Source organism: Argopecten irradians, chromosome 9 (assembly GCF_041381155.1).
Source record: "Argopecten irradians isolate NY chromosome 9, Ai_NY, whole genome shotgun sequence".
NCBI lineage: Eukaryota > Metazoa > Mollusca > Bivalvia > Pectinida > Pectinidae > Argopecten > Argopecten irradians.
Window position 1 is genome coordinate 6,173,631 of NC_091142.1, and position 72,089 is coordinate 6,245,719.

The window sequence follows — 72,089 nt, forward strand, 5'->3', positions numbered from 1 at the left end:
TCACTGTAAATAAAGCAATATTTGCGGGCAGTTAAATTTCGCGGGAGATAATAAATTGCAAAAATAAAATAGCTGGTATTTTTTATTATTTTAATATTATAAAGACGGAGAGGCAGAGAGTATGTTACATTTGTACCACGTGTAAGCCTAATGTGTGTTGTTTGACATATGCTCATATTGGTGGTAATCTTACAATGATTCAGATTATAAAGACAAATTACAAAATAATGTGCGATTTTAATTTAACTAATTGGTTTATTCCTGTACGGATTTCATCCGTGTATATATAAGATTCTATAAAACTTATTTCGAAGTTGTTTTTTTTTCTTTTTAAAGATGCTCCACCGCTGACAAATGGTATTTTTTCACTATAAAAAAAACAGGAGCAGACGATTTAGTATTTTTCTCCAGTTACAAAAGTTACTTACTTTTGACCATTCCCACCATTGAAAAATTTGAGCTTATAATTTTACTACAAGTTAAAAATATGAAAAATAATTAATTGCATCCCGAAAAAATTCCGTGACACTATATCCTATATGGAATGAAGTACTGATTGCGCATGCACCAAAGGCGAAATAAATTATTTTATATTATTTTTTTGTTAATTAGGCATATATATACACGATTAAACACCATTATTGTTCAAATGGTTAACATCATTTATGCTCTGTCGGCGGTGGAGCATCTTTAAATTGACATTGTGGACATTATGATCCAATGTATATGCTGGCAGATGAATTGGCCTTGGGTTTTATGGCCAACATTTTGGTTTTGATCATCTATTTATAGATCCTTCATGTCCCCATATGAAACAATCTTACAGCGTTTAACCCTTCCTGTTTGCCATATGTCTACGCTCAAACACATATAATGACCGAGCGTTATAAGTGGCGGCTTCCAGCTTACAGTGTCTACAAACTATTTACCAATGTATGACGCAAACCATCGATACAATAACAGTGCATTTAAGTTATAACAAGTAGGACACCACGATAATGAACTTTTTGCACTGGTCACGTGATTTAAATATCTAGATATGACCTACTGTAGTATCATGAGTTACCAGATTAATGTATGTGTATATTTTAAAGGCCCGCTACTGTTCCGAAACAAAAACACACAAAAAAGTTTCTTGAAAACAATATTAAGTTATTTATTATAAGAAAATCTATATGGATGGTCAATGCAATATTCTAATCTATGTTACCCAGACTCAGGGCATTAGGCTTTCCTACCCTTAAGCCCTTGAATACAGAAGATTACGGGCAGACATGGTTGAGACCTTTTCAACAGTAACACAATCTGTACTCCAATGGCTCGTACAAGGACCAAATCGAATACATGGGAAAAACAGTTCAAAAAAAAACGTTCCGTCTAAATATAACCAATAATGTATTCCATAACCGGATTATTTATAAAGGTATAGAATGTCCACCCGCAGCATGTTGTCAACTCTGGAAAAATTAACAAGTTTTAACAAAGACTAAATAACCATTGGACGAACCACGTCAGTACATTTCAACCATCTACCTAGACTAGGACAACTACGTATCCAAACAGTGTCTATTTACACATTCATTATATTATAATAGCGTCAGCTGGGAAAACGTTAGAGATCGATCGCAGATTTGTTTTAGTTTTGTTTTTTTCTATTTAAATTCCATCACAAGGATATTCTACATTTATTTATTATATATATATATATATGTATAAATAGGGGTCAAAGGATATTCTACATTTATATATATATATATATGTATGTATAGGGGTCAAAGAAGTAATATCAACAGGATTTTCCAGATGACACGGGATCCACTCAAACCAATCTGTTGCATACAAATTACTTCAAATCGTAAATATGGGACAAGGAAGTAATTCCAACCGTGTGGACAAAACAAAATTGTCAAATTTTCGAGGCGATCTGCCCCTTTATCAAGACATACAAAACGAACACGATTACATAATAGGATACGAACAGTAATGCGGGACAAAGTAGACAAATATTCAAACTATACAGCACAATGGAGCGCAATTTACCCTTCGGCAAGTGGCAGCCGAAGGCCGGATCTACAAAAATGTATCCATGCTGTTCGGCAGAAGGCTAAATATCTATATATATTGGAATTATATAACTATTTTATATGCCATTACACGTCGTAATTTTTAACCCTATATGTAAATTACCATACATTCTAACAAGCCAATAGGCTTTCTATTGATGTTGGATGGTGAGATACGGGTGAGAAATGCCCACTACCTTTCCGAAAAAAAAAAGTTTCTGGAAAACAATAACACAAGAAAAGTTATACGGATGGTCTAAGATAATGTTACAACACCAAACAAATTTCAATATTCCCTGTGTAGTGTATGCAACATTTTGTATCAGTTTTTATTAAAACATATTTTAAAGGCCGACTATAACTTTCCGGAGTAAATATAAAGGTTTCTTAAAATCATTAATAACATCATAAAATATATAATGGTAGCCAAAGATGAGGTTACAACACCAAATATAAAAACAGTGGACAGTCATTTCGCTGTTTTGCCGTCTGGCGTTGTGATAGTCAACTACCGCGCAGTATTTAGGACGACGGCGGGAAACACAAGATGACCTGCGTTATGAAAAATAACAATTTAATTTGTTTTAATTTTAAAAATTGTTCATAATGTGGTGATACGTGTAGTATTAACGGTAAGTTTTGTGACTCTACATAATTATAGATATCGTTTTACATCCTCTTTTAAAAATAAAAAGCCGTTTCGGAAAGGTAGTGGCCTTTAACATGCGCAGTAATTAGGACGACGGTGAAAAACATTAGACGACAAGTATGAAAATTAATATTTTTTTTTTTTAATTTTTAATTTAATTGAAAACACATGATGCCACAATTCATAGGTATAGTTTCAAGGGTAACGATGATGTTAAGTGTATTTTTATCGGTAAGCTTATAACTTTTGCGACTCTAAATATTATCAATATCGTTTTGCATTCACATTTTAAAAATGAAAAGCTGTAAAATGCATCATTAACTCACTGAATAGTTTGTAATATAACCAAATTCACGGTCTAATATAAGTAGACGGTTGATGTAGCTTTCTACACTTACATAGAACCTAGCTGAGTATAAAAGATTGACTTAAGGAAATATTTCAATGTGTCTGAAATATTTATATGTATATAATTGCTTGTTTAGTTTTATCATGTAATTGTGGAATCCTTGCAAATGGTCAAGAAAAGCATGAATTAGATTGAATTAGATTCTCTAGTTTTAACTGGTACATTTGCATTTTGTTCAGAACAAGTAGTCACGTACATTACGTGATTATTTGTCTACAAAGCAGTAAAAGGAGTTACGAACTAATAACATGTTAATGTAAATGCAAGAAGCAAAGTTGTAATCCACAATTTCACTTCGCATTCTATATATATAGCATAAAAACTATTGCAGTACATAAATTCTGTGTTGTAACTAATGCCTGTAATAATATTTTCACAGCTTAATTAATGCCTGTAATAATATTTTCACAGCTTAATTAATTTATCAATAGTGGCAATAAGGCAACAAAATAGGGTCGATAGGTCGGGGGTATCTTTTTATTTTAGTATCTTTCACTCTAAAATAATGGTCAGAATCAGAGTCTGAGATAAAAATCCCGACTTTTAATTTTTTTCGTAGAAAAGTGGAAAAAAATAGGGTCGGTAGGGTAAAAAAATAGGGTCGGTAGGGTAACTCTGAACAGACAGATTATTATCATTTTTTTTATTTTTTTTTATATTTTTATTTTCTTAACGGTTTTCAGTAAATTACTGAAGAATAAAACAGGTTTTTAAATTATTAGCCCATTTAGGGTAAAGTGATCGTATTTTAAGTCGGACAAACTATGTGTTGAGTATAACAGTACATTGTACGTCGTGATAGGAAGACCAAAAGCATGTAATCTAATATTCTGATAATAGTCCTATACAACATAACATTTGTACACGGATATTTGCACTGCTTTTACATAATGCTGTAGTCATGAATAGATATGGTATTTTTCTTCAATAGATATGGTATTTTTCTTCAGTAATCTTTTGAAAACCGGTCTTTAGTTTTTTGGTTAACTAGTAAAGCTACTACGGGAATCATTTAAGGCACGGGCAAACAAATATGATGTTTTATAAACATTTACAGCTCAGAATGTATGCTCTGTAATAGTTCTTGCATTTATGCTTTACTAAAAGTTTAGATGAAAACATATATCTGAAGAAACCATTCTCACGAACCATAAAAAGCGTTTAATATTCACACCCAAACAAAAGTAGGCCTACAATACTAAAAATGTATAGCTAGGTTTTATTTTTACAAAGTCAGTTTTAAGTTTAAACTTATGTTTGGTTCTGCCAAAAGTCATATTTACCGTTGGAGTTCAGTAAAATGTGTACATACGGTCAAACCATGAAGCCAAGTTGTGGTTTCACCATTCTATTTTTTTCACATTTTCATCAGTAATCAGAAAGTGACTTCTCCATATCTGTTTTCAACTAAACATATACAGTAACGTAGCATAAAAAACCATGATAACTATATTTAATTATTATGATTCATAAATTCTGTTTTAGGCCTAAGTATGTCTAACGAATCATACATGTTTGCCAGTGCGTTTGAATGATTTTCACAGCTTAATTCAACAAAAGATATCGGATTTTCAATACTCGAAGAGAAAATAAATGTAGCTATCTTAATTTCTTTTCTTTTTAATACAAAAATAGAGCTAGATATACATCTACAAAATATGATTATTAATTGAAATACATGTAGATATCTGAATTTATGACAGTCACATTGAATTAATATATAGATGATCTGGGGTAAATGGGTAGAAATTCCAGTGGCTTTGCCATGAACAGTAGCTATAGATCTAGAGTGATTTCCCCTTCCAGAGCATCACTTCCGTGATTTGAGATTGATGAGCAAGCTGACCAAAACAAGTCAGCGACAAGACTCTTCTGATACACTAGGGACGGTAAGTAAACTTCATTAGACAGATGTTTACACGTAAACCAAGAATGATACATTCATAAATAAATCAATGGCTATCGGCCTGTGTATTTTGTATGAATTCCCATGTGGCATCGGTGAAGATATAGCTGCAATATTGAAGTTCTTTCTAAAGGGAATTTACAAAACAAGTCCACAAATTGTGAATTTGACGTCTTGTGAGCGGTACGATAGATATTAAGAATGGTAGTTATGTTTATTTTGAACAAAAATAATATGTAAATGTTTGTATATACATAAAATAATTGGAAACCTATAACAAGGATTTATAAGTGAGAAGGATTCGTGTCTGTCTCTTTACACTACTAAACACCACGCGAGACGCTTATGAACCGGGAATAAAAACCGTTTTTCTCAACAAATACTTGTCTTATCGAGTCAAACGAAACGCCAATGTAAAGTAAATTAAATTTCACAACGTTTATAACTTGCTTTAAAGACGGAAGATTTAGAAGAAATGTCTTAAACTATCGTTAAAAAAATACGACCGCTCATGAAATGGCAGCACGCTTCAGAAAGTAAGACGGTAACCCTCGCACCCCCATGCTACATCAAAGGCTGCGGCGGCGGATATCAAAGGAAATCAGTCGTCGCCCAACGTCACGGTCAGTGCACAAACACAAAAGCGCCTGCGCTGTCTTTGCCCAAAACTCAGTGTGACTTATCCTTCTCATATACGTCCTTGCCTATAATAAAGTATAGAAAACTGTGCCCGAGTGATTTTCGGAGGCAGTGCTCCACTACGACCCATAACTGTTAGGGACCAATTCATACCCGGCCGAAAGGTATAGTAGGCCGTATATTCGTTCTACCATGAAGAGTGCAATCTGACAACCTATTTAGAGCTATAGTAGAGGTACATGTACAGGCCTACAGCAGGACGAGACACTTTGATCATTACATTGTGTCGACTGTTGGTATTGCCCATCAGATGTTTTTCGATATTGACATCTAATATTATTGAATTACGGCTAAGAGAAGAGAAATTGAAAATGTAGCAGCCAGATCGGGATTTGAACCCAGGACATTTGAACACTTAGCTAAGGCGAATGCTCTACCAACTGAACTAACTGCATGGACAGTACTGGTCACTGAAGGCCGACACAGTCCAATCCTACTAAACATGTATATTATTATAATATCTGTACAATATGCATATGCAAATAAATAGCACTGATTGTAAAAAAAACACTGATGAGGAGAACCAAGGACGTTATAAATCCTCGGCTGAACAGCATATTTCTGTTTTTATGATGTATTTAAATTGTAATCTTTTTTGTATAATTATAGAATTCTGTGCCAGACGAATATGCTGAAATAACACTGAGTATGCCAATCATGCCGGTCTGATCTTCCAAGCTACACAGAACACCAACAACACAACATGAATGTCCCTTTGGTTTTATCGGGATGTTACTTTCTTCCTATGGGAATCTGGTGGCTATTTCAAGCAACGAAAAAGTACTTTTACTGTAAGCAAAGGAGAATCGAATTCATCAGTGCTATTTCCTATCCATGTTGTCAGTCCTGTCAGAGATGGCCAATAGAAGGAACAATAAAATTGATCAGTTGTCTCCTAATAATGGGCTATTGTTTCGCATCAGCTACCGATTTCGGCAGAGCTGGTAAAATTGTTAGTTACAACGATCTTAGCCATGGGACAGTATTTGCTTTCTTTGTAATTTGCAGCGTAATTGATCTGATCAAATCTGTGTGTGGGAAACTATTTTTGGAAGATTTAGACTATGCTGCGTTAGCTCTTACATTCGGTGTCCAAGGTATTTTGTATGGTTTTCATGTTCCGGATGTCCATGCGGAAGAATGGACTGTCAACTCTCTGATGATGATTTCAGCTTTCACCTGTGGGATTATTGTTATCATTGAGATGAAAATGCGTAATGTGATATTCTGCCCTATTCTGCGAGCATTTGGCCTGATGGTGCTTGGAACATGGTTCTTACATTCGGCTCTTGTACTGATGGATCCACTTACAGTACAAGACAAAGAAGAAACACATAAAATGGTTATCTCCCTTTCCATGTTCTATTCCTGGCACGTGGCCGTGAACTTCATCCTTGTCATTTGTGGATGGATCCTTACATATAAGTGTATGTCTTTGAACAAATGTTGCTGCGTCCCTGTGGGCATGGAATCAGGGGGCGATGCTATATTTCTTGAGAATCGTATTCGTTTTGACTACCACATTCTTGATCGACTTGATTCAGACTTAGATTAACATGAAAGGTACTGTACATTCTCAAACAAATCAAGATAAATTTCCATGAGGTTTTTAAGTCCAAAAGATCATTGTTTTAAGAGAAATCTTCTCATTTAAGAAGGTGAGAAATGTTTTTTTACGAAAAATTATTTTCTAGTAATTATAATAGGTAGTTGATAAATATTTTTACAAATTGTTGGTCAGCATTTACTCTTAATAGTTTTTTTTAAATTCAAATTACTAGATTGCCAAGATTATTACAAATTACTAAAGGATTTTAACATACTTTCAACAAGTTATTTGTGGAATCCAAGATAAACATTGTTGTTCTATAAATCATATATATGTACGTACATGTACTACCATCTTCAGATGGATTTCATGTCATAGGTCTTCAAACGGAAGGATTAACATGCAGTCAAATTTCTTATGATGATTTCAGCCTTCACCATCTCAAAAAAAAAAATTGTTCTGTTTTTAGCATATCAGAGTTATCTCCCTTGCTCAACAGTATCAATTGTGACATCATATTATTTATATAATTTTATGAGTGAAACATCATTTTCTCAGAAAAATTATACGCTTGCAAACACATGATGACACAATTTATAGGTATACTTTCAAGGGCAGATAACTCTTTAATTTAAAAAGACAAAATAAGGTAAACGGCACTAAGTCAGACTATATTCTATTAATAAATACTTGTTGGTAATACAGTATTCACCTGGTAGTAACAGGGCTCAATAAATACTTGTTGGTAATACAGTATTCACCTGGTAGTAATAGGGCTCGAATTTCAGGCTGTTTTACTTGTAAAATTTTATCCCTGTAGCAACAAAAAGAGATCATGATGTCTTCTTTACATGTATATATGCACACGTTTATTTGATGTTGGTTCATTCCTTTCTGTATGTAAGGAAATTATCACCTTCAGATCTTTGTCTCAAATTAAAGTGCAATATTTTAAAGATGTCCTGTCTTACTTGAAATCCACCTAACTTTACTTGAGCTTTAATTATGAAATGGGTGATTGCCTGAACATTTACATAATTTTCGGATCATCCTGTATTAAATGTACTGTACATTTATTTACATGTCACTTTTAATGTAATTCTTTGTTGTTGCTTTTTTTTTTTTTTTTTCAATATATACACTTGTAGTTCCCGGTTATATGAGTCTCACTTTATATATCATAAACAATAGTTAGGTTACGTAATTACCGTAATTGACTTAATAAGCGTCCATGGTATTTAAAAAAAAATGAAAAATGAAAAGGTGCTTATTAAGACAAAATTTATCATTGCAAACCTTCAAAGTTTCAGTCTTTATTTATTACCGGCCAATTTAAATTGAGGCCTCAGAAGGGGGAGGAGCACTCATTGGGTCAAATACGGTAGTTGGTGTTTTATGTACTGCAGTTGATTTGTATCAAATCAACATATAACATGCCTAAGGATGATTTGAAGGAGCTGCTATTTAGGTTGCCAATATGTGATATCTGGTATTTCATTCTGTGTTGCATATGCCAATATATAAGCTTATACGGATATTATTTAAAGTGATAGACTGTAGATCGGCCTCAAAATGTAAATCAGTAGACCTACTAGGGTTAATATGTCAATTGTCTGTCTTTGAGCTACACTCCAACAATGTTAGAGGTTAAAACGACGAGATACTTTTTAACATTGCTTCGTGTGACATATCCACCCAATGTAATGAGGTGGAATAAGACCTAATACACTGTGTAGGTGTACCTTTGAGCTACTAGCTCTGATAGATCTTTGAGTTTGATCTTTAAAAAACACACAAAAACTCTCCTTTTCTATAGGAGCTTGTACAATAAAAACGTACCATCTTCTGTAGCAGTTACTTACAATTTAAGTTCTACAAATGAACAGGAAAGGAATGAGGTAAAATTATTTCAAACTCCCCTCACTAAAATTGTGCCATTTTATTGATAAGCACCTTTCTACAGTGCCTTTAGCTATATTAGGATTGAAAATGCAGTGCTTCTTCAGTTAACGAAATGTTCTGAGAAAAAATAAGAAATTATAATGCTATATTAGCTACATGACCATTGTCAAATGGCATTCATATTATTCTATTTAATTTCAGCACATAAGTACTGAATTTTTTTGTTTTGATTAAAAAATTGTTTAACTTATTATTAAAATATAGTCATCAAGGTTAAGATATAAATAAATAATTCTGCCATATAAAAAAGATTTGTATCTCAAATCATAAGTCATGATTTTCAGTTCTTCCACAAAATGGATTAGAGATGCATGGTCGTTATAAGGAAAGTTTTAATATCAGTTAAAGTGAACAGTCGGGCAAGGATGGCTTAAGTCGGTAAAAATGGTGTGAATGTATCAGTATAATTACTTATGAAATAGAAAAATAAAATCTCTCGTCAAAATCTGTCTGCGTACGAAGGAATTAATTTAAAGTATGGAAATCCTAAAACGTCCTCCCGGCTCACTATGTCCGTGGTTACATTTCCATGCAGCCTCGCTTTCAATGCTTTCAACTTTTCTTTACTTTAATAGTCAGAACTGGGAAACGTAAGCAGAACTTGGCTGTCGTATTAATATGCGAGAACTTTTGGAAGGCCAACGAACGCATTTAGACTGGTTTTCTTTAACTGACTATTCACTTTAAGATAGTAAGATAACGCCATATAAAAATGAATTTATCAGTCCCCAAATGAAAGCCAATTATTGATTTAATTAGTTTATACGAATATCATAAGTTTCGCTGAAGCCAATTATTGTATTTAGCTTTTTAAAAAAAATGTTGTATGCATGGTTTGTTGATTTTTATTACATTTATTTTGTGTATAATTCTATTTTGTAAATATTGCCTGTTTTAATTGGTGTTTTATATGTAATTGCCAGTATTTTATGTCGACGGTGTTGCCAATTTTGTATTTTGCTTTTACAGAATGATTGTATTATTTGTATAGTAGTATACAGTATAATGTTGGAATCATATTGATAGGTTGAAGTTGAGATATTTATTACTATTATTTTGTTTTCTAGGTTTTAATATGATAGTGTTCAGAATTAAGTAGAATTTTGATGAATATTTTTTTTACTGTCACAAATATATAATTTAGTGCTGGACATTAAAACAAATATTATGATAAAAACAGTTGCAAGTTTCAATCTAAAGACTCATTCATGCTTGAGTTTCGAAATTAATTAAAATTGCAAGTCAAGTTTATTTTATTTACTCTTTCTTGTAACTTCAATAATAAACTGTTCCAACCATGAAATTGGACAGACCATATGATTAATTATTACAAGTGTATATATGTGATTTATCAAAACATTGACAAGATTCTAACCAGGATTACTTCATGGCCTTTATTCCGTCTCTGCATGTTTAAGAGTTATCTGCCCTTGTGAGTAGGAATTGATTGTGACAAAATGTTTTTATGGGCATAATGTCATTTTTTTTTCAGAAAAATTATGTGAGTTTTGCTTACAAAATAATTTATGATGTCATAAGCACTACCTTTTCCGCAAGGGATATAATTCTGTAATATGCAAAGACAAAATATCAGGTTTTAAACATTGTTTAACACTTGGATATACCGGTACTTGCACATTGAACTTTGCACAATGTACATACATGTCTTAACAACATGAAATCTATCCTTCCTTCAAACCAGCTTTCATTTACGACCGCTTTTTATCTTGAAACTGAATCCAAGGTCAATCTATATAATTACCAGTAGGTATGTAGATGTTCATTGATATTACATTTCATTCTCAAACAGCATTCGTTGATGGTATATTTTAAACTTTACTTTGTCAAATATCCCCTATTTTAAACTGTATGTAACAGAGTGCAGGATTTATAATAAATTTAATCACTGCCTCCGCCAGGGATTGAACTCTGGGCCTCTGAATTACTAGTCTGATGCTGAACTGATTGAGCAAAAGGTATATAGTTTTTTCTAACCAAGTGGTATATTGGGGCTAGTATTGACCAGGGTTGCATGTACTTTGTTAAAGTTCCCTTTTGAAACTTGAAAGATATTCAGTTAATCTCATGTTGTTACCTGGTAAAGCGTATCTGGTGATGTTTGGTTGTGATGTTTGTTGTTAATGTGTTGTCATCATTTAAAACATAACAGAACAAGAGTAGAATGCCACCAGCTGGGCACCATCCTCGTTACTCCAGGGGTTCCGATCACTTACAATCTCTACACACCTGGACTATCTCATAGTAAAACTGGAGGCAACAGAACAGAACAGGTAATTTAGTTCTTTGATGTACATCAAAAGAGCTGTATGTCAAATGTTTTCAGCTGAGCTGCCTTCAATTTCACTATGAGATAGTCAAGGGGTGGAGAGATCGTAAGTGATCAAAACCCCTGGAGTATCGAGAATGGCTGGACACTAGAACCTGCGACCCCAGACTTACTGGTTTACAGCTCTATCAAGTGTGCTAAAGAGAAAACTAAGCTAGACGGCAACCATATATCACTACACAATGTAACCAGAACACATTATAAATACAAGGGAGGTAACTGGATAAAGTGCAAATTCTATGAAGATTTTCAAAAACTTATCTGCCTGGTATACTATAATCAAAAGTATGATATGCAAATTCGTGAAGTGTTCCATAAAAAGAAAACAATAATAATGATTAAAAGTTATTAAATTTCAAATCCTTTTCAAAAGATTTCATCTGTATTTTCTTTTAATCATTCATAGTTTTTTGGTGTTTTTTTTCCTTTTCTTCATCATTGAATTCATACAATATGAAAGTTCATCACTAATATAAATATAATGGATCTATATACTATATAGATATATTAAAATAATGGTAGAAATATATGATCTTTGAGATCCAATACATATACTATAGCTGTAAACTTGCCTAGGAATTTTTGTTATAATTATTTTTGTTAGATTTTGAAATCCAATTTATATACACTGTATCATTTACTTATGTTAGTGCCAATATCTTTTCATGAGATTAATTTCTAAGAGACATAGATCTATATATATATGTGTATAGCCATATATGAAGGGATAGAGTCCTTTATGACTTGATAACTAATTTATTCAAAAAAATTAATTTAATTTTGTATTCTAAAAATTATAATCTATTGAATACAAATGTACTCCGCATAATCATGCAGAGATATTTTTTTCAAAAGGTAAAAATGTCAACTCTTATTCCAATTTGGTGTCTTGTAGTTGCATCAGTATTTATCTATCAAAACTGTAGGAAATAAGGAAAATTTATGGCATATTTGCCATTAGAAATAGTTATGAGTTTCCACAGGGTGGTATTTTAAGACCTTCACTCTTCTTTTAATAAGCATGCATATCAACTTAATATGATTGATATTTTTTAAGTCAAATTCTTATTCATGTATCATCAAATAAATATCAAAATTAAGAAAGTTTCATTCGGTCAATTTGGAGTATAATACCCTCTGGTAAAATCCAACGTAATATAATTTCAGGTTTAAGACCACAGATGTATTTATACTTTGTTATTTGGTGATAATTTCATTTTTACCTAAGATAAAACAAACTAATAGTCGGAGGGAAAGCAAGTCATTACAAACTTTGTAACATTTCAATACAGTACTGGAAAATAAATATTTCTTTGGTGCTCTTTCAATCGATCAAATCAAATAGAATAAAGAAATTTTTATGTTCCATTATATGGCATTAGCATTGCCAATTGTTCACATCCTTGAATGGTATTCATGACAATATCAAGGAAATACCCATTTTGTTCTGTGGATTTCCAAACAATTAATATCGAGCTATATCATTAATGTTTGCTTTACATATATATACGGTACATGTATGTACAATTATGTAAAAATATATTTTACCCCACAATAAATTGTTGATATAGACATTCTTAAGAGTTTTATTTTAATTTCATGGTCGAGAAACAAGTACAAATTTGTTTGATGTCATGATATGGTAATTCCATCCTCGATACTCCAGGGGTTCCTATCACTTACGATCTCTACACCCCTGGATTATCAAGGCAACAGAACAGAACAGGTAATTCAGTCATTTGATGTACATCAAAACAGCTGTATAATGATACACTGTGGTCGACTGTGTGGCTTTGATGTTAGGCGTTGCTCTCTCTGAAGTCTTCATAGGAAATCTTTGCTGGCCTATGATTGGTTAAATGTTTTCCGCTGAGCTGCCTCCAATTTTCCTAAGGGATAGTCCAGGGGTGGAGAGATCGTAAGAGATCGGAACCCCTGGAATATCGAGGATTTGTTAATTCACAATTCAAAGGAAGTTCAAGGTTACAAATGTAATCATAAAGGCCCACTACCTTTCAGAAACAAAAATTAAAAGTTTCTTAAAAACAAAAATAACAATGGAAAATTGATAATGATGTGGCTTAAGATAAGGTTACAACATCAAATAAATATATATATAATCTTTATGTGAACAATGAACATATATTTCACTGCTTTACCTTTCGATGTAATGAAAGTCAATTAACACACGGTAATTAGAACAAAGTGGAAAACATAATACGACTGCTGCGTTACGAAAATTAACATTTATTTCAATTAAATTGTTCATATGTTGGTGATCAGCTAATAAATTTTGTGACTCTAGAAAATTATCAATCTCGTTTTATATTCCCATTTTGTTTCAGAAGGGTAGTGCGGCATTGTGCATGGAAAAAATAAGAGTTTCCTGAGACAATCAAAGACCAACAGCCCTACATATGTGAGCCTAAATAAACTCATGATCATGAGATCGGGGCTTGCTGTTAAATTGTTGGAAACTTTTACCACTTGACCACCTAAGTTGGCCTTTGAAACTAGAAAATAAGAAATCAAAATATCTTTTACATATATATAGTGTAGTTTATTTTCTTTCATTCTATTTATCTTTCATAAAGCACAACAAATATTCATATCATTCTTAAATATCACAGATTTATAATACATTCATACTCGAGAAATGTACAATGGGATCGGCTAACTGGTGAACAAATCAATTGGAAATCTTACAGAAAAATATAAATTAATAATGCCAAGTTAACTCCTTAAATCCCTGAAATTTCATTATGGACCGGTCTAACCATTGATTTAGGAGAGTCTAAATGTGTCTTCAGGGGTGAATCAGTAGGTATATGTGATTACTTGCTAACAATTGCTCATGATTATTTTTTTAACAATCCTGTCACTATACCTAGTGAATCTGAACATGAAAACAAGTCATAACTTAAAATCCAAATGACAATATCGGAAAAACAAATATAAGCATCACAAGAAAATGCTGATTTCTCAATTATTGTTCAAGCGATTCTACACAATAAATTATCAAAAATAGGTCTTAAAAATACTGTAATACAGAAATATATCTATAAATTTCTCATTAAATTAATTCCTTCAAGAATAAATCTCTTTATAAACAACATTTAGTGATATATCAGCAGCAGTATATTTTTTTCTAAGATATTTCTAACATTAAAGCGATTTACCAGCAGCAGTAAGGTATAGAGGTTCACATTAACAGTCATTTATGCCCATCACTTGTACTAACAACAGTTTATATAACCAAATACTAGTTTCACTCGTGATCTTGTAGAAACGTTTCCTCAGCATCTTGTAATACAGCATCAGCATTGGCTAACTCAACCTGAAACACAAAATGTCTTAACTTGAGAATCATAACTATAGGAGGAAAGCCAGAGTATCCGGAGAAAAACAACCAACCTTCCTCACATGGTCTTCAAACTTGCAATCCAGAGGAGGATAGGAGGAATTTTGTGCCTGCTAGGAACATTCTACCCTCCTTCTTATACTTTCCTATCACCTCTAAATCTACCCTTTCATTGAATACCCCAACCCCCTAAAAGATTTTCCGCAAATATCTTCCCCTTGACCCTCACTCCATTCTTGGTACTAAGACTGTTGTTATATCTACCTTGGAATATGTCCTCGTAAACCTGAAGGTTCTGTGTGTGACACAAGATGTACAGCTAGTTTGATGTCCATCAAAAGGACCAAATAACAGTACAGTCTGTGGTAGACTGTGTGGCTTTCAAGTTGAGCGTCGCTGTCTCTGTAATCTTCAAAAGAAGTCTCTGCAGGCCTATGATTGTTCAGTTTTTTTTCTCTGGAATTGCCTTCAGTTTTACTATAACATATTCCAGGGATAGATTAACAACAGTGATGGTAACCCCTGGAGTATCGAGAATACCCTCACCCCACACCTTCCATCATCTACATTCCTTTCGTCTCTACCATTTATGTGCCTCTATACCATTCCCTTACTTTTGGTATTTTATACTGTGTTGGCTCTGGTGCTCCCTCTCTGCCGAAATCCTTCATGGTTCCACACTTAGCGATATCGTCATTCCACACGCCCTCGTACACCTGTCCTGTTGTGAGGTAGAAAAACTTGCCTGGGCCGTTCTTTTTGTCATTTCGCCATGATCCTTCATAACGGTTCTCATTAGCTGAAAATGTGAAGATATATATTTTGGTAAAATGTTAATTCAAATTATGCTGTTTTAGCTATAGGTAACCATAAAGTAGAACTGACCATACGCAGTCATTCTTTGTATTTTTAATCATCGAAACATTTCAGAGGAATTTCTGGGCCGGGCTGTTCAAAGTTGATAAGCATGATTAACTTAGTTCAATGAGTCTGGATCCCATGTGCTAGGTGCTAACCACTGGTCTGTGGTTTTCCTTTGGGTACTCCAGCTTGACGACACACCCTTAAATGAGCCTGCGGCTGTTTTAATAAGCAACCAAACCAATCCATAACTTACTGAGTCTGACCATTCCTTGGCCGTTTCTCTGATCGTCGTACCATTCTCCTTCATAAATAGTACCGTCGGCAAAGTACATACGACCCCAGCCACTCCTCTTGTCAGCATACCACTCCCCTTCATAGTACTCAGAGTCCGTGTAAAATTGTGTTCCATAGGCCTGTAAAGATTTAAAATTTCCTTAGACTTTTCCCAAGATTCATTCAAAATAAATATACTAAAAATGGGTAAATGATTCATCGATTATACAATATAGAAATCATTTCTTTATGTTTGAGTAAAACAATCCAGCATCAGCAGCTAGTTATTTAGACAACAGATAAATCCAATTTAACATATTATATACAATCATGTACATATACAAGATTTGTTTATTAACTTTTCTTGTTCTGCAGATGATTGAAGTTACTTATTACATGTAATTGAATTTCATAAAAATTTCACGCATAATTAAGACAAACATGCTAGAAATAATGGCAAACATTATAAAGTCTGCTTTTTTGTATAATTAACATAAAGAATATGAATTGTGCACTTAAGTGCATTAAATATAAACCTTTATTTTTTTTTAAAAGATATGAAATTAAATATATACGTCCTTGTGAATGCATGTTCATGCAGTTCAAAAAACTATAAAATTCTGCTTCAAATTCATTGACGTTATACATGTATTAATTACATGCATGTATATGGATACAAATTAAAGGGTAATTCAAGGGATGTAGTAAAACTTGTGTTTTTTATTTAATCATGCACTCATTCAACATTGTAAAATTTTTATTAAAAATGTGGGGTTGTGTTAATCGGGAAATTGTGCTTTGTAAATATATATATAAGTGAGATATGATTACAAATACCACTAAAATAATTTTGGTCCAAATGAATTTTAAGGTAATAATGATCGAAGAGTGAAGAAAAAAAATCATGATCTTCACATGATAAATATGGATATTCTTGCTTCCAAATCAAAATATTGAATTCATCTTTTCAGGATAGAAAATTTAACTTGTGAGAATTGAAAATAAAAAGATAAGAATGTTTTCATGCAAAAAATTCAAACCTGTCGACTATATCCTCTCAATATTATTATTAAAGCTGCATAAAATATATTTTATTTTCATATATCTTAATCAAATAAGACAGTATAAAATGATATTCAAAGCCATTTGCAGGGCAAGAAACTTATTTTGAAAACCACTTGCCCGAATTTAAGATTTCAATCTAATTTAACCCAAAACAAGGTAACTAAAATTAAAACCGGGCAAGTTTATACCAATTTTCACTTGCCCAGGAGCATATATATTTTACTGGTCTCCGCCCATCAAGTCTGGGATATTTCTTTCCCTGATTTGGAACGTTTATTGAAAAAAGAAATAAAAACTTACCTTTTTGTGACCATTTCATTTAATTTTTGATATGAAGAATGTTACCCTATCATTTTCCATTCAACTAAAGACATTGAACAAAATTTAATGCTATACAAATCTAGAATTTAAACATGATATTTTTTCGAAATTTAATTTTGAAAAAAATCTACCTGAACAATTCTGTAATTAAATACTCTAGTTTGATATTTCGACCACATCTGAGAAGAGAATGAAAATGAAGTTCATTATTAATGATCATCATTATAATCTTAGAAATACTAATGACTTAAGAGTCTCTTAGATATTATAATTAATCAAAAATAGATATGCTTACATGACGCATATCATTCTTCCAGCCTCCAGAATATTCTTTTTTGTATCCTCCCTTGCCATCAGGAACACTGTAAGTCCCGAAGCCATTCCTCTTTCCCTTCTTCCAATCGCCATCATACAAAGCTCCGTTGGACTTCCATTTATATGTTCCTTTACCTAAAATCGATCAATCAAAAAGGATCGTTATTTTTTAATTACACATTTTGGATCAGACAATAAAGATGGATTTCATCACATATCTATGGATCAGAACAAATGCAATGAAATTTTTAGCATGTTTTTAAAGTTGTTTTCGTTGTTATGATATTTTCTAATTTAATAATAAATGAAACAGCGATACACAATATTACACATAAAGTATCTTTTAGGAATTTACTTTGATAATTTTTACATAAAACTTCTTTTTATCTATTATTTTTTGTGTAAATAAATAGGTCCCTGGAGTTAATGTTGCTGCAACACAAAATAAAAGTTGAATTCAATTGAATTAAAATAATATTAATAAAAAATTGCCACAATATACATGTACCATATAAACAATAGTTTACTTGTATAGACATATTGATTGGGTAGAAACACGTGTGCACAGGTGTTATTCTTTTCAATAATAAATGAGTTCATACCGCATTGCAATATATTTATAATGATTATCATAATCAATATTTTCTACCTGTATTTTATCATTTAAACAATGTTTTTGGATAGATGCCAGTATGTTATGTAATGGTGACCGTAATGTCAATAAAGATTGTTCGACAATCTTATAAATTAAAAGAATATATATGAATCATAACTATAATGCGTTTATTCATGTTCCTTTTTATTAGTTGGTAAGTTTTCTAAAATTGAAATCTGTGTATAAAAACAAATTTGCTGCTCCCCTTCTAAATAAATAAGTAAATCAAATTACCATCTTTTTTGTTGTCCAACCATTCTCCTGTATATTGATCCCCGTTGACGGAGTACACTGTATGACGAACACCTTTCTTTTGAGCGAGATAATCCCATTCCTTCCACAATGGTTGTTTATCCTTCACTTCTTTTAGATGAGGCATTTTGATTTACTATTTTTACTTACGTTACGTTCTTATGAATGTATTATCTGTAGTTTCTTGGTATGAATAATCCTAAAACAATTAGTATGTCATTATTTTCCTCTGTGCATGAAGTTTTTTTGCACCGAAAACAATGTTACTTCATGTTGTTTACACCAGCTGCGGAAGTAGATTGTACGGGAAGATTGTGTGTATGTTGCTATGGCACCCACAGAAGAGCGCGTATCAGGAAAGATAACTCGTTCCAACTAGAAACGTAGTTACCTCCCTTACACTGTAGGGTTCAATACATGTTGGTAGATTTTACCGAATAAGACCACATGACCATGAGCTATATTTTAATTCGAAAGATACCTCCGTTGAAAAAGTATGGTATTATATACCTGTTATTTAAAATAAGGAAATAATTTGTAATTTGCCTGGAGAAAAATCGTGCACTCTGAATAAAATAGATAGAAAACTGTAGCAAAACAAAACTGAAAAAATCTTTTAATTTTTTTCTATTTCATTATTTGTTTCAGTTACGTTTTGCTGTAGTTTTTATTATTTTTAAAGGCATGTTAACCCAGATAAACCACTCCCCAATATTAAGGATACTATAATACTAAAGAACTGAACAACTTTTTTATTATTATTTTTGTACTCTCTTGAATATACAAATATACTGTACTCTGCTACCAGTTCAGTTCAACCGAGTTGCTAACTTGTTTTTTTTCTTCAAAATCATGCATAATTTCAGATTCAACTTAGTATACATTTGAGATAACATTGGAGACACTTGAGATGAAAAGTAAAATTCATGTGTCATTATAAGTTAATACACTTATTTGATTAATCTCTGGCATCTACGAAAATGACGAACAAAAAATCAAATAATGGTGTATTTTAAATATTTTATTCAACATGGTTAGCATTAAAAAAAATATTAAGAAAATTGAATGGAACAATGATCACGAAAAACATTTAAATCTAAATATGTCTTATGAGATATTGCAAAAAAATAAGATTTAAAACATGAATACATCATTCATAATAATAATAGTTGTCAAATATATTAAAGCATCATAATTATACAACCTAACACACATTTCGATCTAGAGTTATTTCCCTTTGTGTCAATCCAACTGTAACTCCAGGAACGAAGGGAAGTAACTCTGAGTGATAGATCAGAATATCTAACACCTTAAACAATTGGAATGACAAAATAATATGTCCACACAACATAATAATGGAATAATAAAATCTGAGAAACTTAAAAGAAACAATATTAAGTTTTTGCACATCAAAGCATTAACTGCCTTTGCTGGTAGGTATATTGATTGTGACCTCATGTGTTTATAAGCATAATGCATATTTTTCAGAGAAAATTATTTTGTCACAATATTGTACTCAAACAATGCTAGAGGTAGTATAGCACGACTACACACTTTTTAATCTCTATGACATGTTAGAAGTTTCTCAATGTTGTTCATCTAATATATATTATTGGATTAGTCACAACTAATACAACTCTACCTTAACTTTTGCAAGGGAGATAACTTTGTGATATGCAAAGAGGTAATAAGAGAATAATAGTTCAACAATGTGGTAAATGACTTGAAGTCATGGTAGATTCATATATAGTAGAAATGTGATAATGACATATTTTCCAGATGTGACAAGCTGATCATTATCAGTCTGGTGTTAGGATCAGATTAATTCAACTCATGATCAGAGTTGATATTTCCACATATTGTCTTAATCTGGTATCAAGGTCAGAGGAAACACTGGCTTACAAATAACATTTAAATTGTAAAATATCTTTTTAATACTAGTACATTACACGCCTCAAGTAAATTAGTAGTCATGCTGCTTCCCAATACTTTAACGTAACAATAGAAAACAACACATGTCTTAAACACCATTAACATTATTTTATAAACAAGTTTTGATCACAAATTATTTCAAAAATAAATTCATATTAGCTGGACATATATATAGACTCTTGAAATCATAGTGCTAATTATAAGTTATTAAGTATACATATGTGGTTAGATTTTTTTCTTTATCTAACTGCAAACTGATATCAAATTATTAATTTTATGATTATTTGAAAGCCCTTATAAGTAGCCATGGGGCATAGTAGAAGATACACAGTGAAAATAGAATAGGGTCAATAGAAAACTCTGGTTTAAACAAGTCTTGTGAACCTACATAGAGTAAATAATTTTAAACTGATGAATAATAGTAATTGCCAAGTTAATAATAAATACATATAATTACCTTAGTTGATATATCTGTGAATGCTTCTTTAAAATATTGGACAAATTGTTAAATATTAACTGAAGTACATGATGTATTTATATTAGTAAACACTAAATGCAACAAGATCTATTTAAATTTGTGCATATATAACTGGTTTGCAAATAAATAAAAAATTGGTTCAATATTTTTTCTTCTCAAGAATAATAGTAACTACATAACACAAGCATCTTATGATCAAAATGCATTATAATTTACAAAATAGTTAGCAAGAAAAATATAATCAATGATTGATATTATAAATAACGGTCTATATATCCAATCACCAACATTTACAATTGAATGAAATACATTTATGCCTTTTTTGTAGTTGAACATGTACATGGGGAATTAAACTTTAATATAAATAAACGAGCCCAACAAGAATCTATAGAAATCTGTGAAAGTTTGAATATGTACATAGTCAATAAGATCAGATTCAAGCACCATCAGGATCTAATAATTAATCAAAATGCAACAAGTGAATATATTGCAGCCATTTCTCGGCTGATTTTCAAACACAATAATGTCTCCCTATATCCAATTAACTAGAATAGAATGTTAACTCAATACTTATTCCCATGCTTAATGCCAATTATCATACAAGAAACTAGGTGTAAATGTATACGTACAGTAACTGGTAAAATTGGTCCAAAATAAATGATGAGAAGGCAAAATGTTTTTGCTCTCATTATAAAGTTAAAACTATATTTCATATCATTGATAATTTTCAGATTTAATAGAGGGAGATAACATCCATATCAATTAATTATAAATATAATATTACAAAATAAACCAACTTTCAACCACAAATATTTTATGCCTCCACCATGAAATGAGGAGGAAGAATATTTATATGTTTCCAGGTCTGGCTCATACCGTCCATTTCAGCTTGATTAGAATGAATAATCATACCCTGCCTTCATTCCAATCATGATGACCATCTATCAGAAAACTTCTGTCCATTATCCAGAACTACATCATTGCAGCTAGGAGGATATATGATAGTTTTTTTTAATTTTTTTATTTTGAGCTGGCCAATGAGTTCAAGGACTAATGCCAAAGTTGTCTGCTTGTTTCCTTTGTTTGTTCAGGTTAACATCAATCCTGTTAACATATATTACCCGGTATATATATTATGAGGTGGAGAGTGAAAGGAATCCAAAGTCTGAAGGGAAGATCCACCAACCTACACATATATAAAGGCTTCTAATTGGTAGCCCAGGGGTGGAGAACATGACACAAGAGGTAATTAAGGAAGATATTAATTTGATGTGGTATATTTTCCACCGAATTATCAAATCATGGGTAAATACCTTTATAGTAATTACACATAGCATGACTAATGACATTTCACATCAAATTCGAATTAAAAAGAAAAATCACTGTTTATTAACACACTTGGCAAGAAAAATAGCAGCAAACAACAGCTCGTGTAAATTTAAAGCTCTTTTTTTCGTTCAACATTCTGCACCAATTAACATATATGCATTCACCCCTGAAATTTCATAATGGACGGGTCTACTATCTGATTTAGAAGAGTCCAAATGCGTTTTCAGGGGTCAATGAAATAACAAAAATTTAAGATCTAATAGAATATATATGATATATATTAGTTATATGGCTGTGACTGTGTATCAGAAATAATAGGTCTTGGTTTTAATCAGTAAGGTTGTACATGGAAAAGACATAATTAGATACAGTATTCGACCAAGTAATGCTACTTTTGTATTTGCATACTACAGAGTTATCTGCCCTTGCATGTAGGTATTCATTACGTCATGTGTTTGGAAGCGTAACATAATATTTTCAGAGTAAACGCCATTAATTCATTCAGAAAATAATTGTGTCACAATGGATACTTACCCACAAGGGAGCGCAAGTAATTAACTCTAGATCTGTAATATGCAAACACAGAATAGCTATTGGGTCAAAGAAACTTAAAATGAAATAATATGACATCTAATTTATATCTGTATATCAACACATAAATATACATGTATGTATGCCATGCACCAGTTACTCACTGTGCACATCAATGAAAAACTTACTTTGTTCTTGACTTAGAAAACACCATCATCTTTAAAGTCTCTGTCTTAAAATTAATTTACACATTCTCAATTTCATTAAAATCATTTTCTTGGTTACCCAGTTCTGACACCATTTTATCGAGATCCTGCAGCCCCATATTTGTCTGTTGGAACTTGTGGGCTATCAACCTCCGATAGAAGTGAAAAGCAAATACAAGAAACAAGATACCTACTGGAATGACGACCGCCGTGGATGCCCAGGCGGCCGTGACATTATTGTGTAAACTCTTCACGTTAAACTTGATCCAACAAATTAACACAAGCTCTGTTAGGAACAATAGGATTCCGAAACCTGTTGAAAAAGTCCAAGACATCTGGATGAAGACCTGCATTCGTTCATGCGGCGATTCCTGGATCGAGTTGACGTTGTGGACGTTGCTGACAGCCTCGATGTTTGGAAGAATACATGTGCTGATCATAACAGCCAGAAGATGTATAGATACAAGGAGTGTCGTGTTAACACAAAATACTACCATCAACCAACTTGGTACATCAGGCTCTATTCCAATTTCAACCAACGCAACCTAAAATAGAAACAAAAATTAACAACAACTCATGAAGTAATAAAGATGTAATCATGTACAAAGTAATACAAGTACTGTGACTCATTTCTATAAATTAAAGAATATGCTTGTAATAAATTCATGGCAGTTGTTATTACAATGTGTGTTTGTTGTATGTCTAATTGTCTATATTGAACTGTGTATAACATGGTAATTTTGTTATTCCTGAAGGTTTGTTATAACCATGTTTTATTGTTCATGAAATAAAATATTTATCAAATCTGTCAGATAATAAGAACCTTCTCTGAAGTTGTAATTGTAATAGATTTGTATTAACTCAGGAATCTGTATCATTGACAGCACGACAAAAACTGTGTTCAGTAGTGTATCTAATATAAATTGCTATGGAGAAAATCACATTTTGTGATTTTATTACATCACAATTTGGTTTATGATCAGTTAGAAACAGTATAGATTTAATTAATTAATGTAGATTCCCTTAAAAGGTGTTTCTGATAACAGCTACTGACATTAATGCATATTTTTTTACTATATGCCTTTTATTAATCCATATATGAATTTAAATTACACAACACATTCCCAGTTATTTACCATTGCAAAGCCGGATAGTAATGCTGACGTGTTGCCGGTTGCCTTCAACTTCGCACGACTAAGAAAAAGTTTTCGCCATGATATGGCATGTCTCGCATGTTGCACTTCCATCTGTTTGCTGTAATCAGCTTGTAATACCAGATCGTCATATGTGTAGCCACCGTTTCTTGCTGTATTCTCGTGCATGGGCCTTGCTCTCAGAAACCCTGACCAGGAAACGACGGAAGTTGACAGTAATCGCACAACTTCCGCTTCAATATCTACAAACCGGCTAGCCAGCGAATGATAGTTCGGTATGACTGACAGAAAGTATCGCTGAAACACGGTTTGGTGTCAATAAGCAATGATGAACACTCAAAGTCACTGTCTTACGAATAACACACCATTCCACCGAGTTCTATTTGGATGCAAAACTATCACAGCATGCCGAATGGTTCTAGTTTACATGGTTGACTACAAAATCAGAAATAGTGTCTTGAAACGAAACAGCACGTTCTACATGCAACAATTCGGTATTGATAATTGTCTTGAACATTTGAACATTTTTTATTAGTGCTCATACTTTTTGACGTTTCAATTAATATTTCATGGTATTTAATCTCTGTTTTAAGTCATCAATTCAATAAAATGCGTTATCACCTGTGTACATTCTGAAAGATTAATTGACCGAAAGTGCATGTCACGTGATATTTTGTTTTATTTGGGGCGATTTCGTGACGTCACAACACTAAAGTTACCGCTTGGTGGAATAGATATTTCATTGTCCAGAGTTTAAAATCGGATCGTAACGTGATGTGAAAATTAACTGCAGTCCTAACTATGACAGATTACAACGAAGCCGGAAGGAAACTGGTAGGTTCTGTTATTGTTATAAAATGTTTGACATCGTAAACGTAGCAAGCACTTGTCAATGGAAGCAGCCATTTTGTAACACTCACATAAAGACATAGAGACATAACAACGAAATTTCAATTTCAGATATTTAATTAGGACATTTTCAGCAATTTACATTATCGCATATTGTTCTTTAATAAATGTGTTAACTTTTTATGTATGATTTATGTACTTGTTGAATGTAGAAATGAGAGTTAATACGTCTTTTTCCTGTGTACCCCACGTGCTTTACCCAAATGATGCTCTTTTCAGATGTAAGAGCGATCGTAATTTGAAAAAAATAATATCTTAACGAACATTTTTGTTAGATATTTTTCATGGAAAAGTTCGTGTGGCACCTATAGCAAGTTTTTCTGGTAAAGGTTGCCATCTACAACTTCTAATTAAAAAAAGGTGATCAAAACTTAGTTGTACATTAGAAAGAACGCAAAGGACCTAGCGGCAAGTAGCCGCGAAAACAGAAGTGTTTGCGTCAAATTGTTTCCGTATTTTTAGTGTAAGTTTGTGTTTAATGCATAAACAATGATGGTTAATGATGTTGGTATCTAATCTCGAGGTTATTTATAAACATAATCAATAAAAATAGTAATTATTTACACGACAAATAGCTACATGGAAGCATACGTGCAGAAAAGGAATAGCGAAATGTCTTCCGTTATAATAGTTAATGTTAGGTTTTTAAAAGCCAGCTAGTGTAAAGAACTGAACTGATTTGTTATTAATAATAAATTTAATATGTGCCATATTCAATTATTTTACCTTTGTTTACAATTTGAATTAGATTAACTAATCGTATGGATTTTGTCAAGGACATATATATATACATCATGTGATATACGTCCTTGGTTTTATGGAAAGATATATTTTTTCATCGATAAAAACGAAGTTTGATATCAATACATACATTTTAATTTCTACACAGATAAATTTAAAATTGCCATTTCTGAGACAAAAATATTCTACAATTTTTATAAAATTTACATTTTAAGATTTACCGTTCTCTTAAAAAATTAAATCTAAAACACCGGCATTTCCTTAATTTCAATGAAGTTTGAATGATTAAACCATGATTTTGAAAAGTATGCTTGTTATAGTTTTCAACCTGATGTGTATTTACATTAAGCAATTTTATCTGTTAATCGTAGACTAGTTTCTTTTTTGTACTAATCTAAGGAACGAATGTGTGTGACAAACTGCGTTAGCCACGTGTCTGTTCATCGGTAGTGCTTTCCCGCCATATTTTAATCAAACTATATTACGTAACATCAATGTTGATGCGTGTCACGTTTGACCTTGACTAACCTTCATATCACATCACGCGTCCAACATGTTATTTCAACAAACATTTTGATAATATTCCATAGTTTGTTTTCAAAATGGATGATTATAATGATAATGTCTGTGTTGTATATGGTATGAAGTAGTATCCGATATTACATGTGGTGTTATTTTCGGGACGAAATACAATTTGCTATTTGGCTGACGGTCCTCGTTCTTACGTCTTTTATACTATATTGTTTATATCAAATAACACTGAAACGATTTGAAATAATCATGATCGGTGTCTAGTACAGCTGGATGCTTGCATGTGACTGAATCATCTGTGAAATACATTTATTTATACGTATGAAGATCCATCATTATCGTGTTTTACTATCATACGGAGCGGTATAGTATATATATATATATCATCTTTTTCATGCATAAAATAATTATGAAATAGCAATTAGCGTACATAATCTATATATATGATACAATCTGAAAATACATTATATGACATTATATCATACGCAAAGGTATAGAAGCGGTATTTCATATAAAGCAATTATGACATAGCATACGTATTCTGTATCTGAAAATACATATTGAAATCATATCTGGCATTTCATGCATAAAACACGAACTCTTATGACATCTTTCGTATTCTGTATCTGAAAATAAATGTATGTTACGAGATGGTTTCCACTTGGATTTCTAGTGTTTTACAACATTTGATATCCACCTTTTTTTGGCTTTTTATGATACGGAACGGTTTATTGTCTGTTATATCAATAATATATGAAAATTCATTTATGATACAATTGGATACGTCCAGCGTCCTTATAATCAGTGACCCATATGCGTAAAGATGCTCCACCGCTGACAAATGGTATTTTTTCTCTATCAAAAACAGGAGGAGACGATTTAGTAATTTTCTTCAGTTACAAAAGGGACTTACTTTACGCCACTGCCATCGTTTGAAAGTTTGAGGTCCTGATTTTACTTCAAGATAAAGTTACTAAAAATAATTAATTCGTCCCGAAAATAATCTTTTGTCTTTTTACCTATAGGCCTATGATAAATTAAGTAATGATTCATGATTGCCCATATACCAAAAGCGAAAATAAATATTTAATTGGCATTTTTGTCCCATTTAGAAAGATATGATGGGTATCATTTATGCTGTCGGCGGTGGAGCCTCTTTGACCATATTCTGAAGTTTACGAAAATGGGATAATCATAAAATTTAGTTGACTGAACTGAAAGCTTGTCAATAGACTCAATACAAAATTTAAATGAAAGAACCCGTTCTGAAACTTCCTCGTCCAATACTACTTTGAATTTAATTGTAAAAAGGTATGTTAAGCATAATAAATCACCGAATTGTGTTTTTATCACGTTTTCTAAAAACAGAACAACATCGTGACCTTATTTTGATGCCACCTCAAAGTCATATGCAATCAATCCTTTGAATTTAACTCTAGGAAGAAAAATCACATTATAAATCTGTCCTGTCGAATTTGATAAGCTCCCTAGCCTGCTACCGCTAAATGCATCATGTGGCTTAAGCTTAATACCAGAAACTATAAAGGTATACGTAGTTAGTCAACAATAGTCATGAATGATAAATACGATTATAGTACTGTGCTTTGATTATTAAGCAGATTATTTATTACTGAAAAAGATTTCGTGTATAATCAAAATTAATCAAATTATTTATCGTTATCTAGACGTTTGTTTTGTTCAGCAGAGAAGATATATATAACGAACGTCTTGTGCCAAACATGTACAGCGCTCAGAGCGTCGGTTCTGAATCCTAACGAAATATCATGATCATCAGCGCTGAAGCCAACCGACCCTATGTAATTATTAATATACAGTATGATGGAATTTTTGCAATAGACATTATAATGTTTACAGTAAATAAATTAATAACTTTACATTTTCCAAGTTACACGTGAACGTAAATTGAATTTTATTCCCAAATGTGGCATAATGTTATGATATTTTTTACTCTTATCAAATGAATTAACCTAGAGATTAGAATATACCGTCATTTAAGCGGTAAATATTTCGCTTCGCATACATAAAGAAGTCAATTTCTAAGAAAAATCCACGTTTGTATATTAGCCACCTGTAATGATTATAATAGCAATCCTTTGAATATCAGCCATTGACAAAATGACGTAAAATTACCATGAAATTATACATACGATGCATTATTCAAAACAGTGTAAGTTGGGGGATTTGAACGAATTTCAAGGTAACATTTTGTCATCCTCGATATTCCAGAGGTTTTGCTATCAATTTTCTTGTGTATATTTCAACTGTCACTCGTGATATCGGTGGTATAACCTGGAATGTCGAGGATGTCATTTTTTATGAAAAAAATAACATCGATTCCTACTGTGCTTATCCACAGATATTTCCTCATAAGCCCTTTCCATACTGATCTATTTAGCTAAAACAATCTTCTTCATGACCACACAATAAACTGACCCATTTACCAGAATAAAAAAAATGAGTACAGGACGTAATGTGCCTTGTATAATATCACTTATTCTCACACGAAAATGGGGCCAGTCTTTTTAATTTCATGAATGGAAAACGTGACGTAATACTGATTGATATGACTCCATTCTGAACTTTTGGCCGTGTTTATTATTTTATCATTAGGACTCTAACCCCGGTGCATGTTTCTATTATACAAACACTGTCTTTGTCCTGAAAGGTCAGGAGAATGACCGCATGTTGTCGTGGTAATGGCTACGCTGGTTCACTGGTCGACAGTTCATCTGATCATCCACAATATCATATGTTTTATTATATAAATTGGTTTCTTTCAATTATATGTAGGCTTTTACCTGAAATTCAACCACCTCTGTTGACACCAAAAGGGTTCAATTTGCAAATGCATTGAGCACTATAGATTAGATACTCAAATTAGATTGTCTTGATGATTAGCGGTGATTTCTGACGATGCGAGGGCATCATATGATAATAAATAGGATCCATGCAATCTAAGCACTATTATGATGTTTTACCCTTCTATCTAATTATTTGTCCGATCTCTCACTATATGATAACTGATTACTTTGTTCTATTAACACACATCATGGTTGCTGCAAGAGTCTGTTTAACAAATCCCCAAGTACACACCCACCCTAACCCCATTTCCTAGTGCCATTTCAATTTGAAACAAAGCAATGTGGATGGGAAAAAATATTTCAGGGACAATTTGGCCCCTTAAATTTTAATAATGGCCTCTCTCTTAGCTTTAATTTGTTTCAGGAAATTTCTGATATATTTTGTTTTGTAAATGTCCCCGCAGCTTGTCGAAGGCTTGAGAATGGCCCTGGCATTTTCAGCCAAAATGGTCCCGTTTCAAAATGTAACATTGAATTAACCTTTGAATGATCCTACGAGGCGGACTTGATGCCTTTACCCGCCAAACACTAATGATGTAATATAACTCTAACGATCGCGAGTTCACTATAACCATTGGCCATCAACATCGAATTATCGCTTAAGCTTCTATATCATTCGATAACAAGTACTGCCATGACCAATTACAACTGCAATGTAAATATCCTATCGATCGCCAAAATATATTTATCGAAAAACAAAACGTCTCCATCTCTTCAATCGTTTTTGGCCCAAAGAGTTTTTCCAAATGTACACATTTAAAATGTCGTTCGTTATCTGAAGAAATCTTCACCTTATTGTTACTCGTCCATTTGTTTTTGGGAATCAATGGAATATGTTTGTTTTGACTTTTAACGTCCTATGAACATCCAGTGTCATTTAAGGACGTGCCAGCCGGTTTAGGTGTGGTAGCCGGTAGCTATAGTTCAATAAACTTTACGTATTACTTGTGGATTATGTTAATTTTGACCTACAGACTTTATTGTAATACGATATAATGCTTACTTTCTTTGTCAAGTAACCAATAATCTATTGTATTATGTCGGAGTCCATTTGGTATGATGTTATCTGAAGTAAATACATGTTCAATACGTACAGTTTTCTGTGAATGTACATATGGAAACTGCATTTCTTTCTTGCACTTTTCTGAAACTCATTTAGCTTTATATCATTTTGTGTCTTCCAAACGAGGAAAACTATTTGTATATTTATAATTTTTAAGGAGATTCACTGTGACAAACAAATACATGAAACAACTTATCAGGAAACCAACAAAACAGTCTTATAATAGAGGGTCTGTATTATCCCCTTTTCTAATATATCCACGCACTTATATTCAATTTCGTTATATTTTCAACGGGTATTATAAAAACTTCTTTTTTTCTGCGATTATTTGGATGTAAAACGGTAATAACCGGTGAGACAAACATTTACCCACGATTTTTGTTTTTCAAAAAACATCATCTGATTTTAGTTTTTGTCCAAAAGTTAAAATAAAATCATGGTAACTACAGAAAATGCTTGGATATTACGAAATATCATGAATTTTGGCCATTAAATGCAGAAAAATTTGCAGATCACTTGTCTGGCGTACGAGTACACTTTTTTCTACTGTTTCGCAGTATTCAGTTTCAGCAGCTTTAAATTTAAGATGAAGCAATCAAAATCTGTTGTTCCAGTTGCTTTTCATGTCATAGTGACATTATTCTAGTTTACTGGTTCAAAGATATCTAATGTCGACCACTGTCGTTGCTCCATTAAAAGGTTCTGTCTTGGCCTCCTTCAAGTATCGTGGTTGAGTTGTTATGCATAGTATGAATAGCTGATACAGCGTAATTTATGAAGGTGTTTAAAAGAATTTTCGGGAAAGAAAATTCATCTCTATGTGTTCTGTGGCATTTACAAAAGTTTTATTATATAGCATTGTGGTAGTAAGAAATATCTTTGTTGTTTTTGTGCAATTCTTCAGGCGGTACTGATAATGTGTCATAAATAGCCGAATAAAATTGACAATTTACAATGTAACTTTCAAAAGCTTGGTTGGCGGGTGGATGGCATAGGGAATCGTGATGTACGTTTGTGTGCAAAACTCATCTTTCTGGTAAAATGATACTGTATGTTTCACAACCGATTTACTACGGTAACGAGTCATAAACTGAGACAATAATATCAATTTAATTAATTCCCGTTTGACAGACAGAACACAACAACAACAGCGTTTACTCAAATTTGCTTCGATTTTTTGCCCAACAGCATAGATGACGCCATCTTGAATTGGGAAGCTGGTTGGAGATGAAGTGAAGATAGAAATTGGTCTGTGTGTTAGATCGCAGTTTACAAAGCAAAGATTCCTAGATTATTTGCCAGTACTAGACCTTGTATATTCATCACCATACAATACTTCGACGCATCTGTCATTTTTGCGTTAATACATCATTGCTGAAACTGTAAAACATGGATTATTCGTGGGCACTTTCTTTTGTGGTTTGAAGCTTTCGTGAGTAGACATATTCGTGGTTCGACCGTAGAACAATGGTGGTAATAATATTTTATAAACAATGATTTATTGTATTTATATTCATGGTTTCATAAGCACAACGAATCTTTCTACACAACGAAAATTTCATGTTATACACTAAATTATATATAATTCTGTCTACTAAATCTACATACATGTACACTTGTGACTAGTAGTTTATTACGGTTGATTCAGCCCAAAGGGAAGAACAATTATTTATAGACTTGGAATGCTAATACATGCTCACAGGTACATAATATATAGTAACATACACACACTCTCTCTCCATATATATATATGTGTGTGCTGTTGTAATTTATATATTATAGTCTCTCTGTGTCCGCACGGTTGGAATTACTCCTTGTCCCAGAAATCTCTCTCTATATATATATATAATGGTGAAATTCTAGCTCAGGTAGCTAAACTACAGATAAATTAATTTACTATGGAACGATTTAATACTGTATATCAGGTAGATTTCGGGTGACAGACATGTATATCGATCCATTCTTTTTCTTTGTTAGACAGTATTGAAATTGTAATAGATAATGACTAGTGAAATATTAAAAATGCAAGCGTTTATACATTTTGTATAGCTACCAACTATATTTAATCGAATTTAATTGAAAAATAACGGACGTAGACAGGGAAAGTACATTTGAAAGATCCAGAAGTCTTTGATAATTAAAAAAAAACATATTTATTGGTAAATTTTATTTTATTCAATGTTTATATTATTGTAAGCGTACTTCTTTTAGAAAAAACTTCATTTTGAACAATGGCATATGAACACAATATAATACAATGTAAAGCTGTAGAACTTCATCTTATAGTGCCAATCTTATTTGAGTACAAACTTTTTGAGGAGAACATTAAAATGCTGAAATGATACTGCCGCTAGAATATTAAAATTGATAGGAGTAGAATATTGGACACATGAGTTTTCAGTTGAATAAAGCACTGTCTTAAGTAAATTTAACTGCACTGTAGCTATAGGAAATACCCAGAAACAATCCTCAAGTCTGAAGCTTCGTCGTTGACCTGGAACCGGTTTCAAAAGTAAGTACAAGTATCTTCGCTCAATATCAATATATTGATATGTATTTTTTTCAAGATTATCAGATAGTAATTGAAAATAAAATATATACATTTTTTTTAAGAATTTCATACGTTTTCAAGTTAGCCGATTTTTTTTTGAAACGCTAATGTTGTTTTGTGTAAAGTTAATGATCAAATGTATCCGTATAACCGAACAAAGATAGCAACATTTAATTCCATAATATATTGCAAATTTCAATATTGTTTCTTCGTATGTACATCTCGTAAATTTAAAACGGATTATCATATACTATGTGTTGTTTTAAAACGATAATCCATAAATGCTAAACAATTTTGGTGATTTAGGTCGAATATTCTCCTAGTCCAACTATTTAAGTGCCGACTTATTTAAAGTAATTCAAATTGATGCTGTTTCATATCGAGATATCACAGATGAAGAGGTATTTAATCCTAATTTCTGTCAAATTTGTGCATTTCTGTTTCGAAGTGTAGGATGTAATGGGGAATACAGTTGCTATCGCAAGTTGACATCGAGATATACATTCTTGCTTAAGCACAGGGACCTGACACTAATTTCTAGCCAACAATATCTCTAGATATATATATGATAGATAAATACTGTTGGTTTGAAATTCGTACGAGGTGTATGTGCTTTATAGCAAAAATCGGCCTACTTTTAGTTTATAAATGCATCACATATTACATTACTGATCATAAGGATATTTCATTGATCGGCCTACTTTTAGTTTATAAACGCATCACATATTACATTGTTTATCATAAGGATATTTCATTTTTGAACGATTTCGAATTCGAATTTATTTGCACTTAAGGTTTTTTAGCAAAATCTACTTCATTATCATCTCTAGTGTAATTTCATGTTTTCGTAAACGAGATTGAATTGTGGTAATACATGTAGTACGTACGTTTTATCAAACGTACTACCATCGACTAGAAATTAACATGCATACAGTTAATGTACGTGTTGTTTGGTATACTTCGTAGTAACATTCATTTATGGGCCTTTTGTCAGAGTTGCGTGTCAAGTCCCTATAGAAAATTATAATAAAATACGCTATCTTGAAAATTATGCAAACACATTTTAGTACGAACTTGTTACGAACTTGTTAAATATATAGTTATAGTTATGACTCGGTAACAAACATCTAGTATATGTATTTTGTAAGTCTATAAATTTGACCAGAAAAAAATATCTATTTTTCTGCTATGAAACATGAATAGAGGGAAATTTATTGAACAAAAATATTATTAAAAATGAAAAAGTCAACCTAAGCAATTTTAACAACTGAATAAATACAAATGTTGTTTTAGGCGTATATTTTTTATGATTTTTACAATATTTTTCGGTTGTTGGTCAGCTGAATAACGTGTATCAAATAATCTGTAGGTTCTTTTCTGTATAAAAGTCTTCCTTTATTAAGATTTTCTATTTCAACTTCAAAATATGTTCCAGGCATACGTTTGGTTCCTTGTACTGCATTTGCACGGATTCTGCGTATTGCCGCTCAATTTTCGTTCCCCACAAACTTATCACTTAATTATAAATTATTATTTTTGTGTTTTTCCTATGTTGTTAATTAAGTTATAAGCTTCGTGTTAAACCAAATTTGTAAACATGATTTACTATTAATTAACTATGTATACTTTGTATTTGGCTTTGAAATAATTTTAATGAGTTGAATATACCATATATTTCTCATAAGTTATGTTTCGAGTTACTTATACTATTTGGCATAAACGCACAACTCATAACTTGTACAATTACGAGAAATACAAACAAAATGACATAATTGTGTTTGCACAAAATGAAACTTGAGCGCTTGTACGCGAGAATTCGTCTTCATGTATCCGCTGCAATGCATGTTTGATGTCAAAGCCTTGCCGGTAGCGTTTATGTTGCAATGACGAAGACGTGTACTGCACGACTCGATGTTTATAAAGGAAACTTGTTTTACAGTGCGTGGTGAAAATGTCGATAAAAGAAGATAATGATGGAGGAACCTGATGATCCGTTATAGGAATGGAAACCAGAATCAGAATATCTCATGTACAATATGCAGCTTTGCTTGGAACCTTGCTGGAGATCAAAGAACGCCAGAGAAGGCTAAATGTCACATTTATCATTGATCAATATAACAACAACACTGTTAAATCGGAGAGACGAAATTTCCAATCCTGTCAAAATCATCGGACATGATAATGAATGACAAATGATTATAGTCCATAGCATATTCAACCATCTCGGAATTTGTCAAATATGAGGGAAAAGACAGACAAATGATTACGTTCATAGCATGTCCAACCATCTCGGAATTTGTCAAATATGAGGGAAAGGATAGACAAATGATTACATTAACTTCATAGCATGCCCAACCATCTCGGAATTTGTCAAATATGAGGGAAAAGACAGACAAATGATTACGTTCATAGCATGTCCAACCATCTCGGAATTTGTCAAATATGAGGGAAAGGATAGACAAATGATTACGTTAGCTTCATAGCATGCCCAACCATCTCTGAACTTGAGGAAATCTGGTCACATGTAAATATATTATGTAGAACGTACATGCGTAATCCGGCATTTGATTTTAAACGTATATTGTTGTAAACACACCACAGACACAAGAAAAGTCCGATTAAATAGCCGTCTCATTAATTATACCACACTTGCAAAGACGACATCGATAGAAGTCTTTAGAACGCTTTGCAGCTATTGTCCACGATACATGTTTTAGAAGTCTTTAGAACGCATTGCTGCTATTGTCCATGGGGAAATACAAAATGTATGATTTGAGGGAAAATATTGCAACGTTTTTATGAAGCATAAAAGAGCACAACATTGAATATGAAAATCCTGGGTGCATTAATTTACAATAATGTACAGATCAAGATAATGTTGCTAAGAACAGAAAGAACGATTTTTATTTAAGCATATTTTATTGCCAAATGTGCAATGGGATTGGGCAAAAGTTGTACAACTTATATAAAGCCCGTTCCCAAAAATCAAAACATTCAAATTACATAGAAAAGATGGAATTTACAAGATGTTTAGACACATAAAGATATAAAGATGTTTTGAGACACAGAGATAGGGGGAGAGTGAGGGAAGAGAAGGAGAGAGTGGGAGAAGGAGAGAGCTATTTTATAACCAGTATGCTCATCAAAGTGTTGGTATCACCTCCTAATATACTATTATTTTAAATTTCATCTCTCCAATAATGACGACAGAAGTTCTTCACTTTTTTCCTACATTTGTACGTATCAATGTTCATATCATCCTTTCCTTCGTTTGGCTTTCTCCTGGTCACTCTAGGCTTCCTTTGAATATTCGTTTCTCTTTTGTCGTCAGTATCGGAGGATTTTACAAATATAATATACGTGTAAATGCGAAACCCAAAAGATGTTAAAGAAAGAACGACAGATTGTGTAAGGAATAAATAGATAATGAAATAAAGGAAATTTATCTGAAATTACATGCAAAATTTAAACGTAACTGATAGTTCTATCATAACCAATGTTTTGTCGGATGGAAATCTTTAAATCAAAGTCTGGGGTAATTATATGATTTTAAAATCCAGGATAAAAGCAGCCGATAAACGTATTATTTTAACAAAACAAAAAATGTTAAACTGGCTATTGTTATCATATAGAAGCTGATTTTGAAAGCTAGTATATGTACTTGCGAAAAACCAGGGAAAAGTTAGTGTAACTAAAATGTCAATTAATTGAAATGTCTATTTTGAAGAAAATGCAAGTGAAAGGTGCATGTAATTTGTTGGGAAATGGAGAAAATTATTTCATTTTGAGATATAGACCATAGTCTATTCTCGGCGAGGGGAGTCGAGGAGGGTTAGAAAACAAGTTTTAAGATTCTATACCCTATACTAAACACGTTGATAATGAATCAATTCTTGAATTTTCTAATCTGTATTCATACATTACCATTATCGTTTATATAAAACAAATATTGATACCTAATTTATCGCTTTTGCACAAATACATATACCACGCCAGCATATAAAACTTACAAAACAATATACAGTGAAAGTTAGAGATATATATTACTAATTATATACATGGACTTGTGTTTATATCTCAGTAAATTCTGTTGGTGGGTTCATTTTTGTCCGAAATATGTAAACACTTATAGACGTATTTCATAATTTGTTAAATTGCAGTTATCATTCTATAACAAGCTGAAGAATTAAACATGTATCCAGCTATACTGTATATGCACACTGTTAAACCTATATAGAACGTAAGTTGAAATATTAGTAAATTAGTATTTCAATGAAATAATATCCATTTTGCTCAACCTAGTGTATACGATAACATTTGTATGAGAATAATTCATTGTCGTTGTTTGTTTGCTCTTTCACTACCTTCAATTGACGAAGTGATATAGAAATAGTGTAGACAAATATTTAATTGAAATAAAAAATATTTAGGTGAAATAATTGCAAATTAGCGGGATGTCTCGTTTCCGTAAATGTTGCGTGGAACTGAATAGATTGTTCGTTTTGTAGCTACAAAATCCGCCGCAGAAAAGAAAATCGGTCACGCGTGTTAAACAACATTAGCCTATACTTGTAGCTACTTCTCCATTGTCAATACGAGTCAAGGACATTATTGTATACGGGTTATTTTTATTCAAACAAGGAAGTAAAATTTAACTGTCTGCATAATACTACTCTAGTTTGTTTGAATTTTACATTTTCATAAGGTTTTCGTAATGCACGACGACATTTGTGTTGAACCAATTCCAAGAATTTGAATATCTGTGATAAAATCTACCGATGGAACGCTGAAATAGAAATTGATTGCTAGTTTCGAATTCTGACCACATGTTGTTTAAATTAGTTTTAGCCGTGTTCCATACGTTGTATTTCTGCGTTTTCTTTCTAAGATTATATTCATTATTCATGATATGTATTAGTTATACATTTATCTGCCATAACTGGGCGAAAAAAAAATATGTGTTCATTTTTCTTCAGTAATCTATTAAAATCATTCAAAGGCACAGGCATAAATGTATGATGCCTTATACACATTAGTTAAAACACATGATGTTTGCACTATAAACGTTCATATTTTTTTGCCTTATGTATCTTTAGATGAAAGTACATGTATCTGCATAAGTCACTTTGCTATTACTAATAATTTGAGCTCATATTTGTCTGTGTAAAATGAAAACTTGTGCATTTTAAGTATTGTAATTCTCAAATTGTTGGTAAATGTTTGTGATGATTAAAGACGCCCCACCGCCGACGGAGCATGAACGACACAACTCATATTTATATATTTTCATATTTATTTTCGCTTTTGGTACATTGGCAATCATTCCTTAATTTCATATAGGCCTAGGTAAAAAGACAAAAGATTATTTTCGGGACGAAATTAATTATTTTTAGTCTTTTTATCGTGAAGTAAAGTAAGAAGCTCAATCTTTGACAAGATGGCAATGGTGTACAGTACAAGTAACTTTAGTAACTGAAGAAAATACTTAATCGTCTCCTCCTGTTTTTGATAGAGAACAAATACCATTTGTCAGCGGTGGAGCATCTTTAAACAACAATTGAATAGTAATGAAAATGTTTTGTTCATTCATCAGTACAAATCAATCAATAATATTTTATTTAAGTGTCACATGTTAATATGTACATAAAACGATCAAGCATATAATACACAAATGCATAATAAAACTAATATCAACACCCAGCCTTATAAGACTTACGAGACAATGTTAAGCCTAAAACTGATTCTATCAAAAATATAAATATTTACAACAGTATTGCTAGCCGTAGTGTTATGTAACATTCGTCATTGACGTAGAACTAAAGTCTTTAGACGAGGGAAATGATTTAGACTCATGTCAATGGCCATTAAAACCAGCACGATTCTGGTAGAAAATGATGACATTTAAATATCCTTTTTTTTACAACGATGTTCAAACCATTTGGAAATCCTGAAGCTTCACAGTAAAATCTGTGTGATATATGGGCCCAAAATAAAGGAATAGCTTAGTATAATTGCATAACATACTTTTAAATGGCTGCCAGATTCAGTTTAGATAAATTAAAATCCGACAATGGTGTACTTTACCAGTAGTAGAGTAAGTTATTTGTATTGTTATTAATTTGTTGATTCATAGGGGCGAGATTCTAGTATTTCTTAAGAATTTCCGCAAAACAAGATAGATTGAAAGTCTCATACACCAGACTCCATCAGACTAGATCGAGAAGTCAAACTTTTTTTTCCAGCAGATGATCTAGACTTGTTCATCCCTAAAGAAACTTTTGGACTCTTTCCATTATGAGATTGGAATAGTTCATAATAAAATTTCAGGGATGAATGAAGAATCGTACGTTTTGACAGACGGGTTCTGCTACAGGGCCTAGAAACATCACCATCGTGACAAGTATATTTTTAAAGTTACGATATTTACTATGTTACAGAGAGCGAAGGAGAGGAAGACGTATACAGATGAAGATCTCGATGATGACGACATCGAGGGAAAGAGAGCCTTCAATTTGGAGGAGAAACTCCAATCGAAGAAATACAACAAGAACTTCGTCAAGGTCATGAAAGGTCATGGTATGTATGAATACATAGTTTATTTTAGTCAAATTTTAGGTAATATATACTATAGCTCATAAATGCAACGGACTTGGCGAAGATGAAAGGAGATGTGATGGCATTTACATATAAGAAATGCACAAAATTAAAAAGGTTCTTAAGTACAAATTCTGATGGTCCCAAATTAAATCATACAACAAGTTGATGGAACCAAAAATGCTTTTACTTCCAAACGAATTCTAAAGAGTTTTAAAAAATCTCTACGAGATATCGTCTGCTCAAAGCAACAAAATCGGAACAAATTTAAGCGCATTCTTTTTCAAAATTGTCTGAAATTTTGAGTGATTTTTAATAAAAACTTTCTATAATCTTCAATACTTGGAGAAACATGCATGAATCTTGTTTGTTTAATCTTCAATACCGAGAAACTTACCTGAGTTTTTGTTTATTTATTTCCACAGAGTTCAACATGGGTTACCTACAAGCCAATGGACTTGAATCTCCCATTGTGATGTATGACAAGACTGGACTAGGGATGAGGTATTTATTCTTGAGCTTATTGCTGACTTCGTTGTATAAATGATATACTTATGAATCGGACTTAAAGTTAATAATATTTATAAATGGTTATACATTTATTGTATACTGTGACAGTGAAAGGAGAAGTGAATATACAGCATCAAAAAACAAAAATGTTTACAAGGTTTTACTAGATGCTTGATATTGAGAAACTTTAGATATGTGATATCGATATAATGATCAAAAGTGTCAATTCATGCTATACTTCTAACATTGTTTGAGAAGATTTTACTGTGCATTGGTTGTAAGGCAAGGATTCATGCTTTAATGTCTCTTATTTACAGAGTGCCTAGTCAGAACTTCAGAGTGAATGATGTCAAACAATGTGTGGGTATGTATCAAAATCTTTTTTAAACTTCATATAATTGGTCGATTTATTCTGTAGATGAATTCTCCCTTGTAACAAACTATGTGATTGGTTGATTTATTTTGTAAATGTAACAATCAATGTGACTGTTTGATTTGTTCTGTTTATAAGAAATTCTCCCTTGTAACAACCTTTATGATTGGTTGATTTATTTTGTGCATATGTAGATATAACAATTGATATGATTGGTTGATTTACAAACTTTATGATTGGTCGGTTTATTCTGTAGAATTAGTTCTATTTGTATCAAACTTTATGATTGGTTGACTTATATTATAAGTGATCTGCATATAACAAACTGTGTCATTGGTTAAATTAAAATGTTGGCATGTTCTGTTTGTCACAAATGTTCAATATTTGATTTAATAGAGGTTAAAAGAACGAGACGAAGATTAAAAATACATGTACCGGTATAAATATATTTTGTGATTCGTTAACAAACATGTGTCATTGAAATTTGTCTTTGATTGACAGGTAGTAGACGTGTCCTTGATGTGATGGACGTGACCACACAGAAGGGAAAGGAGATGACTATGAGAGAATGGGTCCAGTACTTTGAGAACCCAGATCGGGAACGGCTACTCAATGTGATCAGCCTGGAGTTTAGTCATACAAAATTAGAGAACTATGTCGAATCGCCAACAGTGGTATGTTTTCCTATATTGTGAGGACATTTCATGATCAGCTGCATAGTGCAATAGTTATTGATTGTTGCTGTGCTTTGAAAGATCTTATTTGTGTATAGTAGTAAAGCAATGTCGAGTGTGTTCAACTTTTAGATAGATTACTGCTCTGTCGTAAATGTATGCTACCTATAATCAGTGATTTTTCAGGGTATTTTGGGAAAAAAATTTTGTAACAAATTGTAAATTTTTACTTGCAAAAAGAGCAGTTTAGGGAAAAAGTTACCCATCACTGAACATGGTATTATAAGTGATTAGATATTGTAAAACAGTAAATTGTTTCATTTTATCAAAAGGTGAGGGCCGAAACTACAGTTTCAGATTAGTTTGTTTTAGATTAATCAACGAAGGGAGAGCTTTTCAGGTTTTGTTTGTTTTTCAGAGACTTTATTTGGGAATTTTTCATTGTAATTGGGAAAAAATAGAGGGGTTTTTCATTGGGAATGGGGTCATTTACCTACCCCAGTTATATAAGGAGAAAAATAACTGATAATATCAACATATTAGATTTTCTATCCCTATAAATTGATAAACTTTAAAGTTTGGGGTCAAGATGTGTTGGTTGGGGAAGACTATATGGAAGTTTAATGGTCAGTATCTTCTTTTAGAGAACCACAATGTACTGTTTCCTATGTCATGTGATTGCTTCTCAGGAAGAATTCATTGTAGAAATGGACTGCATTTTATGACAACCTTAAACTGAACTATGGTCAAAGTCTAAAATTGCATTTCTGATGTAGATAAAGAAATGTTCGAGATAAATATAAATCTATAAATCAGGTAGACTTAGAAACATTGTGTTGATAAAATTTTACCTGTTAATTAGAATACAATATTAAATTTGACAGGTACGCCAGGTAGATTGGGTTGACACAGTTTGGCCACAGTACCTTAAGGATTGTCAGACAGAGTCTACCAACATCATAGACAGGATGAAATATCCTAAAGTACAGAAGTAAGTTGACCCCCATTCCTCATATCATCTTTGATGTTTTTAGACAGCCCAAGGGAAGTAACTCTTATATAGAATTGGATAATTTATTAAAAAAAAAAAAATGAAAAAAATATTTATAGAAATTGGAAAATAATTTTTTAAAAATATTTTTTAAAAATATGAATAAAGAAAGATGATATTAAAAACAACAGAAATTGAAAGCAAATTTTTTAGATAAATAAAAGTATTGATAATATACTTGTTATTATTTGATACTACAGGTACTGTTTGATGAGCGTGAAGGGATGTTTCACTGACTTCCACATTGACTTTGGTGGGACCTCTGTGTGGTACCACATCCTTCATGGACAAAAGGTAGGTATCATTGACATCTGTAAACATTTGTAAACATCTGAATTTGAAATGAAGTGAAAGCTTTCTGTGGTCAAGTATACTTAGTTAAGGTGTTGGAAAAGTCAACCATTAGACCTCCACCTCAGTGTTGCGAGTTTGAAACCCACATGGAGCAGTGGCAATTTCACAAAATTTCTACTACTGACTATAGGTCGGTGGTTTTTCTCCAGGTACTCTGGCTTTCATACACATCTTAATATGCCAGACATTTCCTGAAATGAGTTTTAATAGGACAATTAACAAAATAAGCCCAAATTATAAACTGTCTCGGTGTTGATATTTGTAAACATATTTCAGGTGTGGTATTGATGTTTTTAAAAATATTTCAGGTGTTTTGGCTGATACCTCCCACAGAGAAGAACATTGACAGTTACATTAATTGGACGTTGTCGGGTAAACAGGGAGACTTCTTTCTCGCTGATCACGTGGAGGGCTGTCAACGAATTGAACTTAACGAAGGATATACCTTTATCATTCCATCTGGTAAATTCCATCTGGTAAATGAATACATAAATTTGCGATCAAGTGTCCTTTAAAACGTGCCATCATGCATTCATATACACATTTTATGTAATTATTTGCGAAACATTTAAAGTCACATTCGAGCTCTCACAAAATTACAAAAATCGTATAGTGAATGGTAAGTAATTTACAGTAGCTAGATTGTATGTCTTAGTAAAAGGTATATCTTTGAAGTTCTTTTTTTTTTGTTTTTTTTTTTTCTTTTTTTTTTATGAACATTTTATTAGATATATGATGTATACATTTCACAGGTTGGATTCATGCAGTATATACTCCAAAAGACTCTTTAGTGTTTGGAGGGAATTTTCTACATAGCTACAACATTGTAAATCAACTGCGAGTGTCGGAAGTTGAGGACAAAACTCATGTGAGTAATCTGAAGACGTAAAAATGTGAATTTTTCCCCATTAAATTAGACAAAGAGAAGTTGTGTCCCCTTCTCATATCTGCAACCAGCCTAAATTTCATTCTATTCAATGTTATGGTCATACTTCATGCATATACTGATCTATCAAGTAGAGTTACTCCCCTTTGTTTAACTCTGTACTAGAGTTACTTACAGGTAGGTAAAGTGAAGAAGGGAAATTACAGTGAGAGTTCAGAATGTATTACTTAAAAGATAACCATTACCTTGTCTCTAATTGAAATACGGAATTCAGAATATAAATAATCTTCTTTCAGGTGCGTCAGAAATTCCGTTACCCATTCTATGCTGAGATTGCATGGTACGTTCTTGCTCAGTATCTCAAATGTGTCTCCGGAAAAGAGTACCTGAGCCTGCGGAAACCGTCTGAGGAGAAGGACACTGATGATATCACCATGGAAACCTTCTCTAATGATGACGATTCACGCCCACCGTCGAGGTGCTCTCAGGAAAACGGATTTGTGGATATTAAGCCTATTGACTTGAAAGATGTTATAACACCAGGAACTCCTAAAATGGCCAAAAGTGTCACAATAGAACTCACGCGCATTGACCAATCGCCAATGAAACGTTCACAGAGTGATGATGAGGATTTTACTAGCCGACGACGGTCGCCAAGGAAATCTTCATCGGACAGCTGTAGTTCGGCAGATACGGAGATCTACGAAAGGCCTGAAGATATGGTTGTTGATAACTTAACTGATGGCGAGACGGAAAAAGACAAGAAAGTGGAGAAGCCAGCGTTTAGTGGTATTAGTAAAATGGAAGTTGCGAGTGCTGATGTGAGTGAGAGTAGTGGAATGAGTGGCTCAAAGCCACACAAGTGGGTACATCTGACTAAATGGGAGTTAAAAGGACTGCATGCACTGATTGAGTGGCTGGAAGGGCTAGCACCAAGCAAGAAAGGTGTTCCCAAGGAGCTATTGGAGCCAGATGTTCTGCTAGAAGAAGCAAAGGTATGGATAGCAATAAACCTGTTCACCTCATGTCACGCTATGAACTCAATTTGAAAACTGGAACTAGGTGCAAAGTGCAAAATTATAGGGATGAAATCGAAGCAATAAGTAAATTTAAAGTTTCAAACCCATCAAAAACAAAGATTCTGATAAATGTGGATAAATATCTAGAGACATACATATACTATATTGATTCTGTATTGATCATATATTTAGGAGTTTTGAAAATTCTTTTATTGTTACTTACTTAAAGATGCTCCACCGCTGACAAATGGTATTTTTTTCACTATCAAAAACAGGAGCAGACGATTTAGTATTTTTCTTCAGTTACAAAAGTTACTTACTTTACACCATTACCGCCATTGAAAAGTTTGAGCTTCTAATTTTATTTCAAGTTAAAGATACAAAAAATAACTTATTGCATCTCGAAAAATTTCTTGACGCTATATCCTATATGGAATGACGTACTGATTGTGTATGCACCAAAGGCAAAACAAATTATTGTATATTATTTTTTGTGTTAATTAGACATAAATTTACATGATTAAACACCAATTATTGTTCAAGTGATGATTATCATTTATGCTCTATCGGCGGTGGAGCATCTTTAAGCTTAATTGAACCTATTATTGATTAATCCTGTGCTTCCCAATCAACTTAAAACAAGTAATTATTTTTTAGGGGACATAAGTGTAATTATTCATTATAATTGTCACAATAGGAAAATGAATAAGATATAGAAATGGGTGAATGTAAATTCTGAATTAATTAACTTTATTAATTAATCAACAGCAATTTTTGGTGGATCACGCTGGAGATACTCCCTCCCTAGCTGTTACTGGTGAACCTGTGTTATACTGGCCTCCATCAAAAAAGGTACGACAACTTTCCTCGCATGTTCATGTGTCTCCAAAGTTTACTGATTCAAATAAACTTGCTCACCGAAAATTTTTGTCTTATCCCAGGGCATTCATTAAGATCAGTTGACCCTTGACTTTCAGCAGTTTCAGAAGTCAAACTATCATTTCTGAGAAATTTCAGGAGTCAAAACAAATGACATATAGACAAAAGCTTAAAACCCTAGAGTCAAATCTGATTTTCATCAGTCAAAAACATACTCTTGGGGGTCTACTGGATGCCCTGCATTCAGTCAGGAACCGTAGGCTGTATTTAAAACTTTGGAAATACATCGGGCAAAATTATATTGGACACCAATAGGATAGCAAAGCTTCAAAAAATGTAACTGCGAAAAATTGTATTTTTGACACAAAACATATACATTATATATTCTGAATTTTGGTAGTTTGATTGACAGTCGTATCCTCACAGTAAAGAATAAGAATTTCATCAGATTAATATAAGCCCAATTGATCAATGTTTTCACAGAAAATAAAGCCTAAGATGAAGCTGTCTGGGCCTAAGAAATCTGCCGGCAAGGGAAGTCCATCGTCAGGGGTACGTCGGCGTAGGACGCGTTGTAAGAAGTGCGAGCCGTGCACAAGAACGGACTGTGGAGAATGTAACTTCTGTAAGGACATGAAGAAATATGGTGGACCCGGCCGGATGAAACAGTCGTGCATCAGTAGACAGTGTTTGGCTGTAAGTATTTTTGATGTATTTTTTGAAAAATAAACTCATATTCATGAGCTGCGATGGGAATATAAAAGTGGTTAAAGATTGTCTGCAACAAATGAATTTTAGGCATGTATATTCTTGACAAATCAAATAACTGTGAAATACTTATTTACACATTACATACATGTACTGTATTTTGACTCCTTGTTATTTTCAACAGATTGTTGAAAGCTTAAATTTGCGACCATTGATATTAAGGCGGCTGACCCTAAGGCCCCAACCTTTGCAGCTTTCAAATGTATTGATGTTATGGGGTATTAAAATGTTTTTGTGTTAAAAAGATGAAATGAAAATAAATTGGCAACAAAGGGCTCTTACTGACAATAGTGGACTCAAGTAATATATTAAAACAATTATTCATGTACATGCTTGAGATGTCTCAGGAAATTGGGTGAAAATTTGTACCGCGTAAAAATAATCTCATTTACAGTAGAATTTTGCTTAAAATATGATATTTCATACATTATTTTCTGTCAAATTGCTACAAAATTTCAAAAAAAATTAATTCTCAAGATATATTAAACTTAACAGATGTGAAATACATACATTTATCATACCTCTCATTTAGACTCTGCAAAGTGCTGTGTCTCTATAGAAATAAAATCCCTTGATTGTCTTTGTGTTTAGCCTGTCATCCCCCACGCCGCTGTGTGTATGATCTGTGGTAAGGATGAACGTATCAAGGAGTCGGACAGTTCCGACGAGTCCACTACCACGCTGATGGAATGTGGAATCTGCTGGGAGATTGTCCACCCGTCATGTCTCAAACAGAAGTTTGAAAATTTAGACAACAACGGCAAGGTGAATGAGGATCTGCCAAACAGCTGGGAGTGTCCGAAGTGTTGTCACGACGGTAAACAGGGACAGCTGAAGGTAATAAGGCTCACTGGTGTTTAAAATTATTTTTTTTCAAAAGTGAAATGACTTTTGGTTGTTGCCTTGTACTTTAAAACAGATTTTGGCATTGAATTTTAATCTAATGATATATTTATACTATAAAGGTGTTTTTATTTAATTGTGGATGAACTTCAATATATTTGTACTTTTGAAGGTTTAAAATTAAATTTTACTTAATGGAAATCATATATATTAATTGAGGAAAGAAGATCCTTGATTCAAAGAATGATGAAACAAATTGGATGATATTGAGATAGGGAATGTATTTATAAATAAGTGATTAAGAATATACAACTTATAGAAATAAGATAATCTGTGTTCTAACCACATGAAGTAAATGAGGAAGTTTTATTTTGCAGCCGAGAATCTTTAAAGGTGTGGGAAAAACAGGGAAATTAGGGGAGACAAGTATGTCATGTGATTCCCCGGGTGCAGAGACCAGCAACGTTATCAAAATGGAGGATGAAGATTCCTCCGAGGGCAAAAGGGTGACATCACGCCAAACAACATCGGCTGCGACTGACTTCACAGATCTCAAGGTACAAACAGCAATATATGACATATTTCATAGTTTGCTTCACTAGGTAAATGTCCAGTTGAGCAACATTGCCATGTGGAACCTTTATCCCTGGATGTAAAAAGGTCAGGGATTTTCTGCCCTATCTTAAACTTTTCCTTAGAGGCACTCTGAAATCCTCCGACTTTAAGACCACTTGCATACTTAAATCCAAGTCATCAGAAGAAGAGTTTTTTATAAGTTTTAAATATACCGGTGTCATATAAAATTTTCACCCCCATTAAATGTTGACCCGAGTCAATATTTTCATCTGGGTTAGTATTTCATCAATTAAAATAAGATAAATTTAAAAAACAAAATATGAATTTTTCATTTTGGATTTAAGCAGGAAGATTCAGAGATGGATGAGGAAAACCAGACAACGGAGGAAGAAGAAGTGACACCAGAGGCGGACAGTGTTAAAGATGTAAAGAGAAAAAAGACAATGAAAAAGACACTGTCTCAGGGAAACCTGAAAAAGGGTCGCAGTCCTCTCAAGAAAGTGAAACTTAGGCGACTATCTGGGCAGCAAATTCAACAAAGACGGCCTCTTCATTCCATAATGACAAAACGGAGATCAACAGGTCAAATAAAATCGTCTCCAGTTCAGTTGAAGCCCAACAGCAGTCTCAAATCGTCTGGGCAGCTCAAGTTGAAAAAATCTCCAGTCAAAAGGGTAAGCATGTCAAAGCATAACTTGATATTTTGCTATAAATATAAAAATTATAAATGTCATGTTTATTTAAAGCTTGAACTAGAGAGTAAATGTAATTTGGTCGATCTATATTCAGAATGAAAACCAAAACTGCAAAAAGCTTTTATATACATCGATAGACCAACTTGAAATTACTTTTTGCTCAATTAACTTAAATTCACGCTCAAAACTAAAAAAGAGAGAGAAAAAACAAACAAAATACTACGACTTCAACTGTAAACTGTCTTATTTTTGTGTCAATTTGATTTAATGTTTTTATACGTAACAGATTTTATTTTAGTTACAGTAACTCTAACTCAAATCTGCATTTTTCAAATACTTTCCATTCAATGCATTGATATCTTTTTGTGATCTCTTGCTTCGTCTCCTCCACCCGAAACCTGTGAAAATGTCAATAAATCAAGTCACTGACTTATTTCTAAGGTTTTACCAGTTTTCTCCCCTTGTCTATGCTCCAAGAAATGGAAGCTACATGTAAAAGAAAAATTGAGGAAAAATTTTTTACCAGATTTCAATTGTCTTCCTTTTATCAGACTTTTTATATATGTTGACTCTGACCTCCCTTAGGCAGGGGGGGTTGGGCCTTACAGAAGAAAAAGAGTTTATTCATTTAATCACTACTGGTCATAAAGTTTTAAATAAATTTTGTCAGAAACATACTTTGTGGAGGGGAACAGATTTTGTATGAATGGTGATTTACCCCCATGGGTACAGGGGCAGGACGCAATAGGGAAAATAGAGGTAATTTGCTTAAATTTCTACAACTCATAAAGCTCTCCATGGATTTTAACCAATTTGAAATTGGTTAGACAAAATTATTTGGGAAGAGGAAATATCTGATCAAATATTCACTTTCTGGCCCTCACCCTCTTGGACAGGAATGGTGAGTCCAAAACAGGGAAATATCACAAAAATGTCCAGTAAATTGAATAAAGACAAAGCAATATGATTACAGGTGTGATAGAAAAAAGTTTTTGATTCCCTACTTTATCATAGTTTAGCATTTTGCCATAATCATTACTCTATTCAGGTGAGTGATACAGGCCCTGTGTGTCTCTTATTTATAATATAGCTAATGTCATACATTTGTTTTTAATTTTAGAAGAGAGACCAGTTGATCGACAGTCTGAGTCCGCCAGAACAGCTAGCGGGCATTCCAGTCATCACTCGATCGGGCAGGACAGTGAAGAAGTCTCCGCAGCTCACAGATGAAAACATGTCGTCGGACATGCCTCGGAAACGGGCACGGCGTGAGGTAGTTATTCCACGTCGATATTTGGATTGATTTCATTCTGCCCTTCCAGCCCCCTAAAACTTCATTTTCATTCAGGTGTTCATTTTGTTGGGTTTCCAATTGTCCTTTCTTCAATTCTTTTAGTTTTATAAAAGGATGTGTTGTATATTCATGTGTTTTTTGACTCCCATTTAGGAAAGTTGCTCTCTAAAATGGAAACAAGGAGATAATTTTTGTGTCTCTGTTTTCCTTAACTATTTTTTCATATATACATGGAATCACGAAAGATAAATTCATCTTTAAAAAATCTTGGTTGATTGACTTTGAAACTTGAACTATCTTTGTGTTATTGCTATTGTTTTCAGAGCTTACACATTATTATTTCAGTATTCAGTAAAGTTACACTCAGGATGCATTCAGTGAATGACACAAAAAAAAAACTGCAATTGTTCAACAGCCACAAACACGAAAATAAAAAGAAAAAAAGATTGAGACTTTCAAACACATGCATGATGTTTCCTTAATCGAAGTTTTGATCTCATGTTTTGATTTATCTTCATCTGATGGGCAACAATAATGCCAAAAATTGTGTAAGATCTCTGGTATCTTTGGGTTCAAAGACATTCTTGAAGGAGGGAGGAATGTAGTGTAACTGGGCAATGAATGTGAGGGACTAGCTATTTTAATTCATCCACCCCCGAAATTTCACAATAAACTGTTCTAGTTCTTTGATTTGGAAGAGTCTAAGTGTGTTTTTAGGGGTGAATGAGTGAACTATTTCTCATCTGAAATTTCATTATGAGCTCTTTCAGCATAAAATAGGGAGAGTTCATTTTACTCATATGAGTTTTCAATGGTCTAGATTTTGAAGGTTCCAGATTCAACTATCATCCTCATCATTGTGCTATATAATTTTGAAATTACTTACCTTTTTTTCTTTAAAGTGAATAGTCGGGCAAAGAAAATTAGTCTAAAGTGCATTTATTATCCTTCCAAAAGTCCTTGCATATCAAAACGACGGCCAATTTCTGCTTACGTTGTCCAGTTTTGACCATTGACATTTTGAAACCGAGGCTGTGTGGAAAAATCAACAGAACGTTACCAGTCGGGAGGACCTTTAAGGATTTCTATTATACAAATTAATTTCTTCGCATGCCGAGCAATTTTGATGGGTATTTTTATTTTATGATTTCTTAAGAAATTTTACTGGATATATATGAGAACCATTTTTACCGACTTTAGCCTTTCTTTGACCAACTATTCATTTTAAAAAGGTCATAATAGGTAAAACTATTTTTACATACTCAAGCGCTGCAGGAAGCCTTACAAGCCAATTGTTGCCTTTTATCATTTATTGATTTGAATATTTTGAATATTGATTGAATCTTTTTTGCAAGTGTTTATTTATTAGATAGATATAATCATGGCTGATGTTTATTTGGGTTAATTAAAAAAGTATGTAGATAGTTTTATTTTCATAGCACATTGATAGCACTTTGATATTTGATTATTATTTGATTATATTTTAACAATCTAATAGTTTTTAATTTACACACGTTCTTTTATTTCTTGATTTTGACAACCACATAAAATGATGAAGACATTAATTTAGGGTGAAGGGAATGAAACAATTATAACCAAGTGTGATGGAAGACACATCGCTGTAGATTATGTATAAAGAATTTATTTCTATTTCACATAGATTGTATATAATTTTTAGGAATTAAGTGGATAGTTTGTTTGTCCCTCAACATATTTAATGTGCTTCTGTTTAAAAGTGTTCAAAAATTTTACTTACAACTGGTTTAAACTTTTGATATTTAGAGGTGTTTTTTGTTTCTGCCTTTGGTATTAAGGTAACATGTGAGTAAAATGTTTTCAAATTTTAGTGATTTTCCAAAGTAGGGGAAAAACACAAAAAATACACAACAGTTTGCTAGTGACAAGTTTAGAAACTTTATTTACTTTATTTATGTTGTAAATCCTTTTTTTAGAAATCCAATATACATGCAAAGCAAAGTAGCTACATGTAGTATTGAAATATTCAGACTACTGAAAAATTTGGATGATATATTTCTAAATCAATCTCCCAGAGTGGAATGAATTGATAAGATAAAAAATGCCTTGTACAAGCGCCTACCTCAATGCTTTGTAAATACGTAATTGATGCTAATTTATGGCAGAATTTGTAATAATACAAATTGCGCTAAATGTTCCTAAAGCTTTCCAGCCTATCCTTCATTATAATTGGGAAATATTTGTGGTCAGTAATTGTCCATCTTGCCTTCTTTTATACGTACTGTAAATGAACTTTACTGGATTTTATCTGGATCCGATTTCTCCAAACATGAAAAAAAACTCTGTGTAGTCAGAATTTTTCATATAAGATACATAAGGAGAAAACGTAAGTTTTAACCTAAGTCTGCACTTTTGTTTTGAGAAATCGGAGCCTGATTTTAGTGGGAATGAATCAATTTGATTCATCAATTTTTAAGAGATGAGCATGCAGGGCTCAAAGTGATCGTAGCACTCTAAATTTACAATGGGCGACTCAACTATTGGCTTGTGGGTAGCAAGTTGATAAAACTTCAAACTCATTCACCCCTGATATTCCAAAATGGACTATTCCTGTCTTTAAACTAGAAGAATCTATATGCGTCTTTTGGGTGAACTGGTTAATGAGACATATTCTAATGAACTTGTGCATATTTGCATTTTATCTAGAGACAGATGAACTAAAAAGTGGAATGAAAATATTTTTAAACTTGAAAAAAAACTTGGTCTGTCACCCAATTTTTTCATTTAGAAATTACATTGCCAGGAAGCTCAGGGTAAGTCTTCAGAATTTCTATGCTACAAAGTAACTTTTTTAAAAGCCACATGCCAACGTGTAAAAACTTTTCACTCTGAGTCCCAGGCATGATCATTTATCCATGTTCATTTATACTTACCATATTCGACCCAATAAGCGTCCAGGTTGCTTCAAAAAATATTGCACAGTTTGTAGGCCAAATGAAATAAATCAAATAGCTAAACCTTTTCAGTTTGAGTCTGTATTGAAATCAGTGTATAATATACTTGAAAATGAAGTCTCAAAAAGGGAGAGGGTCGCTATTAAGGATAAATACTCTTATTGGGTCGAATACGGTCTGTAGAATTCATCACCCCAATATACTGTTAGGACCATCATTTTTGCGGAGATGACATTTTGTCAAATATTAATATGATTGTGAAATGAAATGATATGAAATGGGTAAGGTGTGGATGTTATTTTATAATGTATAGGACAGTTAACAAAATTCTAATTCTTAAGACTTACATGTTCTTGTTTTAAAATAAAAATCTTGATATTGACTAGCGAAGATAACTGACTCTATGGTTTATATATCGCTGGAAGTTCATCACACAATCTGAAATGTGAATATGTAAATTATCATGAAAAAAGTATGTATGTTTGTCATGACATAAAATTTGCTCGTATTTGCTCAAGAAAAGAAGGTATTTTGTATATATTTTATATGAAATGATTGACCTTGATTTTTTTCCCTTTCAATTTGATATTTTGAAAATGTTGGTTCAATCCCATATTGGGAAAAGTTAAGTTCATAGTTCATGTGTATTGCACGAAGTATACAGTTTTTAAGTTAGTTCGGATTATTGGTTAGGTCACTGCGTTTTCCCTGGTGTTATGTCAAGTATCGGACATTATGTATATTTTCACAAAAAAGCAGTAACAAAACATAAAAAAGTCTAAACTTTTCCATGGTATCTATGAGAGAAACAGAATGTTTAGGTGTGGTATCTTTGAGATTCACGAAGTTTTGCGTATCCATGGAAATCAAAGTTCTCATCATTTTAACGTGAACCAGAAAGGGCATCATTTTCCACGTTAGCTGGAAAGTTTTGTGGTATTTTCAGGAATCAGAAAGGCTTTACTGTTTCCATGGACGAATGAGATTGTTTTGTGGTATCCATGGGAACAGAAAATATCTTGTGGTATCCATGGTAACCATAAAGGTGTTTTTTTAGCCCACCATCATCAGATGGTGGGCTATTCAAATCGCTTTTTGTCCGTGGTCCGTCCGTCCTTCCGTCCGTCCTTCCGTCCGTCCGTCCGTTAACAATTCTTGTTATCGCTATTTCTCAGAAAGCACTGAAGGGATCTTTCTCAAATTTCATATGTAGGTTCCCCTAGGGCCCTAGTTGTGCATATTGCATTTTGGGACCAATCGGTTAACAAGATGGCCGCCAGGCAGCCATCTTGGATTTTGATACTTAAAGTTTGTTATCGCTATTTCTCAGAAAGTACTGAAGAGATCTTTCTCAAATTTCATATGTAGGTTCCCCTAGGGCCCTAGTTGTGCATATTGCATTTTGGGACCAATCGGTTAACAAGATGGCCGCCAGGCAGCCATCTTGGATTTTGATACTTAAAGTTTGTTATCGCTATTTCTCAGAAAGTACTGAAGGGATCTTTCTCAAATTTCATATGTAGGTTCCCCTAGGGCCCTAGTTGTGCATATTGCATTTTGGGACCAATCGGTTAACAAGATGGCCGCCAGGCAGCCATCTTGGATTTTAATACTTAAAGTTTGTTATCGCTATTTCTCAGAAAGTACTAAAGGGATCTTTCTCAAATTTCATATGTAGGTTCCCCTAGGGCCCTAGTTGTGCATATTGCATTTTGGGACCAATCGGTTAACAAGATGGCCGCCAGGCAGCCATCTTGGATTTTAATACTTAAAGTTTGTTATCGCTATTTCTCAGAAAGTACTGAAGGGATCTTTCTCAAATTTCATATGTAGGTTCCCCTAGGGCCCTAGTTGTGCATAATGCGTTTTTGGATCGATCGGTCAACAAAATGGCCACCAGGCAGCCATCTTGGATTTTGATAGTTAAAGATTAATATCGCTATTTCTCACAAAGTACTGAAGGGATCTTTCTCATATTTCATATGTAGGTTTCCCTAGGGCTCTTGTTGTGCATAATGCGTTTTTGGATCGATCGGTCAACAAAATGGCCGCCAGGCTGCCATCTTGGAATTTGATAGTTAAAGTTTGTTATCGCTATTTCTCACAAAGTACTGAAGGGATCTTTCTCATATTTCATATGTAGGTTTCCCTAGGGCTCTTGTTGTGCATAATGCGTTTTTGGATCGATCGGTCAACAAAATGGCCGCCAGGCTGCCATCTTGGAATTTGATAGTTAAAGTTTGTTATCACTATTTCTCAGAAAGTATTGAATGAATCTGTCTCAAATTTCATATATAGGTTCCTCTATGGCCCTAGTTGTGCATATTTCGATTTGGGACCGATCGATTTACAAGATGGCCGCCAAGGAGCCATCTTGGATTTTGATAGTTGAAGTTTGTTACTGCTATTTCTCAGAAAGTACTGAAGCGATCTGTCTCAAATTTTATATGTAGTATGTTTGCAAAAGTTTGAAAAGCAGAGAAAAGATCCCTCTTTCCATTGTCAGACATAGATCCCTCTGGGATCTGTTGTTTATACGTGGAAAGGTTTTGTGATATTGAATGGAATCTCTCAATGATTTATCATATATATTTGAACTGGATATGTTTCCTGGTACTCAAGGCATCCCATGATAGCAACTGTTCATTTACAGAGTGAGTTCAGTTTAGTTTGAATTTGCATTTTTGTTTCAGGATAACGTTGCGGGTTAATGTGTTTGTTTAAGAATGAGTGACATTTTTTATCAGAAAATCCATGAATATTATTCCAATGAAAAATGTTCACAAAAAATCACAGTGCTTAATTATAAGTTGTGACCAGTAATTTATCCTTGTACATAATTTTTGGGGCATGTTTTGAGAAAGTTGATATGCACAATTAATATTGTAGATCTAGCTTTAACAAACATGATTAAATCCGTGTTCCATAGGAAGCAGTGACGTGTCCATTAAGGCAGGGACTTCCCTGTTATATTAATAGTTTTAATATTTCAGTTGATGGCAGCTCTTGTAACCCAAGTTTTAATAAACAATTGATTATTATTAAAGTATTGTTGTAAATTCCTTAACAGCCTCACAGCCTTTTACACATGCTCCGCGATCTTTTATGTATTGTGGTCTTTCGGTAGGATTCGTAGACAGGCCTTTGTAAGAAATCAAGTACGGTGCAGAAAACAATAAAAAATGTTTTTAATTACTTGGTTCCAGAACAAAATTCGATTATTTGCTACCAGTATTAGTAATGAAAGATAAAAAAATCGATGGATACATACGGGATGCACATTTTGCAATGGAGACGAAGTGGTTGTACTATCTGTTTCTCAAACAGCCCGTAATGATCCAGACCGACCCGTACACAGTAGGCTAGTTGAGCATTGATCTGCATTTGAGCATTTGTTTTATGTCTTAACTATAGAGTAAAGATGCAAACAACCGCAGTTTAGAAAGGTATCGTTAAATGAGATCAAACATTAATATAGTATTACATGTAAAGTTGTAAAAGATCAATATCCTTCACAAATAAAAGTTCATGAGTTAATAAAATATAAGTTCATGAGGGAAGTACATTCAATTCTCAACTTTTCGCGTTCTCATTTCCCAAACTCATAGCTCTTTATATTGTGTTAGATATGGATAAAATATTTAAGAATATTTCTAGAAATCCTTAGTATTCTAGAAACTGAGCACTCACCGTAGCTCTTGTTCTTGCAGGCTCTGTCTACGCCTACTGGATCGCCAAAACATATCCAAAAGACGAGGTTCGCCGGTCCGTCGCCTGCTGGTGGTGGTAGTAGTGGAAAACTCCGCCCGAGGCCTCAAAATAGCTCTCCCGGGGGGTCAGGGGTTCAGGATACTCCCGAGAGTGCGGGGCGTCACAAAAAGTCCCCAAGAAAACTGTTAGTGTACGTCGGTGAACTTGAACCAGAAGAAAAAGAAACTGCGTCTCCTCCTCGGCAAAACATTAGGGTAGGATCGGGAGTGAAAAGGAAGAAGCTGTCTGCGAAGTCTGCTGCCGCGGGTGCAGCTCCAGATTTCTCGCCTTCGAACTCCCGTCCTCTATCAACAGTTAGGTCTGCCACGGCCGGTCCGACAGGCAGAAGCACTGCGCAGACGGGAAAAGGATCCGGAAGTGCTGCACCTCTGCCTGGTAAGAGCGGTGCGTTTGATCATGCACAATTGAATCTAAAGGAGCCGAAAGTCGTGTTGGAGCGGTATGTAGTTAGACCTGCTCCACCGTCTCCTCCCCCAGATCATTTGGAACTAAATACCGGCCGTAAACATGTCCTCAAGAGGATGATGTGGCTCAAAATATTTTCTTACTTGTCTAGTTCCGACCTTGCTCGGTGTATGGCTGTGAATAAATTGTGGTATCGATGGTGCTTGCACCATACTCTCTGGAAGTACATAGACCTCAGTAATAAACGAGTGGTTCAAACTCATCTCATCGGCATCGTTAAGAGGCAGCCTTTCTCACTTAAACTCGACTCTGTCACTATGACACAAGATCAACTGTCGTGGCTACTTCCGCGCATTCCACAACTGAAGGAGGTGTCGCTCGCGTCTTGTTCCTGGGCGACCGTCAGCGCTCTCTGTTTATCCTGCCCACTACTTGCAACTCTGAATCTGAACTGGGTGGCGGGTCTGACGGAAGACGGCTTTCAGGACATCATTACACCACCTACAGAGCGAATACCCGGCATGCACGACGTCAGTCGTCTGCATTGTCTGAAAGTGCTATGCTTGGCGGGAACAGGAATAACCGATTCGTCGCTTGCTTTGATGGCGGAACATTTGACGAGGATGGAAAATATGGATCTTAGTTACTGCACGAAACTCTCAAATGCAGGCATGGAAGTACTTCTTTCGCCGCACTGGTCCATTCGCAAGACAATCAGAAAGATAGACATCTCTGGTTGTCGGCGAATTACAGAGGCTGTCCTTGACCTCTTATCCGCGTGCAACAAGTTAAGACTTGTAGTCGCTAGAAACTGTACAGGTATCTCGAAAAACCAGTTTGTGAAGGCCTCCTCTACATCCAACATTACCTACATCACGTGACATTAACCTGTTGTTTCATTGGCAACAACATGGCAAATGTAGCACTACATGGTAACATTATGTAAAATCAAACTCCACCGTTTTTCTATGCCGTCATCTTTGTAAATTTGTCGTGATCCGACATCAAACAATTCCTACTCCACATGCAAATGTACATTACAAAGTCACGTGATTTAAATCATTTGTAAATATACATGATTGACAAAACAGAACATAACATAGTCGGACAAATTTTGAATCGTTGAATACAGTTATCATTAGCAAACATGTAAAAACTGTAATAAATTGATCGAACAATCTCAATCGTAACATTCCGGCAATCTTCGGAAATCAATCGCAACATCTTGGAGAAACTTAGATTCCGACAATCTTCGGAAATTAATTGCGGTATTTCTCTTAGATGTTGCAATTGATTTATAATAATTGCTGGAATTAAAATTCCTTAGATGTTGCAATTGAGACCAAGTTTTACCAGTGTTATCGTCTTGATGCTCGCTTTAAATGAAAATGTTGATAATCAACAGTATGCTAAACGTCTGCTTTTTCTACCCTTGTAGTCGCCTTTGCGGTGACTTCGTTGTGTAACTTGCCAGGTGATGTGCATTGTATATACCTAGTACATTGTAGTGTTATGGCGAGAACTTACAAAACCCATTCTTCTTACATAGGCCTTCTATGTAATATTGCCCTGCGATCAGATCCTCTTGAAACGGCCAACGAATTTCAGACCACATTTCTTCTGTCATAGTCATAGATATATAATTCAAGTTCTATTAAACACGGCGCCAACATTTTGTCTTTGGTATTGCTGAAATGTGGTGAAGTGGATTTAGAAAATGTTTCAAGACTTCATGACCTATTTTGGATAGAGTCGAGACGACAAGCTAGCGGTCGGTAGTTAGAATTGTTTATTTGGTATTTTGGTAAACATTCGCACGGCCTTCCTGAATACAAACATGTTAAATAATATTTCAATAATTAGGCCAAAAATGTCTGTTTAGGGTTACATTGGCAAAAAGAAAAAATACGGTCGGTAGGTCTTTTTTTAGTGTCTTTCACTCTAAAACATTGGCCAGAACCGGAGTCTAGGATCGAAATCCCGACTTTTGTTTTTTATTTCGTAGAAAAGTAGGATCGGGGTAAAAATTAGGGTCGGTCGTGTAACCCTAAACAGACATTTGTTTGCCTTATATATATTTGATTCATTATCATTTAATTTTAGAAAGCTAATTTATCGATGGAAAATTTTGATTTGATGGGCATCAGAAATATGTTTTGAAAAAGAAAATTATTACTCATTATTTACGTTTTTAACTACATGTGCTTTGTCTCGAAATACGAAGTCCGTGAAGAACATATTATCTCATACATGTGGCTTTTTTATCAAAAATAAAACGGACAAAGACACAATTCTGTATTTGCATTTGACAAAGTTATCTGCCCTTGCGGGTAGGTATTGATTGTAACGTCATGTGTTTACGAGCGTAACGTCAAGATAGAAAACGGTGTGAATTTCGCTTACAAAATAATGACGTCACAATGGATACCTACCCCTAAGGGAGGTAACTCTAATATGCAAAGACGGAATAGGAACATCTAGATTTATTCAACAGAACCTGATGTGTTTTGCTTCTATCATAATTTATGCTGAGATGACTGAAGGAGATAACAAATTTCCTTTCTGGCATAACATTGCTCGTGAAACTGAAGACTTGTGTCCGACAATGCCATTGGATGGAATTATGACACGTTTCAGAACACTTGCGCGTTACTTATGTAACAGGATATCACGTGGTCTGGTATAGACCATTCTGCACCTAGATTTGTAAAGCAAAACCGATTGCTATTTGTGCTGCTTGTGTACAACCCCCTGTGATAAGAAAAAGAAATATTTTAGGACTGACCACTAACCGTTATGATATCAATATTGGTCGTTGTTTGTTAATCGTGTTAAAAGTGATGTTGAAATATACGATATATATAACAATGGCTAAATGTGCATGGTTTCATTATTTTAATATGGGCACTATCGTAATAAGCTGGAGTCACATTCTGGCCTGATAAGTGTTTTAGTTATCTGACATGTTTTTTTGCGACCAAGAAAGTTTTTGTTCTGTCTGTGGTCGGTTAATTTCGTCAGGGAATTTAGGCTTTCATCCACTATTAAAATCAAAGCTGTTAACCTAAATAATAGATAATTGAACAAAATGTCCAATGTTTTGTTGGCTAAAGTTTTGGTTGATGTTATATCAAAATTGTTAAGTTATTTTGAGCGACTTTGATTTCAAATTGGAGAATTATGTTATGTACATGTATTTCTACACATTTTTATCAACATTATTTTTTTTTAAACTTTAGGTATGCTTTAACTTACTCGATATAGAAGAGCATTACAAAAGCTCAAGAAATCTCCTTAACTTAAAATTTCAACTTCTACAATTCTTTTCAAATGAAAATTTAGAGTTAAAAAGTTAAGGAATGTTGAATTAAACTTGATCCTGATATTGATTGGTTAATTATCTGGCGGAAGTTGTCTCTGATTGGTTAAACACCCATATGATGATGACCTTGACCCTAATTGTTATTGTTGCTCCATATCCAATGTCAGATAGTTTTGTCAGCATTTTTATGGTGACGGTAATAAAGTTATATATGATGATGTACGTTTTCAGAATTTATTTGCTCGTCAGAACAAACAACATCAAAAATGTTGCCGTTTTCTATCGTCTGCAAATCAAAGACATACAGTCATGGGAGATAACCATTCATCCATTTGGACGTTTTATTTTTGTGTTAGTCAAATTTGATGAAATTTTACATTCGTTAAAATTATGACTACCTTTTTATGACCATTTTCATAATTGTTTAGGATATAGTGCCACGAATTTTTTTCGGGATGCAATTAAATATCTTTCATATTTTTAACTTGAAATAAAATAAGAAGCTCGAACTTTTTCAATGGTGGTAATGGTGTAAATTAAGTAACTTTTGTAGCGGAAGAAAAATACTAAATCGTCTGCTTCTGTTTTTGATAGTGAAAAAATACCATTTGTCAGCGGTGGAGCATCTTTAAATAAAAATGTTATCGTGGAGAGTGCCTCGGGTTCAAATCTATAGATGAAAAATAAACGATCAGAGGATTTTTTGTTCGCAAAATCTAGTTCAACTTTCTGAGAAGTTGATATAGGGATACCACAAGGTTCCATTCTTATTCCCTGCTATTTCTATCATTTGAGATAATAACATATTTTATTTTATACCATTTAACTATTACATGAGTGTTGACAAATTATGAAGAAGAAACAACCGAATCACACTGCTGAAAATAAACTTTTTTTTCTGGATGGATAGATGGACGGACGGAATGATAAATTCAGCTGAGAGTTAATGTGAAAGATATTAGTATATGTATGTTACTTGTTCTCGTGCCCCTGTGTTAGAAATTAAGATATCACCGCGCCCCTGTGTTAGAAATTAAGATATCACCGCGCCGCTGTGTTAGAAATTAAGATATTGCCATGTCCCTGATAGAGGTCAATCCTTTAAAATATTATTCGAATTAACCTATCTCGGACCCCGGTAACAGAGGACAATACACATAAATTGTAGCTTATTATCGTGTCCCTGTGATGCATATTAGTAAATCTGCATAATACGTACAGCTGTTATGATATTGCTTTCGATTTCAGGCAACATACTTTTTATTGCAATAAGCCGAATTCCAAATAAATGAATGGTATTGTAACTTTAGTAACATTCATCATGATAATATTTTGATGTTGTGGTATGTATGACGATATCGGATCTAAAAACATCCCTACCCTTCGGGTGCTGAACCTTGACGTTACTGTTAATTTAGATCACTTTATATTCAGCACGGAACGGGATAATATCCAGTTTTATTAGTGCATTGTTTGGCCATGTTTTCCTTAGAAACACAAATATGGCGACCACGTGTGCAATAAAACAATATTACGTCTGATGCTGAGAACGCTTCTCCGTTCGCCGTACCCAGTAAATGAAGTCCCAAGGGAGCCAGAGAATGGACGGGGCTACCCTGACTTGTGTTAAACTCTACAGCAGATGTAATAAAACAAATAATTGATATTGTTTCGCCGTTTATACATATCGCTCATCCTGAATTGGTCCTACCCAGAATATGAAGCAGAACACACAGGGACTTGAGAATTGACTACTCTTGGTGTAGTTTAGAATGGCCACCAGTCTCTCAACTTCGCTAGCCATGAATATTCAGTACAATTCTCTCCCTAAAACTGTTTCAGGGAGAGTATTGTAGCGAATATTCTTGGTTAGCGAAATTGCCAGTCTTTAGAATATTGAAAACATAATTGACTTGATCATCTTTGTCCCTGATTCTAATTTTCAAACTAGAGGGAGATAATCTAGTAATTTTGAACTCTGCTGAGAAAGTCTTCTTATTAAGAACTTAGGGTCTTGTGGTCAGTCTGGGCGTAATTGGACAATACTCTTTACACGGCAATTATAAATGTTTAATGAAGGGCTAGATTAAAGATGTCCACCGCCGACAGAGCACATTTGAACAATAATTGGTATTTTATCGTGTGTGTATATATATGCCTAATTAACACAAAAATAATTTAAAATAATTAAATTTGCTTTCGGTGCATGCGCAATCAGTACTGCATTTATTCCATATAGGACATAGTGCCACAGAATTTTTTCGGGATGCAATTAATTATTTTTGATACTTTAATCTTGAAGTAAAATTAGAAGATCAAACTTTTCAATGGTGATAATGGTGTAAAGTAAGTAACTTTTGTAACTGAAGATAAATACTAAATCGTGTGCTCCTGTTTTTTGATAGAGAAAAAATATCATTTGTCAGCGGTGGAGCATCTTTAAAGAAAGATGAAAACGAACATGTTTTAGCGGTAAAAATATTTTAGCGCTTTTCGTGCTAGGCATTTTGCGCTAAACATAACAGCGCTTGTTTGTCTGTTTTGTTTTATTAGGTTCAATGTCCTATTAACAGTCAGGGTCATTTAAAGACGGAACAATAGCGCTCTAATCTTATTTTCTACACATCGTTATAGTATAGCTAATACATATATCACGTAATGATGGGATAATACATCACTGCGCGAATTTGTTCAAAATGAATTAAAATTACAATTGCACGTTTACTGTATTTCGACTAACAAACATGAGACGTTGTTATTTAAATTCATTTTAATCTAACTTTCAAGTAGAGTTTTGAAAATCGTCAAATGCACAGAAGTGTAACTCATTCCCACGTTCCAACGCTATACAGGAACGGACGGTATCAAATGTTATTCGAAACTTTCTTTCTCTCTCTCTCTTTCTCTCTCTCTCTGCAAATTGGCTTATATCCATTTTATGTATATTCGACAATCTTGGCAGTTGGTGTGTATATATTTCTCAGACATTTTGGGGTAGCTTGTTTATTTTTTTAAATGATAAATGCCATTGCGATGTAATAAAATGTTTATGAGCTCGAGCGAGATTTCGCATCGAAATGAAAATTCATACTGTTCGATTAAAATCCAAATAAGTTCAATCGAGGTTGTATTCAAATAAAATATAAGTGCTAGTTAACTTGTTTTTCTTTCGAATGAAAAAAAATGTATCCAATGAAATATTGATGTATTCGAACAAGCAGTTAACGAGTTGAAATAAAAATCATCGCAGGTGTGAATGTTCAAAATGATGGATGCAGTGTCTACCTATAGATTGCATTCGTGGCAAGTATCGGATTTTACTTCATTTGCGACCTCTCGAGTATAAAGCCCCATATCTTTCATGCATATCATGGAAAAGACAAGTATAGGCCAAACTGTTTTCTGATCCAATTTTACTACCTACATTCGACTGTATAACTCAAAGTATTTATAATGTCTATTGATACTATATACGTATGTATTAATTTTGAAATGAAATACACCTACCTTCAGACGAAAGATTATAAGATTGTCTCGTCACTATTTCTTTTGTTTGGCTAAAGAATAATGCATTCATGCATCGCTTATCATGATGGTATTTTTACAGGATCTGGTTTAAAGTGTGAATAGCCGGGCAAAGAAAACCAGTCTAAATGCGGTCATTGGCCTTCCAAAAGTTCTCACATATTTAATACGACGGTCAAGTTCTGCTTAGTTTCCCAGTTCTGACCATTAAAGTAAAGAAAAGTTGAAAGCATTGAAAGCGAGGCTGCGTGGAAATGTAACCACGGACATAGTGAGCCGGGAGGACGTTTTCGAATTCACAAACTTTAAATCAATTTCTTCGTATGCAGACAGATTTTGACGAATGATTTTATTTTTCCATTTCATAAGAAATTATACTGGATACATTCACACCATTTTTACCGACTGTAGTCATCCTTGCCCGACTGTTCACTTTAAACATGTAATGAAAATTGCAGTATAGCGTAAGACAATGTGCAATCCCATGTGTCTTTTTCAATTTATCTGTTTTGCGACTGACGGTTGACATCTGTATACGGTGGTACCTGGAGGACATGTACATATATCGTTTTTTATCATTTTTATTTTAATATCGACTACTAATCAACTTCTCAACTTATTATGTCGATGTTTCAACTTGTCATCCCGAGCGCTCGACATAAGCTTTCGAGGTTTCAACTTATTATCTCGAACGCCCAGCATAACATTTCGAGCACTTAACGTATTATCCCGAGAATTCTAATTATCATCTAGAGCGAATGTTTCGAGCTTTCAACTTAATATACCGAAAGCTCGTTTAAACCACCCAAGCTCGAGATAATGGGGATAGAAATTAATAGTGTACATGTCCTAAATGTACCACCGTATAAGCCATTTAAGGGATTGTGTTTGATGCTTTAAATAAACATCAATCGGTCTCTTGCGATCTAATTTTCTGGTTCCCTGTATTCTGATAGAGCCGAATGTCTACAATATATAGACATAAGAATTTTAATCAATCGCTCGAGTCAACTTTGACACAGTATAATGGTGTTTGGTTATTGTTTCTTTACAAAGGCTCACACAAAACTGCAAGCAAAGAACCAATTAAAAGAAATGGCCATAAAATAACTTCTAGAATGTTATTACTTGATGAAAATATAAACAGCCGCATATTGATCTCTCACATCTTCCTTTACCGATAAAAGCTGTATATATCCCGATATAGTATTCCTAACGGGTTACACGAGGATAGGGTTTAGCGTATTGTTTCTGTCGTCTTGGCATATACAATGTATCTCTCCCATGTCATTACGGCCCGCCGCGGTACCGGGGGATAGTATCAATATCTGTTCCTAAGGCGTTATAAAATGCTCACATTTGTTCTGCAGTGCCAGCGTTTGCCGTTGCCAAAATCGGTTTATTATCAGGCCATAAACTGGTGTGGTGATGACGTCATTACATCAGGGACACGATGACGTAATCATAACGACCATGAGAGATGACTGACAGCGTAGACTGGATTGCCTGCCGTAGTTTTTCTACTTTCCGATAGGCATTGCTCCAAAAATACAACATTTATGAGCACAGCCTAGCGGAGAGAATTGGTACTAAGGCAGGTAATCCAGTCTAATTGACAGAACTATTTGCAGAACGCGTGTTGTAATTCTAATTCTATTCTTTAACTTAGAAGTCTTGATGCTAAAAAAACTTTTCAATATTTATTCAGCGAAAGTTGCCAGGACCTAGTTTTATCAATATGCCTAAATTTCCTGTACATAAACGAGCGGTGATGAAACTAGTGGATTTCGTTTAGAGATTTTGAAATCCTCAAATGCCCTTATAAAACAGTTCGTCCTAAAATCCCCTTATAAAACAGCTCCGTCCTCAAATGCCCTTATAAAACAGCTCGTCCTCAAATGCCCTTATAAAACAGTTCGTCCTCAAATGCCCTTATAAAACAGCTCATCCTAAAATGCCGTTATAAAACAGCTCGTCCTTATAAAACTGTCCCAAATGTTATAAAACAGCTCGTCCTCAAATGTCCTTATAAAACAGCTCGTCCTCAAATGCCCTTATAAAACAGCTCGTCCTCAAATGTCCTTATAAAACAGCTCGTCCTCAAATGTCCTTATAAAACAGCTCGTCCTCAAATGTCCTTATAAAACAGCTCGTCCTCAAATGTCCTTATAAAACAGCTCGTCCTCAAATGTCCTTATAAAACAGCTCGTCCTCAAATGTCCTTATAAAACAGCTCGTCCTCAAATGTCCTTATAAAACAGCTCGTCCTCAAATGTCCTTATAAAACAGCTCGTCCTCAAATGTCCTTATAAAACAGCTCGTCCTCAAATGTCCTTATAAAACAGCTCGTCCTAAAATGCCCTTATAAAACAGCTCGTCCTCAAATGTTCCTTATAAAACAGCTCGTCCTCAAATGTTCTTATAAAAACAGCTCGTCCTCAATGTCCTTATAAAACAGCTCGTCCTCAAATGTCCTTATAAAACAGCTCGTCCTCAAATGTCCTTATAAAACAGCTCGTCCTCTTATAAAACAGCTCGTCCTCAAATGTTTTATAAAACAGCTCGTCCTCAAATGTCCTTATAAAACAGCTCGTCCTCAAATGTTCTTATAAAACAGCTCGTCCTCAAATGTCCTTATAAAACAGCTCGTCCTCAAATGTCCTTATAAAACAGCTCGTCCTCAAATGTCCTTATAAAACAGCTCGTCCTCAAATGTCCTTATAAAACAGCTCGTCCTCAAATGTCCTTATAAAACAGCTCGTCCTCAAATGTCCTTATAAAACAGCTCGTCCTCAAATGCCCTTATAAAACAGCTCGTCCTCAAATGTCCTTATAAAACAGCTCGTCCTCAAATGTCCTTATAAAACAGCTCGTCCCAAATGTCCTATATAAAACAGCTCGTCCTCAAATGTCCTTATAAAACAGCTCGTCCTCAAATGTCCTTATAAAACAGCTCGTCTCAAATGCCCTTATAAAACAGCTCGTCCTCAAATGTCCTTATAAAACAGCTCGTCCTCGTCCTTATAAAAATGTCCTTATAAAACAGCTCGTCCTCAAATGTCCTTATAAAACAGCTCGTCCTCAAATGTCCTTATAAAACAGCTCGTCCTCAAATGTCCTTATAAAACAGCTCGTCTCAAATGTCCTATAAAAATGTCCTTATAAAACAGCTCGTCCTCAAATGCCCTTATAAAACAGCTCGTCCTCAAATGTCCTTATAAAACAGCTCGTCCTCAAATGTCCTTATAAAACAGCTCGTCCTCAAATGTCCTTATAAAACAGCTCGTCCTCAAATGTCCTTATAAAACAGCTCGTCCTCAAATGTCCTTATAAAACAGCTCGTCCTCAAATGTCGCCCTTATAAAACAGCTCGTCCTCAAATGTCCTTATAAAACAGCTCGTCCTCAAATGCTTATAAACGCTCTTATAAAACAGCTCGTCCTCAAATGTCCTTATAAAACAGCTCGTCCTCAAATGTCCTTATAAAACAGCTCGTCCTCAAATGTCCTTATAAAACAGCTCGTCCTCAAATGTCCTTATAAAAACAAAGCTCGTCCTCTTATAAAACATGTCCTCAAATGCCTTATAAAACAGCTCGTCCTCAAATGTCCTTATAAAAACAGCTCGTCCTCAAATGTCCTTATAAAACAGCTCGTCCTCAAATGTCCTTATAAAACAGCTCGTCCTCAAATGTTCCTTATAAAACAGCTCGTCCTCAAATGTCCTTATAAAACAGCTCGTCCTCAAATGTCCTTATAAAACAGCTCGTCCTCAAATGTCCTTATAAAACAGCTCGTCCTCAAATGCCCTTATAAAACAGCTCGTCCTCAAATGTTCTTATAAAACAGCTCGTCCTCAAATGTCCTTATAAAACAGCTCGTCCTCAAATGTCCTTATAAAACAGCTCGTCCTCAAATGTCCTTATAAAACAGCTCGTCCTAAAATGCCCTTATAAAACAGCTCGTCCTCAAATGTCCTTATAAAACAGCTCGTCCTCAAATGTCCTTATAAAACAGCTCGTCCTCAAATGTCCTTATAAAACAGCTCGTCCTCAAATGTCCTTATAAAACAGCTCGTCCTCAAATGTCCTTATAAAACAGCTCGTCCTCAAATGTCCTATTATAAAACAGCTCGTCCTCAAATGTCCTTATAAAACAGCTCGTCCTCAAATGTCCTTATAAAACAGCTCGTCCTCAAATGTTCTTATAAAACAGCTCGTCCTCAAATGTTCTTATAAAACAGCTCGTCCTCAAATGTCCTTATATAAAACAGCTCGTCCTCAAATGTCCTTATAAAACAGCTCGTCCTCAAATGTCCTTATAAAACAGCTCGTCCTCAAATGTTCTTATAAAACAGCTCGTCCTCAAATGTCCTTATAAAACAGCTCGTCCTCAAATGTCCTTATAAAACAGCTCGTCCTCAAATGTCCTTATAAAACAGCTCGTCCTCAAATGTCCTTATAAAACAGCTCGTCCTCAAATGTCCTTATAAAACAGCTCGTCCTCAAATGTCCTTATAAAACAGCTCGTCCTCAAATGTCCCTTATAAAACAGCTCGTCCTCAAATGTCCTTATAAAACAGCTCGTCCTCAAATGTCCTTATAAAACAGCTCGTCCTCAAATGTCCTTATAAAACAGCTCGTCCTCAAATGTCCTTATAAAACAGCTCGTCCTAAAATGCCCTTATAAAACAGCTCGTCCTCAAATGTTCTTATAAAACAGCTCGTCCTCAAATGTCCTTATAAAACAGCTCGTCCTCAAATGTCCTTATAAAACAGCTCGTCCTCAAATGTCCCTTATAAAACAGCTCGTCCTCAAATGTCCTTATAAAACAGCTCGTCCTCAAATGTCCTTATAAAACAGCTCGTCCTCAAATGTCCTTATAAAACAGCTCGTCCTCAAATGTCCCTTATAAAACAGCTCGTCCTCAAATGTCCTTATAAAACAGCTCGTCCTCAAATGTCCTTATAAAACAGCTCGTCCTCAAATGTTCCTTATAAAACAGCTCGTCCTCAAATGTCCTTATAAAACAGCTCGTCCTCAAATGTCCTTATAAAACAGCTCGTCCTCAAATGTCCTTATAAAACAGCTCGTCCTCAAATGTCCTTATAAAACAGCTCGTCCTCAAATGTCCTTATAAAACAGCTCGTCCTCAAATGTCCTTATAAAACAGCTCGTCCTCAAATGTTCTTATAAAACAGCTCGTCCTCAAATGTTCTTATAAAACAGCTCGTCCTCAAATGTTCTTATAAAACAGCTCGTCCTCAAATGTCCTTATAAAACAGCTCGTCCTCAAATGTCCTTATAAAACAGCTCGTCCTCAAATGTCCTTATAAAACAGCTCGTCCTCAAATGTCCTTATAAAACAGCTCGTCCTCAAATGTCCTTATAAAACAGCTCGTCCTCAAATGTCCTTATAAAACAGCTCGTCCTCAAATGTTCTTATAAAAACAGCTCGTCCTCAAATGTCCTTATAAAACAGCTCGTTCTCAAATGTCCTTATAAAACAGCTCGTCCTCAAATGTCCTTATAAAACAGCTCGTCCTAAAATGTCTTATAAAACAGCTCGTCCTCAAATGTCCTTATAAAACAGCTCGTCCTCAAATGTCCTTATAAAACAGCTCATTCTCAAATGTCCTTATAAACAGCTCGTCCTCAAATGTCCTTATAAAACAGCTCGTCCTCAAATGTCCTTATAAAACAGCTCGTCCAATGTTCCTTATAAAACAGCTCGTCCTCAAATGTCCTTATAAAACAGCTCGTCCTCAAATGTTCTTATAAAACAGCTCGTCCTCAAATGTCCTTATAAAACAGCTCGTCCTCAAATGTCTTATAAAACAGCTCGTCCTCAAATGTCCTTATAAAACAGCTCGTCCTCAAATGTCCTTATAAAACAGCTCGTCCTCAAATGTCCTTATAAAACAGCTCGTCCTCAAATGTCCTTATAAAACAGCTCGTCCTCAAATGTCCTTATAAAACAGCTCGTCCTCAAATGTCCTTATAAAAACAGCTCGTCCTCAAATGTCCTTATAAAACAGCTCGTCCTCAAATGTCCTTATAAAACAGCTCGTCATGTCCAAAAAATGTCTCCTTATAAAACAGCTCGTCCTCAAATGTCCTTATAAAACAGCTCGTCCTCTCCTTATAAAACAGCTCGTCATCCAAATGTCCTTATAAAACAGCTCGTCCTCAAATGCCTTATAAAACAGCTCGTCCTCAAATGCCCTTATAAAACAGCTTCGTCCTCAAATGTCCTTATAAAACAGCTCGTCCTCAAATGTCCTTATAAAACAGCTCGTCCTCAAATGTCCTTATATAAAACAGCTCGTCCTCAAATGTCCTTATAAAACAGCTCGTCCTCAAATGTCCTTATAAAACAGCTCGTCCTCAAATGTCCTTATAAAAACAGCTCGTCCTCAAATGTCCTTATAAAACAGTCGCCTGTCCTTATAAAACAGCTCGTCCTAAAAGCCCTTATAAAACAGCTCGTCCTCAAATGTCCTTATAAAACAGCTCGTCCTCAAATGTCCTTATAAAACAGCTCGTCCTCAAATGTCCTTATAAAACAGCTCGTCCTCAAATGTCTTATAAAACAGCTCGTCCTCATGTCCTTATAAAACAGCTCGTCCTCAAATGTCCTTATAAAACAGCTCGTCCTCAAATGTCCTTATAAAACAGCTCGTCCTCAAATGTTCTTATAAAACAGCTCGTCCTCAAATGTCCTTATAAAACAGCTCGTCCTCAAATGTCCTTATAAAACAGCTCGTCCTAAAATGCCCTTATAAAACAGCTCATTCTCAAATGTCCTTATAAAACAGCTCGTCCTCAAATGTCCTTATAAAACAGCTCGTCCTCAAATGTCCTTATAAAACAGCTCGTCCTCAAATGTCCTTATAAAACAGCTCGTCCTCAAATGTCCTTATAAAACAGCTCGTCCTCAAATGTTCTTATAAAACAGCTCGTCCTCAAATGTTCTTATAAAACAGCTCGTCCTCAAATGTCCTTATAAAACAGCTCGTCCTCAAATGTCCTTATAAAACAGCTCGTCCTCAAATGTCCTTATAAAACAGCTCGTCCTCAAATGCCCTTATAAAACAGCTCGTCCTCAAATGCCCTTATAAAACAGCTCGTCCTCAAATGTCCTTATAAAACAGCTCGTCCTCAAATGTCCTTATAAAACAGCTCGTCCTCAAATGTTCTTATAAAACAGCTCGTCCTCAAATGTCCTTATAAAACAGCTCGTCCTCAAATGTCCTTATAAAACAGCTCGTCCTCAAATGTCCTTATAAAACAGCTCGTCCTCAAATGTCCTTATAAAACAGCTCGTCCTCAAATGTTCTTATATAAAACAGCTCGTCCTCAAATGTTCTTATAAAACAGCTCGTCCTCAAATGTTCTTATAAAACAGCTCGTCCTCAAATGTCCTTATAAAACAGCTCGTCTCCTTAAAACAGCTCGTCCTCAAATGTCCTTATAAAACAGCTCGTCCTCAAATGTCCTTATAAAACAGCTCGTCCTCAAATGTCCTTATAAAACAGCTCGTCCTCAAATGTTCTTATAAAACAGCTCGTCCTCAAATGTCCTTATAAAACAGCTCGTCCTCAAATGTTCTTATAAAACAGCTCGTCCTCAAATGTCCTTATAAAACAGCTCGTCCTCAAATGTCCTTATAAAACAGCTCGTCCTAAATGTCCTTATAAAACAGCTCGTCCTCAAATGCTTATAAACAGCTCTCTAAATGTCCTTATAAAACAGCTCGTCCTCAAATGTCCTTATAAAACAGCTCGTCCTCAAATGTCCTTATAAAACAGCTCGTCCTCAAATGTCCTTATAAAACAGCTCGTCCTCAAATGTCCTTATAAAACAGCTCGTCCTCAAATGTCCTTATAAAACAGCTCGTCCTCAAATGTCCTTATAAAACAGCTCGTCCTCAAATGTCCTTATAAAACAGCTCGTCCTCAAATGTTCTTATAAAACAGCTCGTCCTCAAATGTCCTTATAAAACAGCTCGTCCTCAAATGTCCTTGTAAAACAGCTCGTCCTCAAATGTCCTTATAGGATCTCGAGGGCGGGTAAAACACAAAGGAACAGACTCATCTAATTCAAAATCAAAAGCACAAAATTTATACATTTCTCCAACAATCCGGAAAACTACTGTAACTCCCGAAGTTTAATCGAATTCGTGTTGAAAGGTACATCCATTTAAATGTTATGTGGTTGCTGTAAAGTGCACTTTCGACAAATACATCCCTACCGCACAGGGATCTGGCAATTTGTTACAGTTTAAATATTTTCTTAGATTATGGTCCGACGAAAAATGCTTCTACTTAGAATCTTGACTAACTACAGTACATGTATATGCATTTAGCCTGAAGCCTGCAAAATGTCATCGGTTAACCATTTTTTTAGATATTTCAAGGTTAACGCCAAGGGGATGAAATATATATTTGTAGTATAGGGTAACAGTCTACCTTTACTCACTATACATGTTAGTCCGAAGTCAAACAAAGGCGACATTTTCTTTCGTCATTTCTTGTCGTGGTGGCACATCTTCAACGCTTCGTTACGGTGTTGAATCTTTTGATAAAAATGAATCACTCAAATATGAATTCAAATTTATTAAA

The 72,089-nt window shown here is 34.0% G+C and overlaps 4 protein-coding genes across 5 annotated transcripts; 2 read left to right on the forward strand and 2 right to left on the reverse strand.

The window, feature by feature from the left end:
* Positions 1 to 4,908: 4,908 nt before the first annotated feature.
* Positions 4,909 to 8,403, forward strand: LOC138331231 (transmembrane protein 45B-like). Its single transcript, XM_069278720.1, has 2 exons — positions 4,909 to 5,010; positions 6,336 to 8,403. Exon 2 carries the CDS (start codon positions 6,430 to 6,432, stop codon positions 7,279 to 7,281), a length of 852 nt encoding a protein of 283 aa, XP_069134821.1. The 5' UTR covers positions 4,909 to 5,010; positions 6,336 to 6,429; the 3' UTR covers positions 7,282 to 8,403.
* Positions 8,404 to 14,122: 5,719 nt separating this feature from the next.
* On the reverse strand, positions 14,123 to 19,021 carry LOC138331232 (MORN repeat-containing protein 3-like). The gene is made up of 5 exons (XM_069278721.1): positions 18,673 to 19,021; positions 17,764 to 17,918; positions 16,063 to 16,222; positions 15,560 to 15,744; positions 14,123 to 14,921 (listed from the first exon to the last, which is right to left on the reverse strand). Exons 1-5 carry the CDS (start codon positions 18,815 to 18,817, stop codon positions 14,853 to 14,855), a joined length of 714 nt encoding a protein of 237 aa, XP_069134822.1. The 5' UTR covers positions 18,818 to 19,021; the 3' UTR covers positions 14,123 to 14,852.
* Positions 19,022 to 19,695: 674 nt separating this feature from the next.
* On the reverse strand, positions 19,696 to 24,771 carry LOC138331233 (calcium release-activated calcium channel protein 1-like). The gene is made up of 2 exons (XM_069278722.1): positions 24,303 to 24,771; positions 19,696 to 23,711 (listed from the first exon to the last, which is right to left on the reverse strand). Exons 1-2 carry the CDS (start codon positions 24,486 to 24,488, stop codon positions 23,205 to 23,207), a joined length of 693 nt encoding a protein of 230 aa, XP_069134823.1. The 5' UTR covers positions 24,489 to 24,771; the 3' UTR covers positions 19,696 to 23,204.
* A 216-nt stretch (positions 24,772 to 24,987) lies between these two features.
* On the forward strand, positions 24,988 to 60,159 carry LOC138331228 (lysine-specific demethylase 2B-like). 2 transcript variants are annotated; one of them, XM_069278716.1, is made up of 17 exons: positions 24,988 to 25,154; positions 39,435 to 39,573; positions 40,017 to 40,095; positions 40,419 to 40,465; positions 40,976 to 41,148; positions 42,033 to 42,139; positions 42,400 to 42,493; positions 42,862 to 43,015; positions 43,306 to 43,421; positions 43,736 to 44,434; positions 45,227 to 45,310; positions 45,821 to 46,033; positions 46,697 to 46,942; positions 47,326 to 47,505; positions 47,869 to 48,198; positions 49,340 to 49,492; positions 56,154 to 60,159. In XM_069278716.1, exons 1-17 carry the CDS (start codon positions 25,122 to 25,124, stop codon positions 57,498 to 57,500), a joined length of 4,194 nt encoding a protein of 1,397 aa, XP_069134817.1. In that variant the 5' UTR covers positions 24,988 to 25,121; the 3' UTR covers positions 57,501 to 60,159. The 2 variants fall into 2 exon arrangements, with proteins under 2 accessions (XP_069134817.1, XP_069134818.1); XM_069278717.1 differs by having other exon boundaries at positions 47,872 to 48,198.
* Positions 60,160 to 72,089: the final 11,930 nt, after the last annotated feature.

Bases quoted from the DNA above. Each gene is read 5' to 3' on its own strand.
- LOC138331231 (XM_069278720.1), top strand. From the start codon at position 6,430: ATGAATGTCCCTTTGGTTTTATCGGGATGTTACTTTCTTCCTATGGGA.
- LOC138331232 (XM_069278721.1), bottom strand. From the start codon at position 18,817: ATGCCTCATCTAAAAGAAGTGAAGGATAAACAACCATTGTGGAAGGAA. The intron at 16,223-17,763 runs GTAAGCATATCT...AAATCTTTACAG, and splicing joins GGAAGAATGATATGCGTCAT to GCCTATGGAACACAATTTTA. The intron at 15,745-16,062 runs GTAAGTTATGGA...TCACATTTTCAG, and splicing joins CCAAGGAATGGTCAGACTCA to CTAATGAGAACCGTTATGAA.
- LOC138331233 (XM_069278722.1), bottom strand. From the start codon at position 24,488: ATGCACGAGAATACAGCAAGAAACGGTGGCTACACATATGACGATCTG. The intron at 23,712-24,302 runs GTAAATAACTGG...TTTCTATTTTAG, and splicing joins TACTATCCGGCTTTGCAATG to GTTGCGTTGGTTGAAATTGG.
- LOC138331228 (XM_069278716.1), top strand. From the start codon at position 25,122: ATGACAGATTACAACGAAGCCGGAAGGAAACTG. The intron at 42,494-42,861 runs GTAGGTATCATT...AAAATATTTCAG, and splicing joins ACATCCTTCATGGACAAAAG to GTGTTTTGGCTGATACCTCC. The intron at 44,435-45,226 runs GTATGGATAGCA...ATTAATCAACAG, and splicing joins TTCTGCTAGAAGAAGCAAAG to CAATTTTTGGTGGATCACGC.